The 72,089-nt window shown below is 43.8% G+C and overlaps 2 protein-coding genes across 2 annotated transcripts; one reads left to right on the plus strand and one right to left on the minus strand.

The window, feature by feature from the left end:
* Positions 1–2,215: 2,215 nt before the first annotated feature.
* LOC124273104 (TLC domain-containing protein 2-like) lies at positions 2,216–31,061 on the minus strand. Its single transcript, XM_046708325.1, has 5 exons — positions 30,765–31,061; positions 30,567–30,649; positions 12,434–12,516; positions 6,159–6,330; positions 2,216–4,243 (listed from the first exon to the last, which is right to left on the minus strand). Exons 1-5 carry the CDS (start codon positions 30,983–30,985, stop codon positions 4,041–4,043), a joined length of 762 nt encoding a protein of 253 aa, XP_046564281.1. The 5' UTR covers positions 30,986–31,061; the 3' UTR covers positions 2,216–4,040.
* Positions 31,062–34,930: 3,869 nt separating this feature from the next.
* Positions 34,931–55,932, plus strand: LOC124273106 (INO80 complex subunit B-like). Its single transcript, XM_046708326.1, has 9 exons — positions 34,931–35,073; positions 36,633–36,807; positions 38,792–38,901; positions 39,990–40,162; positions 44,094–44,145; positions 46,642–46,742; positions 47,038–47,094; positions 52,101–52,219; positions 55,235–55,932. The coding sequence occupies exons 1-9, from the start codon at positions 35,022–35,024 to the stop codon at positions 55,383–55,385; spliced, it is 990 nt and encodes a 329-aa protein (XP_046564282.1). The 5' UTR covers positions 34,931–35,021; the 3' UTR covers positions 55,386–55,932.
* The last annotated feature ends 16,157 nt before the right edge of the window (positions 55,933–72,089 follow it).

Consider the following 72,089-nt stretch of genomic DNA (forward strand, 5'->3'; position numbering starts at 1 on the left):
CTGATGTACTCACAGGACTCGTGAATTCCTGACTGTCAACACCATGACATCTACTGGGGCAGACAGTCTGTCCATCAGCTGATGTACTCACAAGTCTCCTGAATTCATGACTGTCAACACCACGACATCTACTGGGGCAGACAGTCTGTCCATCAGCTGATGTACTGTACTTCAATCAGCCCAGGTATGACACTGTTTAGACAGGCTCTCCACACACTGTACTTCAATCAGCCCAGGTATGACACTGTTTAGACAGGCTCTCCACACACTGTACTTCAATCAGCCCAGGTATGAAACTGTTTAGACAGGCTCTCCACACACTGTACTTCAATCAGCCCAGGTATGACACTGTTTAGACAGGCTCTCCACACACTGTACTTCAATCAGCCCAGGTATGACACTGTTTAGACAGGCTCTCCACACACTGTACTTCAATCAGCCCAGGTATGACACTGTTTAGACAGGCTCTCCACACACTGTACTTCAATCAGCCCAGGTATGACACTGTTTAGACAGGCTCTCCACACACTGTACTTTAATCAGCCCAGGTATGACACTGTTTAGACAGGCTCTCCACACACTGTACTTCAATCAGCCCAGGTATGACACTGTTTAGACAGGCTCTCCACACACTGTACTTCAATCAGCCCAGGTATGACACTGTTTAGACAGGCTCTCCACACACTGTACTTCAATCAGCCCAGGTATGACACTGTTTAGACAGGCTCTCCACACACTGTACTTCAATCAGCCCAGGTATGACACTGTTTAGACAGGCTCTCACACACACTGTACTTCAATCAGCCCAGGTATGACACTGTTTAGACAGGCTCTCCACACACTGTACTTCAATCAGCCCAGGTATGACACTGTTTAGACAGGCTCTCCACACACTGTACTTCAATCAGCCCAGGTATGACACTGTTTAGACAGGCTCTCCACACACTGTACTTCAATCAGCCCAGGTATGACACTGTTTAGACAGGCTCTCCACACACTGTACTTCAATCAGCCCAGGTATGACACTGTTTAGACAGGCTCTCCACACACTGTACTTCAATCAGCCCAGGTATGACACTGTTTAGACAGGCTCTCCACACACTGTACTTCAATCAGCTGAACATCAAGGACTTCTGGGAAAGAGGTGTCAGATCTCCAGAAATACAAGTAAATATCTGTACAGGCACTCAGGTCGTCAACCTGGCTAAACACACTGAGCATATGTACACAACTCCTGCCTTCACTTGTAGTCATGGATAGTTACGTGTGAAATAATCACCTGACAAGCATAGAGGTCGTCAGCCTGGCTAAACATGCTGAGTAAGCTGTTATAAGATAAATTTGACAAACTAAAAATCAGTACAAAACAAATTACAGATTCTAAAACAAACACTGACTGAGTGTGTGTGAATGTGTTTAAGCACCTCTGATGGGCATGTATTACCTGATAGACCCTCTCCTGGGGACATATTACCTGATAGAACAATGGAATATTTCAAACACAATCAATGGTATATTTCATGTGGATTAACAATGGGTTTTGAAATTGATCCCTGGGAGGAAGCCAGTCTTGGTTACAGAAAATATAAATTTCATAAATATAACAAATAACAAATTTTTACATTTCTCAGGAACTAACCTACTCACAGACACTGACTGTTCCAAATAATCTGTGTGATTCAAACAGAATCACCCAATGGCATTCACCCAACACTGTATGGCACTCACCCAACACTGTATGACATTCACCCAACACTGTATGACATTCACCCAACACTGTATGACATTCACCCAACACTGTATGGCATTCACAAAACACTGTATGGCATTCATCCAACACTGTATATCATTTACCCAACACTGTATGGCATTCACCCAACACTGTATTTCATTCACCCAACACTGTATGGCATTCACAAAACACTGTATGGCATTCACCCAACACTGTATGGCATTCATCCAACACTGTATGACATTCACCCAACACTGTATGACATTCACCCAACACTGTATGGCATTCACCCAACACTGTATGGCATTCATTCAACACTGTATGGCATTCACCCAACACTGTATGACATTCACCCAACACAACACTGTATGGCATTCACAAAACACTGTATGGCATTCACCCAACACTGTATGGCATTCATCCAACACTTCATCACCCAACACTGTATGACATTCACCCAACACTGTTCATTCACCAACACTGTATGGCATTCACCCAACACTGTATGACATTCACCCAACACAACACTGTATGGCATTCACAAAACACTGTATGGCATTCACCCAACACTGTATGGCATTCATCCAACACTGTATGACATTCACCCAACACTGTATGACATTCACCCAACACTGTATGGCATTCACCCAACACTGTATGGCATTCATTCAACACTGTATGGCATTCACCCAACACTGTATGACATTCACCCAACACAACACTGTATGGCATTCACAAAACACTGTATGGCATTCACCCAACACTGTATGGCATTCACAAAACACTGTATGACATTCACCTGACACTGTGTGACATTCACCCCAAATTGTATGACATTCACATGCTTCAATCTGATCAAAATGTTGTTTCTTAATGGAAGGTGCAATGAATGTTTTTCATTATCTGGCCACTACTCCCTGTACATTGTGACTGTTCAGGTGATATGTATAATATAGCTTGATTAAACCTGGACACAGACATGACTGCCTAGTTCTCTGAGGTAGATGTTGTTCTTGAAATCAGTATCAAACTTGGCATTATGGCAGCATACCGTGAAAGACTTCATAACTCACCCTGGCCAGTAAATACACTTCACTCACTAACAGTTTTGTTGCCATCACCTCTTGTCTCCAACCTCGATAATATCCAAGGTATATGTTTTGATAAATCTCCACCAGTACCCTAGATGCATCGACGTTTCGGCCTGATAATTGTATTACCTCCCTTCGCTGGCAGCATCTTCTCACAGTAGCCAATCAGACAAGCTGTTACAACCGAGCTTGCCAGTATCAACAATGAAAATATCATACAGACAAATTGACAGGTCTAAAACCTTCATAAATACATACAACAACTTGTACCTCTTTCAGGGTGCCTCTGCAACAATTGTGTTGCCAAGTTTAATCGGTTACATAAGAGAAGCGGAAGTGAGTTATGATAGAAGACTTGTCATTGGTACACTCGACTTCCCAGTGTACACACCTGATTGGATAAAAAGCCAGGAAAAGGAGGTAATACAATTATCAGGCCGAGTTGTAGATGCATAAAGGACACTAGTGGCGATTTATCAGAATGTATATCCTGGAGATTATCGAGGAAGCTTTTGTCGCAAGTCTACACAGTTTATCTGTCATCAAATGGTGGTTATCCTGTCGCCATACAGTGTGTACATAACACAACCAGATGGGGCCAGGGTATTTACCACGTGGAGAACCACGAAACTGAGCATACCCACACGGTGAAACACACCAGCACTGGGTGATACGAACATACCCACACGGTGAAACACACCAGCACTGGGTGATACGAACATACCCACACGGTGAAACACACCAGCACTGGGTGATACCAACATACCCACACGGTGAAACACACCAGCACTGGGTGATACCAACATACCCACACGGTGAAACACACCAGCACTGGGTCATACTAACATACCCACACGGTGAAACACACCAGCACTGGGTGATACGAACATACCAATTAATGCTCAGTGTAGGAACCAATCATATGCCTTCTATGATACGCTTGGTGTTTACACTCAACTGGATTTCAGACAGTCACAAAGCACCCTGGAAATAAGCTAATACCACACTACAGACGGCTGGTTCCATATTATCACTGGTTCCTCTGCTTCTTAAAGCCACTGTATTCTAATGTTCCTTCAACAGAATAGAATCAATGCTACTATGGTGTCCAAGCAGCCACTGGATCAATTTCTCATTGGAACAATTACGTACAACTTGAAGAAGACTGGAATGGCAAGCCTCACTCTGGCAACTGTATGTCATCAACTCTCTGGCATCTATTCATTCTTTGAACGTGTCTCCCTCTTCTTGATGAAGTCACTCATCAACAAACGATAAAATAGGATTATGTTCATCAGCGTCAAAATGGCCAGTCCCACGCTACCCATGGTGTAGAATAAGAGAGGCACATAATCCTTGTTGATGACAATCCATCGAGTCATCCAGGCCAGCAGGCTGATGCGACACACGATGAAGGTACCTGCAAACAGGTTTGACAGAATCATAATCATTTGTTTTCACGGATGGCCTTAAAAAAACATTTATTAACCCAGATGTGAAACTCACCAAGATTAATCACTGCAGTTGTAAAGCTTACGAAGACTATTCAGGGTGGATGTATAGCTTACCAAGACTATTAAGGGTGGTTGTATGGCTACCAAGACTATTCAGGGTGGATGTATAGCTTACCAAGATTATTCAGGGTGGTTGTATGGCTTACAAAGACTATTCAGATTGGTTGTATGGCTACCAAGGCTATTCAGGGTGGATGTATAGCTTACCAAGACTATTCAGGGTGATTGTATGGCTTACCAAGACCATTCAGTTTGGTTGTATGGCTTACCATGACTATTCAGGGTGGTTGTATAGCTTACCAAGACTATTCAGATTGGTTCTAGGCTACCAAGACTATTCAGGGTGGATGTATAGCTTACAAAGACTATTCAGGGTGGTTGTATGGCTTACCAAGACTCTTCAGCTTGGTTGTATGGCTTACCATGACTATTCAGATTGGTTGTATGGCTAACCAAGACTATTCAGGGTGGATGTATAGCTTACAAAGACTATTCAGATTGGTTGTATGGCTTACCAAGACTATTCAGGGTGGATGTATAGCTTACCAAGACTATTCAGGGTGGTTGTATGGCTTACCAAGACTATTCAGGGTGGATGTATAGCTTACCAAGACTATTCAGGGTGGTTGTATGGCTTACCAAGGCTATTCAGGGTGGATGTATAGCTTACCAAAAGAGTGTTCAGGGTGGTTGTATGGCTTACCAAGACTATTCAGGGTGGATGTATAGCTTACCAAGACTATTCAGGGTGGTTGTATGGCTTACCAAGACTATTCAGGGTGGATGTATAGCTTACAAAAAGAGTGTTCAGGGTGGTTGTATGGCTTACAAAGACTCTTCAGGGTGGTTGTATGGCTTACCAAGACTATTCAGGGTGGTTGCATGGCTTACCAAGACTCTTCAGGGTGGATGTATAGTTTACAAAGACTCTTCAGATTGGTTGTATGGCTTACCAAGACTATTCAGGGTGGATGTATGGCTTACCGAGACTATTCAGGGTGGTTGTATGGCTTACCAAGACTATTCAGGGTGGATGAATAGCTTACAAAAAGAGTGTTCAGGGTGGTTGTATGACTTACCAAGACTATTCAGGGTGGTTGTATGGCTTACCAAGACTATTCAGGGTGGATGTATAGCTTACAAAAAGAGTGTTCAGGGTGGTTGTATGGCTTACCAAGACTATTCAGGGTGGTTGTATAGTTTACAAAGACTCTTGAGGGTGCTTGCACAACTTACCAAGATTAATCAATGTGATTGTTTAGCTTACCAGGATAAATCAGGGTGGTCTTACTGCTTACCAAGACTACCATTATTCAGATGGTAGTGTAACTTACAACACTGACTGGATGTGTTGTGAAACTTAATGAGATTATTCAGATGGTAGTGTAGCAGATTCATATGGTTGGTCTTGAAACTTAATGAGATTATTCAGATGGTAGTGTAGCAGATTCATTTGGTTGGTCTTGAAACTGAATGAGATTATTCAGATGGTAGTGTTGCAGATTCATTAGGTTGGTCTTGAAACTTACTGAGATTATTCAGATGGTAGTGTTGCAGATTCATTAGGTTGGTCTTGAAACTTACTGAGATTATTCAGATGGTAGTGTAGCAGATTATTCAGATGGTAGTGTAGCAGATTCATTTGGTTGGTCTTGAAACTTGCTGAGATTATTCAGATGGTAGTGTAGCAGATTATTCAGATGGTAGTGTAGCAGATTCATTAGGTTGGTCTTGAAACTTACTGAGATTATTCAGATGGTAGTGTAGCAGATTATTCAGATGGTAGTGTAGCAGATTCATTTGGTTGGTCTTGAAACTTACCCAGATTAATCAGGCTGTTCATCCTGTAGAAATTGTTGTCTTTCTGAAATCCTATAATCTGAAGAATCTGCCTGAAATGGAGGAAGATGCTGTTCACCTCAACGATGAGCCCAACCACTGCGTAGCCCACGTACATGTGCGTCGTTATGGCAACCATATAACACAGGAGGATCTGCATGAATACAAACAGTCATTGTCAATCACCTAAGGAAGACATTTGAGGAGGGTGCAGTTTCCAACAGCCCTCTTCTACATTTCACAGTACAAAGTCATCAATATATCTTCCAATTGTAAATACTTGTCTTCAATAGATAAATGAACTTGGTTGCAAAGGAAACTAAACAAATATCTGTATAAAATATTCCCAATTATCCAAAGGTCCCACCAGTTCCCCCCTTGACCTCCATGTGCACATTTAAATGAAGAGCATAATGTCAACAACTGAAAACTACCACCAGGAACAAACTTTTAAAGTCTTCATTTTGAAAAGTTTAACAATAAATGATATATTTATAATACTTATCCTATCTCAGGTATTGTGCTCTCTCTCATGATTCAACGGATGAGTGGAAACAAACTGCAAACAAAGTTTTCAGCCTTTCTTGTACCATTTGCCCAAACACTCCCCACTGCTCCCATTCCTGGACAGTCTCAGCCTGTGCGAAACATGCCCTCCGGTTGATCATGTGACCCCTTTGTCTGATCATTCTCTTCTTGGAGCCTAATTGTAATCGGGGTGGGTCGAGAGGGTATCCATTGTGTGGGATAGAATAAGTATTATAAATATATCATTAATAGTTAAATTTTTCAACTTTTTAAACTTATCCTATCCTCATATATTGTACTTATCCCACAGTGGGCCGTAGATTACCCAGTGTCTACTTAAACCGTGCCGTACAAGGAGGTCCATTATGAGTGTAATCTGACGATTAACTACATAACTCCTTATTTAGGGTGGGTTGTCCTCAACCTCTTGGTTACAAGGAGGTCCATTATGAGTGTGATCTGACGATTAACTACATAACTCCTTATTTAGGCTGGGTTGTCCTCAACCTCTTGGTTACAAGGAGGTCCATTATGAGTGTAATCTGACGATCAACTACATAACTCCTTATTTAGGCTGGGTTGTCCTCAACCTCTTGGTTACAAGGAGGTCCATTATGAGTGTGATCTGACGATTAACTACATAACTCCTTATTTAGGCTGGGTTGTCCTCAACCTCTTGGTTACAAGGAGGTCCATTATGAGTGTAATCTGACGATCAACTACATAACTCCTTATTTAGGCTGGGTTGTCCTCAACCTCTTGGTTACAAGGAGGTCCATTATGAGTGTGATCTGACGATTAACTACATAACTCCTTATTTAGGCTGGGTTGTCCTCAACCTCTTGGTTACAAGGAGGTCCATTATGAGTGTAATCTGACGATCAACTACATAACTCCTTATTTAGGCTGGGTTGTCCTCAACCTCTTGGTTACAAGGAGGTCCATTATGAGTGTGATCTGACGATTAACTACATAACTCCTTATTTAGGCTGGGTTGTCCTCAACCTCTTGGTTACAAGGAGGTCCATTATGAGTGTAATCTGACGATCAACTACATAACTCCTTATTTAGGCTGGGTTGTCCTCAACCTCTTGGTTACAAGGAGGTCCATTATGAGTGTGATCTGACGATTAACTACATAACTCCTTATTTAGGCTGGGTTGTCCTCAACCTCTTGGTTACAAGGAGGTCCATTATGAGTGTGATCTGACGATTAACTACATTACTCCTGATTTAGGCTGGGTTGTCCTCAACCTCTTGGTTACAAGGAGGTCCATTATGAGTGTAATCTGACGATCAACTACATAACTCCTTATTTAGAGTGGGTTGTCCTCAACCTCTTGGTTACAAGGAGATCCATTATGAGTGTGATCTGACGATTAACTACATAACTCCTTATTTAGGCTGGGTTGTCCTCAACCTCTTGGTTTACAAGGAGGTCCATCATGAGTGTGATCTGACGATTAACTACATAACTCCTTATTTAGGGTGGGTTGTCCTCAACCTCTTTGTTACAAGGAGGTCCATTATGAGTGTAATCTGACGATTAACTACATAACGTCTTATTTAGGGTGGGTTGTCCTCAACCTCTTGGTTTACTCAGCAGGGCGTTTTAACCCTCCTGAGTAATGTGGTTTTCAGCCACAACTTGTAAACACGTGGCAACAATCTGGGCAGAGGCTGTAGTAGGGGATAGGATACCCTTTACTCTGTAAGTTTTGTAAGTTTTTCCATTCTTCATCATACAGCGAATGAGTATAAGAACGATGAGCCAAGGTAATAGCTGCAGTCATTCTCCTGAAGTATCCCTTGGCAAATCAATTACCTTTGTAAATGTACCAAACGTGAAGATGTAGCGTTAGTAGAGGGACCCATGAAGATCTGAGAGTGTGGATGAACCAGTGCATCATCTCGGTTGAGTAGAGCCACTGGGGATAGATTGACGAACCAAGTCAAAGCCGGCCAGTAAGGCGCAACCAAAAGCAGACTTATCGTCCTGTGGACCGCAACTTCTATTGTACTCGAGGTAGTAGCGCTAGAGGTGGGACTGCACAAACATTCAGATTCTCCAAAAATATTGCTAGAGCATCTTGGTTCCATGCCAGAGAGTCTAGAATCAGAGAGACGAACCTGGGTAGATAGTTGTTGAACCTGGTCGCAAATAGCTCTACCTGAGGGCAGGTGATCGGGAGACAAATGGATTGGAAGATTTGCAGATGTAGCTTCCACTCGGTTAGGGACAGTTGGTCTCACCGATATGTGCAGGGAGTCTATCAGTCGAAAAAACCGAATCGCCCAACCGAGAAGGTTTGGTGAACGTGTTGACCCCAGGTGGTTGATATTCCACACTACCATAGAGTTGTCCGACTGAATGAGAAGACTGGTCGATTGAAGGTCCTGTGCCCAGTGTGATATGGCTAGAACAACTGCTTTGAACTCCAGTTCGTTTATGTTCTGGGACTGTTCGTCTGACGACCACAGCCCTGCCACCTGAAGATGAGAAGGTGAGCTCCCCAGCCTCGGAGTGATGCTGCTATGAAAAGATGATGAATGGGATTGAACGATGTCAAACAAACTTCTGTACAGATGTTCTGTTCGTCGAGCCACCACTGAAGATACGAATGCAGCGTATACAAAGGTAGATGAATCAACACGTGGGGATCGCCAATCTTCAAAAACAGCTGTAAAAACCTCTGGATTGGATGTAGTTCTAATTGGCCTGTGGATGTCAGGCTTGGGCGGAAGTTAACAAGCCTAGTAGTTCCTGCCACTGTCGTGTCGCAGACCCACATGTCTTGGGAAACGAACATCCTCCCCAGACATGTGTCAAAGAACTGAACTGAAGTTGCTGAGTTGGGATCCGACTTCTTCAGACTGACGATCCATCCCAAAGGGTGAAGTAGTTTGGTGTTGAACTGTAGATGTTGAAGTAAAACCTGTTGATCTTGTTGGCTTGAATGCAATCATTGCAAGCCTCAAACACGATGCCCCGGCAATGTAGAAAACGAGTGATGGGCTTTCGTGACACGGGTAAAAAGACATGGGTAAATGCCATGGTAGTGGATGCCCTGAAAGACGAACCACAGATACTTGCGGTGGTTTGGAAGTATCGGGACATGTAGATACGCAGATTGAGATCAAGGCTGATCATGTAATCTCCCGGCTTCAGAATGGTTCGTAACAGATTCAATGTAATCATACTGAAGTGTGGAGGTAGCTGTCTTCTTTCAGGTTGGAAATGAGTCGCAGCTTGTCTGAATTCTTTCTCGGAACAAGACATATCAGGGACTAAGAGCCAGGGGCGTCAGGCAAGGGACTAGAGACTCGATGGCTAACTTCTCTATCAACGAACCTTTGAACCGAAATCAGCATCACCGGGTAGGTTCACCTAACTGGTTGGTCGTCAATGGTAGGGTTCCCACAATCTGGAGGCTGTAACCTCGGCTGAGGGTGGATACCATGAAACCAAGTCTTCTGCCTACAGTAGTATCTATAGCAGATACGACTGGGGGCAGAAGTTCTCAGTCAGACGGTAGAATCTGGTAGTCACTGTTTGCCGGATCCGGCTCCACAAGCAGAGTCTGATTCCACAAGCTGCATCCAATCTGGCCGCTCTCTTGGTCAAAGATGGCTAGGACTGTCTTCTCAGTTTACCATGAAAAGAGTTGTCTGAGCAGAGTTAAAAGTCTTGTAAGCCCAGATGAAAGGTTGTGAACTGAGCATTGTCTGGAATTGGAGGAGCTCCAATGAGACTTGAAAGTGTGTTTTGCGTTCAACCTTACCAGCAACTCATCAAACAGATAAGCCATAGACCACTGCTGGTGGAACAACTCAACCCTACACCGATCGTCCAACAAAGCATGACTCAGAGGGCCAGCATATAACCAAGAAGTGTGAAATCTGATCGAGTAACACTTGAAATTGCTCCACGTTCACATAATCATCACTACCCTCCACGTCCACATAATCATTACTACCCTCCAAGTCCACATAATCATCACTACCCTCAAAGTCCACATAATCAATACTACCCTCCACGTCCACATAATCATTACTACCCTCCAAGTCCACATAATCATCACTACCCTCAAAGTCCACATAATCAATACTAACCTCCACGTCCACATAATCAATACTACCCTCCACGTCAACCTAATCATTATTACCCTCCATGTCCACATAATCAATACTACCCTCCACGTCAACCTAATCATTATTACCCTCCATGTTCACATAATCAATACTACCCTCCATGTCCACATAATCAATACTACCCTCCACGTCCACATAATCAATACTACCCTCCACGTCCACATAATCAATACTACCCTCCAAGTCCACATAATCAATACTACCCTCCATGTCCACATAATCAATACTACCCTCCACATCCACATAATCAATACTACCCTCCATGTCCACATAATCAATACTACCCTCCATGTCCACATAATCAATACTACCCTCCACGTCCACATAATCAATACTACCCTCCACGTCCACATAATCAATACTACCCTCCCGTCCACATAATCAATACTACCCTCCCGTCCACATAATCAATACTACCCTCCACGTCCACATAATCAATACTACCCTCCATGTCCACATAATCAATACTACCCTCCACGTCCACATAATCAATACTACCCTACACGTCCACATAATCAATACTACCCTACACGTCCACATAATCAATACTACCCTCCATGTCCACATAATCAATACTACCCTCCATGTCCACATAATCAATACTACCCTACACGTCCACATAATCAAATACTAAGAGTAAGAGTGTTCGTCATGTTCGTTCATTGTAGTTGAGTGGCCTACTGGCAGAACGGATCGCCGAATTCGGAAGGCTTGTTACACTGGGACAGAACCGCTGAACCGTGCTGGTTCGCCGAACTGGGTTAGGTGTCAGAACCAAATGCTATCACCGATGGGTAGCCAAACTAGGGGGATCATCGAAATGGGAGATATTTCGAAACACAAAGTAGATTCAAGATCGCCAGCTTTCGCAGAACAAATTTCAGACGGTTCGTAGGATAAGGAAACGGGTGACATATCCAGTTGAGCTGTGACCGTCAGAGAAGGCTGATGTGCCTACAGGGTTAGGATTAGGATAAGGAAACGGGTGACATATCCAGTTGAGCTGTGACCATCAGAGAAGGCTGATGTGCTGACAGGGTTAGGATTAGGATAAGGAAACGGGTGACATATCCAGTTGAGCTGTGACCGTCAGAGAAGGCTGACACATGACGGGATAAATCCGGGGGACGCTCCCCTACATGTTCTGTCTCTGACGGGATCGGTATGGGTTCACGTCCGTCCTGAGTTCAGTGAACGACCACCATGAAAATCTGACTTCAAATACAGCATGTCTGCACTGCAGTGTGAGAAGAAAGAGAATGATCTAACAAGGGAGTCACATGATCAACAAGAGGGCATGCTTCACAGAGGCCGAGGCTGTCCAGGTATGGGAGCAGTGGGGAGTGTTTGGACAAATGGTGCATGAGATACCAAAAACTTTGTTTGCAGTTTGTTCTCACTCAGCTGTCAAATCATGAGAAAGAGTACTATGCATGTGACAAGATAAATTCAAAAATTATCAATATCTATACTTTTATCTAGCATTCAATTTTCAACATCTGCTCAATGACATCTTACACAAATGATCAGATACACGGATGGATGGAATTACAGGGATTGAAGCACAGGTTTCTTACCACAACGTGATGGCCAAGGAGCTCCAGGCTTTGTCTGGTACGCTGATACAGCAACATGTCCACTACATCGTACACAAAGTAGCCTGAAACACACACAACATGTCCACTACATCGTACACAAAGCAGCCTGAAACACACACAACATGTCCACTACATCGTACACAAAGTAGCCTGAAACACACACAACATGTCCACTACATCGTACACAAAGTAGCCTGAAACACACACAACATGTCCACTACATCGTACACAAAGTAGCCTGAAACACACACAACATGTCCACTACATCGTACACAAAGCAGCCTGAAACACACACAACATGTCCACTACATCGTACACAAAGTAGCCTGAAACACACACAACATGTCCACTACATCGTACACAAAGTAGCCTGAAACACACACAACATGTCCACTACATCATACACAAAGTAGCCTGAAACACACACAACATGTCCACTACATCGTACACAAAGCAGCCTGAAACACACACAACATGTCCACTACATCGTACTGAAGGTGCTGAGGATGTCTGTGGTGTCTGGTTGTACTGAAGGTGTGGAGGACATTTGTGGTGTCTGGTTGTACTGAAGGTGTTGAGGATATCTGTGGTGTCTGGTACTGAAGGTGTTGAGGATGTCTGTGGTGTCTGGTTGTACTGAAGGTGTGGAGGACATTTGTGGTGTCTGGTTGTACTGAAGGTGTTGAGGATGTCTGTGGTGTCTGGTTGTACTGAAGGTGTTGAGGATGTCTGTGGTGTCTGGTTGTACTGAAGGTGTTGAGGATGTCTGTGGTGTCTGGTTGTACTGAAGGTGTGGAGGACATTTGTGGTGTGGAGGTTGTACTGAAGGTGTTGAGGATGTCTGTGGTGTCTGGTTGTACTGAAGGTGTTGAGGACGTCTGTGGTGTCTGGTTGTACTGAAGGTGTTGAGGATGTCTGTGGTGTCTGGTTGTACTGAAGGTGTTGAGGATGTCTGTGGTGTCTGGTTGTACTGAAGGTGTTGAGGATGTCTGTGGTGTCTGGTTGTACTGAAGGTGTGGAGGACATTTGTGGTGTCTGGTTGTACTGAAGGTGTTGAGGATGTCTGTGGTGTCTGGTTGTACTGAAGGTGTTGAGGACGTCTGTGGTGTCTGGTTGTACTGAAGGTGTTGAGGATGTCTGTGGTGTCTGGTTGTACTGAAGGTGTTGAGGATGTCTGTGGTGTCTGGGTACTGTCTGGAGTGGTGTGGTGTCTGGTTGTACTGAAGGTGTGGAGGACATTTGTGGTGTCTGGTTGTACTGAAGGTGTTGAGGATGTCTGTGGTGTCTGTGGTCTGTACTGAAGGTGTGGAGGACATTTGTGGTGTCTGGTTGTACTGAAGGTGTTGAGGATGTCTGTGGTGTCTGGTTGTACTGAAGGTGTGGAGGACGTCTGTGGTGTCTGGTTGTACTGAAGGTGTTGAGGACATCTGTGGTGTCTGGTTGTACTGAAGGTGTTGAGGACGTCTGTGGTGTCTGGTTGTACTGAAGGTGTTGAGGATGTCTGTGGTGTCTGGTTGTACTGAAGGTGTGGAGGACATTTGTGGTGTCTGGTTGTACTGAAGGTGTTGAGGATGTCTGTGGTGTCTGGTTGTACTGAAGGTGTTGAGGATGTCTGTGGTGTCTGGTTGTACTGAAGGTGTTGAGGATGTCTGTGGTGTCTGGTTGTACTGAAGGTGTTGAGGACATTTGTGGTGTCTGGTTGTACTGAAGGTGTTGAGGATGTCTGTGGTGTCTGGTTGTACTGAAGGTGTTGAGGGCGTCTGTGGTGTCTGGGTAGTCTGGTTGTACTGAAGGTGTTGAGGATGTCTGTGGTGTCTGGTTGTACTGAAGGTGTTGAGGACGTCTGTGGTGTCTGGTTGTACTGAAGGTGTTGAGGATGTCTGTGGTGTCTGGTTGTACTGAAGGTGTGGAGGACATTTGTGGTGTCTGGTTGTACTGAAGGTGTGGAGGACATTTGTGGTGTCTGGTTGTACTAAAGGTGTTGAGGATATCTGTGGTGTCTGGTACTGAAGCTGTTGAGGATGTCTGTGGTGTCTGGTTGTACTGAAGGTGTGGAGGACATTTGTGGTGTCTGGTTGTACTGAAGGTGTTGAGGATGTCTGTGGTGTCTGGTTGTACTGAAGGTGTGGAGGACATTTGTGGTGTCTGGTTGTACTGAAGGTGTTGAGGATGTCTGTGGTGTCTGGTTGTACTGAAGGTGTGGAGGACGTCTGTGGTGTCTGGTTGTACTGAAGGTGTTGAGGATGTCTGTGGTGTCTGGTTGTACTGAAGGTGTGGAGGATGTCTGTGGTGTCCGGTTGTACTGAAGGTGTTGAGGGCGTCTGTGGTGTCTGGTTGTACTGAAGGTGTTGAGGACGTCTCTGGTGTCTGGTTGTACTGAAGGTGTGGAGGACATTTGTGGTGTCTGGTTGTACTGAAGGTGTGGAGGACATTTGTGGTGTCTGGTTGTACTGAAGGTGTTGAGGATGTCTGTGGTGTCTGGTTGTACTGAAGGTGTTGAGGATGTCTGTGGTGTCTGGTTTTACTGAAGGTGTTGAGGATGTCTGTGGTGCCTGGTTGTACTTAAGGTGTTGAGGATGTCTGTGGTGTCTGGTTGTACTGAAGGTGTGGAGGACATTTGTGGTGTCTGGTTGTACTGAAGGTGTGGAGGACATTTGTGGTGTCTGGTTGTACTGAAGGTGTTGAGGATGTCTGTGGTGTCTGGTTGTACTGAAGGTGTGGAGGATGTCTGTGGTGTACCACAGGCTGGAGTTACCTGGTAATAATGAGTGAGTGAGTGATTTTAGTTTTACGCCTCTTTTAACAATATTCCAGCAATATCACAGCAGGGGACACCAGACTTCACTCATTGTACCCATGTAACGAATCAAACCCGGGTCTTCGGTGTGACGAGCAAACACTTTAACCACCCCACCGCCCCAAATGGTAATTCTGAAGGTGCTGAGGATGTCTGTTGTGTATCAGAGGCAGGGGGTGCCTGGTAATTCTGAAGGTGCTGAGGATGCCTGTGGTGTATCAGAGGCACGGGGTGCCTGGTAATTCTGAAGGTGCTGAGGACGCCTGTGGTGTATCAGAGGCAGGGGGTGCCTCGTAATTCTGAAGGTGCTGAGGGTTTCTGTGGTGTATCAGAGGCAGGGGGTGCCTGGTAATTCTGAAGGTGCTGAGGACGCCTGTGGTGCATCAGAGGCAGGGGGTGTCTGGTAATTCTGAAGGTCCTGAGGACACCTGTGGTGCATCAGAGGCAGGGGGTGCCTGGTAATTCTGAAGGTGCTGAGGACACCTGTGGTGCATCAGAGGCAGGGGGTGCCTGGTAATTCTGAAGGTGCTGAGGGTGTCTGTGGTGCATCAGAGGCAGGGGGTGCCTCGTAATTCTGAAGGTGCTGAAGGTGTCTGTGGTGCATCAGAGGCAGGGGGTGCCTGGTAATTCTGAAGGTGCTGAGGGTTTCTGTGGTGCATCAGAGGCAGGGGGTGCCTGGTAATTCTGAAGGTGCTGAAGGTGTCTGTGGTGCATCAGAGGCAGGGGGTGCCTGGTAATTCTGAAGGTGCTGAAGGTGTCTGTTGTGTATCAGAGGCAGGGGGTGCCTGGTAATTCTGAAGGTGCTGAGGGTTTCTGTGGTGTATCAGAGGCAGGGGGTGCCTTGTAATTCTGAAGGTGCTGAGGACGCCTGTGGTGCATCAGAGGCAGGGGGTGCCTGGTAATTCTGAAGGTGCTGAAGGTGTCTGTGGTGCATCAGAGGCAAGGGGTGCCTGGTAATTCTGAAGGTGTCTGTGGTGCATCAGAGGCAGGGGGTGCCTGGTAATTCTGAAGGTGCTGAAGGTGTCTGTTGTGTATCAGAGGCAGGGGGTGCCTCGTAATTCTGAAGGTGCTGAGGGTTTCTGTGGTGTATCAGAGGCAGGGGGTGCCTGGTAATTCTGAAGGTGCTGAGGAGGCCTGTGGTGCATCAGAGGCAGGGGGTGCCTGGTAATTCTGAAGGTCCTGAGGACACCTGTGGTGCATCAGAGGCAGGGGGTGCCTGGTAATTCTGAAGGTGCTGAGGGTTTCTGTGGTGTATCAGAGGCAGGGGGTGCCTGGTAATTCTGAAGGTGCTGAGGACGCCTGTGGTGCATCAGAGGCAGGGGGTGCCTCGTAATTCTGAAGGTGCTGAAGGTGTCTGTGGTGCATCAGAGGCAGGGGGTGCCTGGTAATTCTGAAGGTGCTGAGGGGTTTCTGTGGTGCATCAGAGGCAGGGGTGCCTGGTAATTCTGAAGGTGCTGAAGGTGTCTGTGGTGCATCAGAGGCAGGGGGTGCCTGGTAATTCTGAAGGTGCTGAGGGTTTCTGTGGTGTATCAGAGGCAGGGGGTGCCTTGTAATTCTGAAGGTGCTGAGGACGCCTGTGGTGCATCAGAGGCAGGGGTGCCTGGTAATTCTCTGAAGGTGCTGAAGGTGTCTGTGGTGCATCAGAGGCAGGGGGTGCCTGGTAATTCTGAAGGTGCTGAGGGTGTCTGTTGTGTATCAGAGGCAGGGGGTGCCTGGTAATTCTGAAGGTGCTGAGGGGCCTGTGGTGTATCAGGGCAGGGGTAGCCTGGCACGCCTTGCTGAGGGCCTGTGTGTATCAGGGCAAGGTAATGAAGGTAATGAGGGTGTCTGTGGTGTATCAGGGGCAGGGGTTGCCTGGTAATTCTGAAGGTAATGAGGGTTTCTGTGGTGTATCAGAGGCAGGGGGTGCCTGGTAATTCTGAAGGTGCTGAGGACGCCTGTGGTGTATCAGAGGCAGAGGGTGCCTGGTAATTCTGATGGTGCCGAGGGTGTCTGTGGCTATACACCAGTCACGTCAGGGGTATTCCTACAGGCTATACATCAGCTACATCAGGTGTATTCCTACAGGCTATACATCAGGTGTATTCCTACAGGCTATACATCAGATACATCAGGTGTATTCCTACAGGCTATACATCAGTTACATCAGGTGTATTCCAACAGGCTATACATCAGTCACGTCAGGTGTATTCCTACAGGCTATACATCAGTTACATCAGGTGTATTCCAACAGGCTATACATCAGTTACATCAGGCGTATTCCTACAGGCTATACATCAGTTACATCAGGTGTATTCCTACAGGCTATACATCAGTTACATCAGGTGTATTCCAACAGGCTATAGATCAGGTGTATTCCTACAGGCTATACATAAGGTGTATTCCTACAGGCTATACATCAGTCACATCAGGTGAATTCCTACAGGCTATTCATCAGGTGTATTCCTACAGGCTATACATCAGGTGTATTCCTACAGGCTATACATCAGGTGTATTCCTACAGGCTATACATCAGGTGTATTCCTACAGGCTATACATCAGTTACATCAGGTGTATTCCTACAGGCTATACATCAGTTACATCAGGTGTATTCCTACAGGCTATACATCAGTTACATCAGGTGTATTCCTACAGGTTATACATCAGTCACGTCAGGTGTATTCCTACAGGCTATACATCAGGTGTATTCCAACAGGCTATACATCAGTTACGTCAGGTGTAATCCTACAGGCTATACATCAGTTACATCAGGTGTATTCCAACAGGCTATACATCAGTTACGACAGGTGTATTCCTACAGGCTATACATCAGGTGTATTCCTACAGGCTATACATCAGTTACATCAGGTGTATTCCAACAGGCTATACATCAGGTGTATTCCTACAGGCTATACATCAGTTACATCAGGTGTATTCCTACAGGCTATACATCAGTTACATCAGGTGTATTCCTACAGGCTATACATCAGTTACATCAGGTGAATTCCAACAGGCTATACATCAGTTACATCAGGTGTATTCCTACAGGCTATACATCAGGTGTATTCCAACAGGCTATACATCAGTTACATCAGGTGTATTCCTACAGGCTATACATCAGGTGTATTCCTACAGGCTATACATCAGTTACGTCAGGCGTATTCGTACAGGCTATACATCAGTTACATCAGGTGTATTCCAACAGGCTATACATCAGTTACGACAGGTGTATTCCTACAGGCTATACATCAGTTACATCAGGTGTATTCCTACAGGCTATACATCAGGTGTATTCCAACAGGCTATACATCAGGTGTATTCCTACAGGCTAGGCATCAGTTACATCAGGTGTATTCTACAGGCTATACATCAGTTACATCGGGTATTCCTACACATCAGTTACATCAGGTGTATTCCAACAGGCTATACATCAGTTACTACAGGTGTATTCCTACAGGCTATACATCAGGTGTATTCCAACAGGCTATACATCAGTTACATCAGGTGAATTCCAACAGGCTATACATCAGGTGTATTCCAACAGGCTATACATCAGGTGTATTCCTACAGGCTATACATCAGTTACATCAGGTGTATTCCTACAGGCTATACATCAGGTGTATTCCAACAGGCTATACATCAGTCACGTCAGGTGTATTCCAACAGGCTATACATCAGGTGTATTCCAACAGGCTATACATCAGGTGTATTCCTACAGGCTATACATCAGTTACATCAGGTGTTTTCCTACAGGCTATACATCAGTTACATCAGGTGTATTCCTACAGGCTATACATCAGGTGTATTCCAACAGGCTATACATCAGGTGTATTCCTACAGGCTATACATCAGTTACATCAGGTGTTTTCCTACAGGCTATACATCAGTTACATCAGGTGTATTCCTACAGGCTATACATCAGTCACATCAGGTGAATTCCTACAGGCTATAGATCAGGTGTATTCCTACAGGCTATACATCAGGTGTATTCCTACAGGCTATACATCAGGTGTATTCCTACAGGCTATACATCAGGTGTATTGCTACAGGCTATACATCAGGTGTATTCCTACAGGCTATACATCAGTTACATCAGGTGAATTCCAACAGGCTATACATCAGGTGTATTCCTACAGGCTATACATCAGTTACATCAGGTGTATTCCTACAGGCTATACCTCAGTTACATCAGGTGTATTCCTACAGGCTATACATCAGTTACATCAGGTGTATTCCTACAGGTTATTCATCAGTCACGTCAGGTGTATTCCTACAGGCTATACATCAGGTGTATTCCAACAGGCTATACATCAGTTACGTCAGGTGTAATCCTACAGGCTATACATCAGTTACATCAGGTGTATTCCAACAGGCTATACATCAGTTACGACAGGTGTATTCCTACAGGCTATACATCAGGTGTATTCCTACAGGCTATACATCAGTTACATCAGGTGTATTCCAACAGGCTATACATCAGGTGTATTCCAACAGGCTATACATCAGGTGTATTCCTACAGGCTATACATCAGTTACATCAGGTGTATTCCTACAGGCTATACATCAGTTACATCAGGTGTATTCCTACAGGCTATACATCAGTTACATCAGGTGTATTCCTACAGGCTATACATCAGGTGTATTCCAACAGGCTATACATCAGTTACATCAGGTGTATTCCTACAGGCTATACATCAGGTGTATTCCAACAGGCTATACATCAGTTACATCAGGTGTATTCCTACAGGCTATACATCAGGTGTATTCCTACAGGCTATACATCAGTTACGTCAGGTGTATTCCTACAGGCTATACATCAGTTACATCAGGTGTATTCTAACAGGCTATACATCAGTTACGACAGGTGTATTCCTACAGGCTATACATCAGTTACATCAGGTGTATTCCTACAGGCTATACATCAGGTGTATTCCAACAGGCTATACATCAGTTACATCAGGTGTATTCCAACAGGCTATACATCAGGTGTATTCCTACAGGCTATACATCAGTTACGTCAGGTGTATTCCTACAGGCTATACATCAGTTACATCAGGTGTATTCCAACAGGCTATACATCAGTTACGACAGGTGTATTCCTACAGGCTATACATCAGGTGTATTCCAACAGGCTATACATCAGTTACATCAGGTGAATTCCTACAGGCTATACATCAGGTTATTCCAACAGGCTATACATCAGGTGTATTCCTACAGGCTATACATCAGTTACATCAGGTGTATTCCTACAGGCTATACATCAGGTGTATTCCAACAGGCTATACATCAGTCACGTCAGGTGTATTCCAACAGGCTATACATCAGGTGTATTCCAACAGGCTATACATCAGGTGTATGGAACAAGGAGGTCAGGTGTTAACTTTAACAACCTGGTTCAAGTTTATCCTAGAAGATTTCCAAATACACTCAGTGTCTCCTTGATAAACGTTCAATCATGCAAAAACAAGACTTTGGAACTATCTGATTTGATTCAGGAAAATGATATTGACATTCTTTTTCTCACTGAGACATGGTTACGAAAAGAGGGGGATGAAGTGAAAATCGCTGAGCTGACACCCCCTGGATACAGCTGTATACATGCTCCAAGATCCCAGCGTGCTGGTGGGGGTGTAGCAGTGATACATAGGTCTAACATTCAGATAGAATGTTTAGACAATTTGGAAGAATTCAAAAGCTTTGAGTCAATCAACACTAAAATTAGTTCTGGAAATACTTGTGCTCGTGTTGTGTGTTTGTATGGAGTCCACCGTCGTCAAAGAAAAACCAACTTTCAACCTCTGTATTCCATGGTGAGTTGTCTGTACTCGTTGAGAGAGGTACAATCAGTTGAACACTATTTTGCTAGGTGATTTTAATATTCACTACGATAACAATCAGTGCTCAGATACAAAGAAGATGAAAAATCTTCTCAAACAACATAGTTTGTGTCAGTATGTTGATGCTCCAACACATAAAGGAGGCCATATCCTTGACTGGGTGATATCCTCTGAAAGTAGTTCCTTAGTGTCTTCTGTCAATGTGCAGGATATACAACTTTCCGACCACTTTCTGGTTTCTATGACCTGGAGTATGGACAGACCTCAGCGTCAGACTATCAAACAATCCTGTCGTAATCTCAAGTCTATTGACAATGTTGAGTTTGAAGAGATCTTGTAAACTCTGACTTACTCCAAGACCCCGGATGATGTAAACCAACTTGCTGAGTTGTATTCATCCACATTGTCATCTCTCTTAGATAAACATGCTCCATCAGCTCTGAAGGAAATCATTGTCAGATCAGGGACTCCTTGGTATAATGAGCAGGTTCTCTTAGCCAGCGGAAGCGCAGAGCTGCAGAGAAAATGGCGGAAGAGTAAGCCTTGAAATTCACCGTCAGTTGTATAAGTCTGGCGGAACTCTTGTGCTAGGGCTCTTAGAGGAGCCAAATCCAGTTACTGTACCAAGAAACTCTCTGACAATGTGAAAAATCCTTCCTTCTATCACAAATTCATGGGATCTCTACTTGGCAAGAAGAATGATACCCCATTACCACCGTCCACTAATGACAAGGATCTTGCTGACAATTTTTCAGCCTACTTCTCAAGTAAAATTGAAAATATCAGGAAAAGCTTTGACCAAACATTTCTTGACACACAGGATCCTTCAACATGCCCCACCGATGATGGGATCTGCCTGGACACCTTTGATTCTTTCACTGAGGGTGAGATAGCTGCACTCATCAAGCGGTCAAAAGACATTGTGTCTTTTCGATCCGATGCCAACTCGTCTCCTTGATGACTTTTGGAGACTCTTTTGCCAGTTATCACGAAACTGATCAACTTGAGCTTAGGTAATGGTGTCTTTCCAGAGGTGTTCAAGCAAGCTGTGGTAAAGCCATTACTTACGAAAAGACAATTTGGATATCAATACTCTCAAGAATTACAGACCTGTCTCCAACCTCTCTTTCCTTTCCAAGATCCTTGAGCGTGCAGTTGATGTCAGACTCAGATCCTATCTCTCTTCAAATGATTTTCTGAACAGATTCCAATCAGCCTATCGTCCTAGGCACAGTACCGAGACCGCCTTACTTCAAATTCTGAATAACTTGAGATGCCATGCGGATTTGGGTAATGTGTCACTTCTCCTCTTGCTTGATCTCTCAGCGTTTCGACACGGTCAACCATCAGAAGCTCCTTAGCGTCTTCAGGATGACTATAACATACAAGGGGATGCATTGGCCTGGTTCCGTTCCTATCTGAGCATGAGGAGTCAGTCAGTTCTTGTCTCTGAAAGCATCTCTGAGTCAGCGATCCTAGAGTGTGGTGTACCCCAGGGCTCAGTCCTTGGGCGCTTCTCTTTGTGTTATACACAAACCCTTTGGAGAAGGTCATTGATAACTTTGATCTGAATCACCACGCATTTGCAGGCGACCTCCAATTGATGGATTCCTTCAAACCAGAGGATGTACAAATAGCCAGATCTAGAGTGAGTCAGTGCGAAGGCAATTAGTTCATGGATGATGACAAATGAGCTGAAGCTCAATGATGATAAGACTGAGGCTATGTTGATTGGCACATCGCAATGTCTGAAAAGGATAAACTCTACGGACATCACAGTAGCCAACTCAGATATCCCACTTTCATCCAGTGTAAAAAACCTAGGTGTTCATCTTGATCCTTGTCTCACCATGGAGCAACATGTGAACCATCTCTGTAGAGTAGGCTACTTCCATCTCCACTCTATTGGTAACATCCGCCATCTTGTAACCACAGATGCTGCTAAAGTTCTCACTCAGTCACTTGTTCTCTCCAGGATTGACTATTGCAATAGCCTACTGTTTGGAATCTCCAATGATCTTCTCTTCAGACTTCAAAAACTTCAGAATGCTGCCGCCAGAGTTGTCACTAAAACATCCAAATGGACTCACATAACCCCAATCCTCCAGAGTCTGCATTGGCTGCGGTTGAAGCAAGAATTCATTTCAAGATCTGCACTCTTGTTTTCGCTGCAAACACGGCCTAGCTCCTCCATACCTCTCTGAGATGTTGTCAACATATATGCCTGCCCGTTCTCTCCGGCTCTCAGAATCAACATCTTCTCTCAGTTCCCCAAGTTAGTCTCAAACACTTTGGCCATAGGTCATTCAAATTTGCAGCACCAACCCTATGGAACAGTCTTCCTACTCCCATAAAAAATGCTTCATCCCTAGAAGCATTCAAATCGGGACTCAAAACCTTCCTCTTCAAAAAAGTCTACAACCTATAACTGTAAAATACTCTCACGGTTATTTTTGGCTTATTGTCATATCTTCTTCTTCAACTCTAGTCACTCTTTTTATATGTAGCGCTTTGAGCATGCTCTGGATGGACTATGGCGCATAAGGAATATCCATTTATTATTATTATTATTATTACAGGCTATACATCAGTTACATCAGGTGTTTTCCTACAGGCTATACATCAGTTACATCAGGTGTATTCCTACAGGATATACATCAGTCACATCAGGTGTATTCCTACAGGCTATACATCAGGTGTATTCCAACAGGCTATACATCAGGTGTATTCCTACAGGCTATACATCAGTTACATCAGGTGTATTCTTACAGGCTATACATCAGTTACATCAGGGGTATTCCTACAGGCTATACATCAGGTGTATTCCTACAGGCTATACATCAGTTACATCAGGTGTATTCCTACAGGTTATACATCAGGTGTATTCCAACAGGCTATACATCAGCTACATCAGGTGTATTCCTACAGGTTAAACATCAGGTGTATTCCAACAGGCTATACATCAGTTACATCAGGTGTATTCCAACAGGCTATACATCAGATACATCAGGTGTATTCCAACAGGCTATACATCAGTCACGTCAGGTGTATTCCTACAGGTTATACATCAGGTGTATTCCAACAGGCTATACATCAGGTGTATTCCAACAGGCTATACATCAGGTGTATTCCTACAGGCTATACATCAGGTGTATTCCCACAGGCTATACACCAGGTGTATTCCTACAGGCTATACATCAGGTGTATTCCAACAGGCTATACATCAGTTACATCAGGTGTATTCCAACAGGCTATACATCAGGTGTATTCCTACAGGCTATACATCAGGTGTATTCCTACAGGCTATACATCAGTTACGACAGGTGTATTCCTACAGGCTATACATCAGGTGTAATCCTACAGGCTATACATCAGTTACGACAGGTGTATTCCTACAGGCTATACATCAGGTGTATTCCTACAGGCTATACATCAGTTACGACAGGTTTATTCCAACAGGCTATACACCAGTTACGTCAGTTGTATTCCAACAGGCTATACATCAGGTGTATTCCTACAGGCTATATATCAGTTACATCAAGTGTATTCCTACAGGCTATACACCATTTACGTCAGTTGTATTCCAACAGGCTATACATCAGGTGTATTCCAACAGGCTATACATCAGTTACGACAGGTGTATTCCTACAGGCTATACATCAGTTACATCAGGTGTATTCCAACAGGCTATACACCAGTTACATCAGGTGTATTCCAACAGGCTATACATCAGTTACATCAGGTGTATTCCAACAGGCTATACACCAGTTACATCAGGTGTATTCCTACAGGCTATACATCAGTTACATCAGGTGTATTCCAACAGGCTTGTACTCTAAGTGACTGGAGTTCCCCTTGTATTCTCCCGCACAAGTCAAAGTGACTGGAGTTCCCCTTGTATTCTCCCGCACAAGTCAAAGTGACTGGAGTTCCCCTTGTATTCTCCCGCACAAGTCAAAGTGACTGGAGTTCCCCTTGTATTCTCCCGCACAAGTCAAAGTGACTGGAGTTCCCCTTGTATTCTCCCGCACAAGTCAAAGTGACTGGAGTTCCCCTTGTATTCTCCCGCACAAGTCAAAGTGACTGGAGCTCCCCTTGTATTCTCCTGCCCAAGTCAAAGTGACTGGAGCTCCCCTTGTATTCTCCTGCCCAAGTCAAAGTGACTGGAGTTCCCCTTGTATTCTCCTGCCCAAGTCAAAGTGACTGGAGCTCCCCTTGTATTCTCCTGCCCAGTCAAAGTGACTGCAGTTCCTCTTGTATTCTCCTGCCCATGTCAAAGTGACTGGAGTTCCCCTTGTATTCTCCTGCACAAGTCAAAGTGACTGGAGTCCCCCTTGTATTCTCCCGCACAAGTCAAAGTGACTGGAGTTCCCTTTTTACTCTCCTGCCCATGTCAAATTGACTGGAGTTCCCCTTGTATTCTCCTGCCCAAGTCAAAGTGACTGGAGTTCCCCTTGTATTCTCCTGCCCAAGTCAAAGTGACTGGAGTTCCCCTTGTATTCTCCTGCCCAAGTCAAAGTGACTGGAGTTCCCCTTGTATTCTCCTACCCATGTCAAAGTGACTGGAGCTCGCCTTGTACTCTCCTGCACACGTCAAAGTGACTGCAGTTCCTCTTGTATTCTCCTGCCCAGTCAAAGTGACTGGAGTTCCCTTTGTACTCTCCTGCCCATGTCAAAGTGACTGGAGTTCCCCTTGTACTCTCCTGCCCAAGTCAAAGTGACTGGAGTTCCCCTTGTACTCTCCTGCCCAAGTCAAAGTGACTGGAGTTCCTCTTGTATTCTCCTGCCAAGTCAAAGTGACTGGAGTTTCCCTTGTATTCTCCTGCCCAAGTCAAAGTGACTGGAGTTCCCCTTGTATTTTCCTGCCCAGTCAAAGTGACTTGAGTTCCCCTTGTATTATCCTGCCCAGTCAAAGTGACTGGACTTCCCCTTGTACTCTCCAGCTCAAATCAGATGGAGCAACTCACATGAAACGTGTGAACACTGTTTCAAAACACTCTTACCCAATACCAAGAATCAATTGTGTCTGCAAATTTCTCTTTATACTCGGAATGCTTGTGTCTAACCCATCCAAGAGGGGAACAGCATAATGACATCCCAACAGGGGAACAGCATAATGACATCCCAACAGGGGAACAGCATAATGACATCCCAAATGTAACTTGAAATAAGTATTTACCAAGTAGGATTAACGTGTCATTTGAATTATATATGGTATGCATAAAAACATCAGCTTTCAAAACGTACAAACTTTTTGTATTTGATGTATCTAAAAAAAACATCTGAAAGCTGAATGCTTAGCCTGCAACAGCCATTGTATAGGCTCTTCGCACTGAATGATGGGAAGTCTATTATTTTCTTCATAATGAAATCATTTTCTATAATTTATCAGTATATATTTTCTTTGATGAAAGAAAACACTCAAGTTCCTTGTCTTAAGAATTAGCAACTTTCAGTTTAATTAGTGACAAAACCTAGATGACAAGTAAGAGTGTGACCTAACTCGCAGTTTGTTTAGTTGAACATACATGATGATTCATAAGCAGAATCCTAACGCATATACATCCCAATAAAGTGATCCAATGGCTAAATGAAATAATAACCACATAGGTAATTGTGTCAAGCTGAAGCCAGAAACATACACAGCATTGCACAAATCAAGGCAAAATATGCAAGAGTTGGTCAACTACCATCAATAAATTTCTTGTATAAATTAAAATTTTCACAAATTGCGAAATTAATATTTGATCACCTTCCCCAGTTACTGCTAACTGACTGCTAACAGCAAATGCATATATAACAAACAGTTTTCCATGAGTGAGGCAATGGCAAACCATATCTTCAACACCATTTGTATGGATCAATGACATTTTCACTGCATTTCACAAGGTTTTCAAAAACATGAAAGAAAATCGACAACAATTCCGTCATCAACTATAGTCCGTCAAATGAACTTTTGGCACCGTTTTTCACAATTTACCTTTTAACCAACAATGCCTTCAAAATGTTTTTGTGCATATGCTCTTTATATCTTATGACCTATCCAAGGTTTAAACTTCATAATTTTTTGTCAATTATTAAAGCTTCTTCTTAAGAAGCCATCTTATAAAAATATGAAAAATAGAAGTAGTTATACAAGGGAGTAAAATGATACGATGGAACAACCAACAACATGGTGTGACATGCGTGCATCTTGTTTACATTGTTACGCCTGCTAGCAAATCTACAGGGACTGTTTAATCATCATAAATCCATTTTAAACAAGTAGATTCATTAAGTCTTTAAAGACTGGTTGCTTGATCTCTTGTATCTATATCCAAATTTGAGCAACAGCTTGCATATGGTATGCTTTGATACATTGATGTCATGGTCTTCTTTTGAACAATATTTTCTTCAGTTTGCTTGACGATATGGACTCACTGGATCGATGTAACCGACACATGACGTCCCTCACAACCCTTCTATCAAATTCATCAAGCTTTGTTTTCTTTGCATTTGTTAAGACGGTCCCCAATTTAACTGCCATGTCATCATCAGGCTCTGAAATAGTGTCATGGGAGATAACTCTTTGCAATATTCTTTAGCAGATCTCTGTGGCATTAAATGTCTTTTGGAGAAACATTCAATTGAAAAAAAAGAGTTCTTTTTCGCTTTGCCTCGAGCTTGAAAAAGTTGTAACTCTTTTGATGATTTGCCGGTCATCTTTCTGCAACATCGTTTTCCCTACAACCTGTGTGTTGATGATCTTTGACATCAGTTAAGCGTGCTAATGTAAATACCTGTGCATGTACATATCACGCTGACACACATTTTACAGTGTTGTTGGCTTTTCCATCAGGTGCGTTAACCCCTCGTAAAACTTTCCACAGTTTTACAATTATTATATGACAGGTTTAAAGGCAAAATCTTTAATAATCGTTTTAAAATTACTCAAATCGATACCTTGTTAGGTCACGGTATACAATTACCACATGAACAGAGTAGTGTTTGAAAATTATAACCAGGATTTTTAGGATTGAAAACTTTAAATATATCTGGTAAATATTTAAGGAAAATTTGAAGTTCAGTTAAGAAGTGCCATTGTGCTTGGTAAGTACATTGACCAGAGTAACCAAATTCATATCGATTCCTTTCCCTTACATACAACAAATCTAATAAGGGAGATGAGTGGAACATGTGGATCGGGTGACTCATATACCATTTAGGTAATTACTGGTAATTAAGATACTAAGAATCAGAAAAGGGACAGACGTAATGATTCGATTAAGCATCTTCTGGCGTCTGCCAGTCGGAAGTTTTATTCGGTTGAATGCTTCACGAATGATTTAAGCTCACTAATAAAGTACATTTATGATGGAAGAAATTGATGGTATCGAATAAGTCTTGGAAGAGAGGAAATGATTGTAGTTAGTGGTGCAGCTGGGATATGAGTCAGTTGAAAAGGGACTAATGAAAGTAACTTATTAGTCAGATGGGTTATGAGTCATTTTTATATGGTGTAGGACAGTATTTCAGGGGGAGGAGCCAAAATTGTTATGAGAACATTTTGCTAGTTGACAGAGAGAGGGTGATTCTGGGCCCCACCGTTGACTTGAGAGGTTCTCTCTGTATATTAAGAGAATGGCTCAGATGAACTAGTAACTTTAGGAGTTGTACAAGAATCCAACAAGTTCTTCCATGAAGTTTGTGAATCTGTGTTGTGTGTAGACCAGGAATGCTAGGCAATATCTGAGGACCTTTGTGAAAGAATTCATTCAAAAATAAATGGACTTGAACAACATACCTAACTTATCTTTGACTATCCATCTTAGCTACATCATCCCCAGAACCAGAGTGGATAGACAGATTGCCTAGGGAGAAGGGTACATCACCCAGACACCCTCAGGTAACAAAATATTCAGGAGTCCTATATAAATTGTGAAAAACAGGGTGCCAAAAGTTAAGTTGACGGACTATAATGCTATTCAATAAATGTGGTTGTTCAGTCCCATGTACTGTGTCTACAATATCATGACAACAGTGAGATGATGTGAGATGTTACACATATACCAGTGTTGAAGTTTATGTGTGTGTGTGTGTGTGTGTGTGTGTGTGTGACTGACTACATTGTGGCCTATGTAATGACAACTTTCACACCTCAAAACTGTTTAAACAAATTTTCCTTCTCTAAATGTAATGATGGGCATTACTCTGGTGATGCAGACTTAGGACATAAACATACTGTGCTGGAAAATCAGAGGCATCTATACAACGAGATTATAATAGCCCTAAATTTGATGTAACCCTAACGCGCAGCATTTGCCAACACAGTATTTATCTCCATTTTATCATAACTGCGTTATCAAGATTTTTTTTTTAAATGCTGTGCTGGAAAATCAGACGTATATAGTGTGATTATATACCTCTGAATGACTTTACCCGTGAAGGTCCGGGTTAGAATGTGCCTTCAGTAACCCATGTTCGTCGTAAGTGGCGACTTACGGGATCGGTTGGTCCGGGCTCGAGGACTTGGTTGACATAAGTCATCAGTTCCCAATTGCGCAGATCGATGCTCATGCTGTTGATCAATGGATTCGATTATTTACAGACCGCCGTCATATAGCTGGAATATTGCTGAGTGTGGCGAAAAACTAAACTCACTCACTCCGAATGACTTTGATTAACCAATCACAATCCAGTATTTACTGAAGTCATAGTAGAGTTTGCTGTAGTATTGATGACAACGCTGAGACAGGTTCTATTGTCAGTAATGGCCTGTCCCCAACTAGAGGAGGCAGCCATTGTGTAAGCCCTGCTGGGGTCATTGATAGCTCAGCATACTCAGTCAACCTGGCTCATACCATCAACGGCCCTTCATGCAGCTGAGATCACGAACTGGTCGAGAATTCTGGGATATCATCCGAGTACCCACAGGAAAAAATGGAGTACTTCACTTTATCAGGTGCACTTTGTGAGATTAATTAGTTCCGCCCGTAACCCGGTTGAAAAGTATTCTAATTATTATTATTATTATTTCAAGGGGTTAGTGTTTAGGTTTTAGATTTAGCATTGTGTTAGGGTTTGGGTAGGCTTTCTATGAAAAAAAACATCTATTCTTACTGTGATTATGAATCTTAGCCACAGAATGATAATAAAACGGGCGTTACGGGCGGACATGTTTCCAAAGTGTTTATCCAGAGACCATATATGTACCCAAATTGTCCCTGGATTATCTGAATGTTAGCCTATAAAACCTTAGTCAGCTTAATTCGTCAAGATAACTTCCTTCCAATATCAAATGTTAACAAATTATCAGCCCGCTGCTATGTGTGTCCATTACAAAAGACTGAAAGACGAACGACTCCACCGATAGCCCTGATTGACAATATTGTTGTTGTCACGTGTTTGACCCGGCCTAGTTACGATGAGGTCACCTGAGATGTTAGTTGCATAAGCAAGATCTAGGTCACTGGTTAAACAGTAAAATCATCATTTCATAATCAGAATTGTTAGAACTTACCGACTGAAAATGAAATCAGGGTGTAGGAAAAGGAAGAATAAGTAGTGATCATGTCTTCGGCAAGTTTCGGCGTCTCGTAAAAGCTGAAAGATAAGAACAGTAAATGTTTGAACGCAACCAAGACTAGAGTGATTTAACGTATACATCATGTGAGATTACTCAAAGCATTTACACTTAAAAAGATGAATTAGTACTCACCACATCACTGACCAGCTACCACTTACGCAGGCGTGCGTCAATGATACTATCGTATTTTTCCATCTCCAGGGTGCATGTTTCGCGGATTCACAAATACAAGAGGCCGCAACTTTGCCAACCAAATAAAAAAGTACTGCTGAGCAGGTTATTACTAGAAGTCCATATGATAATCCAGTATGTTTAACTGGCCAGATTTCGTTCGACGAAGTAATGTCATCCATTTTGACGATTTCGGGAGATAACAACAACCCGTCTTGTCACCCACACTGATTTCCCATGTCAACCAAGCCCAGGGGAAATTATGTCAAACATACTACTTCCCACTCAACATACTACAACAAACAACATTCATTCCTTATCTGTGGTATTGAATGAAAGAATTAATGTTTTTTGTCTTGCTGTGTCATGTTTGATTTTAACCAGCCCAAATACACCTGAAGTCTTGCCATATATATTTTACTTGATACAGTTAATTATCAGTTTCTAAGTTTGGGTCACATTTTTTTATGGCTGTAATGTATCTTCTACAAATCGCCAGGTTGAATTATTATAACTTACAGAAAAAATCTAAAACGTTAATACAAGGTTAGATTATATTTTACACGGTGATAAAGTTGGATAAACTTTAATTATATTCATTTAGTACAAACGTATATAATATACGTTGTTCGACTAATACTACTCCACGAAGAAGTAGAACTCGCCTTAAGCAGATTTGAAGGTTTACAGCAATCTCTAAACGAATATGAAAGCCCCCGATTCATATTGACAACAAAGACGTGTACAATTCAAGCAGTGTACAGATTTTGTGAAGTATTTGTTTGTGATGTTGCATAACACATAACCGGACAAATCAGGGATTCGGGATTTATCAACGTCTTTTAATAATGATTTACAAATATTGCACTGAAAATGATCTTGATAGGCGTGTCACGAGCATACATTGAGGCACTGCCAAAATCTGAAGAAGGAATCAAATCTCTATGAATCGATCCAACTTCATTTTGCATGATGCGTCCAATTTCGGTATCACGCGCACTGGCATAGTTTGTTTACACCTGTCTATTCATGTTAACAAAGAGTGACGTCATGCGGCGATGACGTTTTAGTTAGTTAAAGCTCCTTCATAGACTAAAATAAGCAGGTCAGTGGGAAGAGTAACATTGATCTAACTGAGGGAGTTACACACCGCACCCATGTGTGGGAAGAGTAACATTGATCCAACTGAGGGAGTTACACACCGCACCCATGTGTGGGAAGAGTAACATTGATCCAACTGAGGGAGTTACACACCGCACCCATGTGTGGGAAGAGTAACATTGATCCAACTGAGGGAGTTACACACCGCACCCATGTGTGGGAAGAGTAACATTGATCCAACTGAGGGAGTTACACACCGCACCCATGTGTGGGGGAAGATCCAACTGAGGGAGTAACATTGATCCAACTGAGGGAGTTACACACCGCACCCATGTGTGGGAAGAGTAACATTGATCCAACTGAGGGAGTTACACACCGCACCCATGTGGGAAGAGTAACATTGATCCAAACACCGCACCCATGTGTGGGAAGAGTAACATTGATCCAACTGAGGGAGTTACACACCGCACCCATGTGTGGGAAGAGTAACATTGATCCAACTGAGGGAGTTACACACCGCACCCATGTGTGGGAAGAGTAACATTGATCCAACTGAGGGGAACAGTAACATTGATCCAACTGAGGGAGTTACACACCGCACCCATGTGTGGGAAGAGTAACATTGATCCAACTGAGGGAGTTACACACCGCACCCATGTGTGGGAAGAGTAACATTGATCGTTACACACCGCACCCATGTGTGGGAAGAGTAACCCATGTGGAGGGAGTTACACACCGCACCCATGTGTGGGAAGAGTAACATTGATCCAACTGAGGTAGTTACACACCGTACCCATGTGTGGGAAGAGTAGCATTGATCCAACTGAGGGAGTTACCCACCGCACCGATGTGTGGGAATCGAACCCGGACTTAGGAGTGACGAGCGAACGCTTCATAACGCCCTACACTGCGACTGTTGTACCAGGGATCTACAGCGTCCTCTATTCTCCTTGGTTGTACATGGCCGCCAGTCAGTGACCAAGTCCTCTATTCTCCCCGGTTGTACATGGCCGCCAGCCAGTGACCAAGTCCTCTATTCTCCTTGGTTGTACATGGCCGCCAGTGTGACCAACTATGGCCGCCAGTCAGTGACCAAGTCCTCTATTCTCCCTGGTTGTACATGGCCGCCAGTCAGTGACCAAGTCCTCTATTCTCCCTGGTTGTACATGGCCGCCAGTCAGTGACCAAGTCCTCTATTCTCCCTGGTTGTACATGGCCGCCAGTCAGTGACCAAGTCCTCTATTCTCCCTGGTTGTACATGGCCGCCAGTCAGTGACCAAGTCCTCTATTCTCCCTGGTTGTACATGGCCGCCAGTCAGTGACCAAGTCCTCTATTCTCCCTGGTTGTACATGGCCGCCAGTCAGTGACCAAGTCCTCTATTCTCCCCGGTTGTACATGGCCGCCAGTCAGTGACCAAGTCCTCTATTCTCCCTGGTTGTACATGGCCGCCAGTCAGTGACCAAGTCCTCTATTCTCCCTGGTTGTACATGGCCGCCAGTCAGTGACCAAGTATATGTAACGCCCAGCCATGGCTGGTTGAACTTCTCCCGGCCGTCTACTGGTTGAACTTCTTCCGGCAGTCCACTGGTTGAACTTCTCCCAGCCGTCTACTGGTTGAACTTCTCCCAGCCGTCTACTGGTTGAACTTCTCCCAGCAGTCCACTGGTTGAACTTCTCCCAGCAGTCCACTGGTTGAACTTCTCCCGGTCGTCTACTGGTTGAACTTCTCCCGGCCGTCTACTGGTTGAACTTCTCCCGGCAGTCCACTGGTTGAACTTCTCCTGGTTGAACTTCTCCCAGCCGTCTACTGGTTGAACTTCTCCCGGCCGTCTACTGGTTGAACTTCTCCCGGTCGTCTACTGGTTGAACTTCTCCCGGTCGTCTACTGGTTGAACTTCTCCCAGCCTTCTACAGGTTGAACTTCTCCCAGCCGTCGACTGGTTGAACTTCTCCCGGCAGTCTACTGGTTGAAATTCTCCCGGCCGTCTACTGGTTGAACTTCTCCCGGTCGTCTACTGGTTGAACTTCTCCCGGCCGTCTACTGGTTGAACTTCTCCCGGCGGTCTACTGGTTGAACTTCTCCCGGCCGTCTACTGGTTGAACTTCTCCCGGCCGTCTACTGGTTGAACTTCTCCCGGCCGTCTACTGGTTGAACTTCTCCCGGCCGTCTACTGGTTGAACTTCTCCCGGCCGTCTACTGGTCGGCCGGCCACGGAGGAGTTGCACTTTCAAGTCACTTTCATACCGTAAAACATCCAAATATTTCGAACGATTACGAAATATCCATGACGTGTATTTTGAGACATCTCTTTGGTAATACTGTAATCGAAATGTTTCGATGTTGAATTGATCCGCGATTGTACGTTAGGGTATCCCAGGGGGCTGCTCCATGTTTCAGCTGTATGTCTCTGCTGGATTGTGCCAATATCCCCAGACGGGAGAACATTATTTTCTAGACTTTATATTATGACTGGGCGGTTAATAATTTTCTTATTGGTTTAATATATATTTTGTACTTTGAAAAGGTTTCATATATTTGCCCCCGGTGAAAATCCTGGTTAGATTTGATTTTCAGCAACAAATGTAAGAGGCGCCTAACGAGATCGGGTCGGGTGGTCAGGCTCGCTGACTTGGTTGACACATGTCATCTTATCCTAACTGAGTTGATTGATGCTCATGTTGTTGATCACTGGATTGTCTGGTCCAGGCTCGATTATGTTCATATGACCGCAATATACCTGCGATATTGCACAGTGCGGCGTTAAAGAACAAAACAATGTATTAAAAAACTAATATGTTTTGTTTCCACGTCTTTGTCATTTTTCATATTTATAAGGCTATTTCTTTGCCTCATTATTCAAATGTCTTTACCACTTTCGTGTTTCTCAAAATGTATAGCCACGGATAGTAATTTAAGTTTCATCTATACGTACACCCCATCTCGTTTAGCGCGAAAAGCGTGTTGTTCGACTAAGGGTTCTGGCACTGACAACCACCTGTTGCTGAAAAATGTCTTTCGCCAAATACTACAAGGCAAGGGAGGCAACTGTTTGTTTTTGTTATTGTAAGGTAGTCTTGTATAAGTATAAATAATTTACTTTGCTGCCGATATTAAAATGGGGAAAAGGAAAGAACATTTTGGCAGTAACGAAGATGAGAGTATATCAGGTAATTGTGTGTTCAGTTACAGTAAAGCGTAATTGTCCTGAAGATCATGAGGCACGTGCGAATGAGAGCTCGTGCGGCACGCACGTTTTTAACCCAACATATTACAACAGCGACCAATCGGATCTCGAAGACATTCAGTTTGTGGTGATTGATTGTTTCCTTCGAGTCAGTGGTCAAATTGGAACTTCCCCCATCTTGAACAGCGGCTGGGACATTCATGACATTGGTTAATTTGAGGGAACGGACCATGGGCTTGTTTGAGCTTCCATCCAACATCCCGTGATTGTCTGTCTCAAGCATCAATCAACATATAAATATCTAAAATATAGAGACTGATCTCAGGACGGTATCTTATTTTAGTGGCTATGTATTCACTTGCTAATTGCTAATCAGTAAAGTTATAAATGAGAAGGTGTGTCTGTAAACAAGCAATAGTTACAGCATGTGCGACTGAAATCTCTCAACTGAGTTGGCTAAACCTTACAAATGACCAGTGGGAAGTACTGCCATAAAATCTCAGCCATCTTTCAAATATTCAAGGATTGTGTGTTTTTTGGGTTTTTTTCTTATTCATCCTTTTTTAGGTACAAAACCATGACATCAAGTAACTTATAAAGATAACCATGCGTTTGTATACAGAGTTTGGTAAGCACATTATAACAAATGACATTGTAGGGAAATGGGCCGGAGGATTGTGTTTTGTTCAATTATATACTCCCCATCAAAAGTTTCGACTCAACTAGTGTAAATGTAGCTACTTACTTAAGTCAACTCTTCTAAACTAGATTTTGCAAAATTTTCCATACTGTTTAAAGGTACTGTTTACACATGAACTGATGTATTGTAAAACAAATTCACAACATTGAAAAGATTATTGTCGTGGGTTACAAAAAATATGAAACTGAGTGAAACTTGGCGAATTTTTAACAAAATTTTACACCACAACACTGCTTTTCACATGCACGATATGCTTTTTAGCAATTTAATGCATGATACTTGTGCAGTTCATCTGAATAAAGTTTGCAGTTGGTTCCCTAAAGTTCGTGGAGAAATTCATCTTCGATGTAACCACACATATATGCATAACATATAGTGAGTGCTTTAAGTGAGTCTAAACTTTTGATGGGTAGTATAAATTTTAATCATGAAGTTTGTTACCATGTTTTTTCAAAGTAATCTGGAATGTAAGTTGGAGTTAACATTTTGTCATATCATTTAATTATTTAATTGTCCTTTATTAGGATGTCGTCTTAGCTTGTGTGTAGAGGTAGCGTGCAATGAGATCTGATCTTAATGAGAATGGTTAAAAACTCTCATGGGGCTTTAGATGTTTGACCAATGCTGAGTTATTTATTCTCGTACATGTGAAGTATTTAATATAGAGCTGGTAGTGGCACCCATATGTTCCTGCAGGAAGGGAGACAACACTATACAGAAGATCCGAATGGTTTTATGAGAGTTAACTGGAATTTTAGATCATGGTTATGTCTGGGTGCGTTGAACAACATTGAATCACTTGTATCATAGTTAACAGTCACTCACACAATCACTAATTGCAGAATCTCCAGGCAGCAGTCACAAGAAACATAAAAAAAGGAAAAAGAAACACAAGAAGCGGCGTGACAGTATGCCAGAAGAGCTAGAGTTCAGCTCGCCACCACCGAGCACTGGGGGCTTCAAGCCTGCCATTAAACTAAAGCTGAAACTGGGCAATGAAACCATGGGAACAAAGAGGTATTTTACAAGATTCTTTCTTTGTCACAGCAACATTTCTGTTTAGAATTGGTTGTTGGCAACCCTTGGATCTGATGGTCAGATACAGTGTCAGTATTTAGTGTTTCCCCAGGATCCAAACAGATCAGGGCGACAGAATTCCAAAAGCGGCCTACAATGGCATATTTCCAAGTACTATGTCAAGTTATTCATGCATATGATTCTTAAAGACTCAAAGAGCACAGTTATTTCACTAAACTTCAACATGATACCGTATACCAGGATATTTTCAAGGTATCTTATTTTCGAGGTTTTCGAGGTTAGAAATGTAACCTCGAAAATATTATATCCATGAATTTTTCCGAACTTCAAACCTTCGGGTTAGATTTCCTATCGATAAGTATTCCAACTGCTGGCAACCAATAACTTCCTTACATGCGCATTAACTCTGTAATGCCTGTCAACAACTAATCTTAACGTTCAGTGACCCTGAACAGCCTGAATAAACAAACAACAGAAATGCAGTGTCGAGACTATTTAATTGTAATTGTTGGTTCAGAATAACATGCATTACAAAAATTAGGTAATTCAATTAGTGTCTTACATGTGAAGTCAAACCAACTGTCAATACACTTGACGTCACTGTTGAGGTCAACTTCTCAGCTTTCTAACATACAACAACATAGTTTCAGCAGAGACCCATGCATACATGCTTATAGTTACTGTAAACGTATTATATTTCGAGCAGGTTTTATTTTCGTGCTTTTCGTGCAAAACATTTTAGCGCGAAAATTTATACACCGCGAATAAACCTGTCATTCATTCAGTCTAGCCACGCTCGCCCCTGAGTTGTTACCATAACACATCACGTTTGAAGACAGAAATCAACGGGAATCTGAAAATGATGACTGATCATACTTAACTGTCGCTGTAATGGATTTCCCAAAACATAATTAAATAATGAGCCAAATCCCATTGCCGAATTAGCGAAAACAGCAATGTGTGTTGTGGCCGCCATGGAAATTGGTCACATGACAGATGGTTTGATACAAAACAGATTACCGTGAAACGACTCGGAAAGAAATAATACAGCAGTATTTTATTTATTCATTAAGATTTTATTCACCAGTACATCATGAAGCGAATAGTCACTAACACTCAATCGTCTCATTCACAACAACCCGGCTTGTTTGAAATCACAAAGAGCTTCATATACAGTATAAGTTAATTCGTCAAATCGTCAGAATTCGGAACATAAGACTGATGTGTTTTTCATCTCTTCCGTGAGTAAACGGATTACTGTGTACTAGTATATCGCACAGATAGGGATTTCCTGTGAGTAAGCAATAAACGCCGCCTGACAGGTTAAGCCACTCTGTTTGTTTTCACTGCTATTAGTGGCGGCCAAAGAGACAGCTGGCAGTTCCGGCAATTACTGATTGCGCGAATAATTGACCGCGCGATGTAGTCTAAACTGTCAATTCCGCAAAAATTGCACCACGCGAAAATAAGTACGTTTACAGTAGTTGTTAAAGGTCACATGCAACGTAAAACACAACTTTGCAGATTCTGATACCTTTCGGTATGGACTTACCAAAACAAATCATCAAAAATGCAAATTCAACTCATAAAATTGAAAAATAATGCGATGAAAAAACCCAAGCGAAATCAGAGTTCAGACGATTCACTAATTTTCCCCCAGCGCTTGGGGAAGGCTTTGAAAATTTCCCAGTATACGGTCTACAAAATTAAAACAAGCAAGTGTTGATGTCAATTGTTGTATTAAAAGAAGGTCGGGGCGCTGTGCCCTACTAAAATGCCCAGGGGAAGCTCCAACTCTAAGACTTATGCTGGGTGCTCACCATGTTAGACATACTATTGTCATGTCCGCCTTGAGCAGCTTGTCCAGTTGTGTCAATGCTGTCATACAGTGAACACTGGCCTCTCTGTGCCTCAGTCTGTGTTAGAGGGAACATGTAACCATGGAAACCCATTCCTGCTTCAGTTTCACTTCCACCATAGAGCAGCCTGCCCTGCCCAGTACGATAACAGGAGCAACAGCAGGGCTGCCTGCTGAGGAGACCTATGTCAACGTAACCGATGAACCATGGGTAGGTAAGTATCCGTTTACATGTTAATTCTTGAAGCCAACAGTCTACTGTGTTTCCTTTCTCTCTCAACAATGGATTCATGTCGTAGTATCTGTGTAGACCGGTGCTCGTCAAATACTGGATAGCATGGTCCAGTAATATACTCATGGAAACAAATAAGGAACACATGAAAGTACTTGCGTTCCTTGATTCCTTTCCAGAATTTCACCCACAGCGCAATACAAAGCTTATGAAGAAACCTGGAAAAGAATGAAGGATTACTTGTACTTTCAGGTGTTCCCTTATTGGTTTCCATGAGTATATTTGCAGACCACCAATCAATGTTAATGACGACTGTTTAGATGGAAACCCTTTAACTTTGCCTCACATAAGTGAGTGAGTTAGTGTGGTAGCAATATTCCAGCAATGTCACAGCGGGGGACAACACACTTTGTGCCCATGTGGACTTTTTAACCCAAGTGTTGGGGTGACGAGCTACCTCAGCAGCCCATTAAGGCAGCGTTTGACATAAACTGAAGGTGATCAGATAGTATGAAATACTAACAGACAAAACTGCTGACATACTTGATAGTTTTGAAGTCATCATTATTGTGTCCGAAACAAGTTAGTTCTGCTTAAATATGTTTATGGTTCATATAAGTATAACCTTTTGTTGAATGGAGTTAGAAGCCAGTAGTTGCACAGTGTTCTTCTTCTAAGAGGCAAACATTTAGTGCAGTCTGTAGCAGTAAAACTTTCCGAATCCAAATGGTATAGGAAAAGTCCTGTTTCATAATACCTCTGAAGTTAAGAACCTACCCAAAGTCTGAAATAACTAAGTTTTGTTCCCAGTTTACCTGTGAAGTGAACTGAATGTGGAATCCAAGATAATTGCTGTACTAACTGTGTCCATGTGGAATCCAAGATAATTGCTGTACTAACTGTGTCCATGTGGAATCCAAGATAATTGCTGTACTAACTGTGTCCATGTGGAATCCAAGATAATTGCTGTACTAACTGTGTCCATGTGGAATCCAAGATAATTGCTGTACTAACTGTGTCCATGTGGAATCCAAGATAATTGCTGTACTAACTGTGTCCATGTCTGCTCAGTTGCACCCGGGGAGATACCTGCAGGAGACGATGACACATTCAAGACCAAGAAGCCAGGGGATGAAACATCCGACGAGGAGAAGGCGTGGCTCGACGCCCTAGAAGCTGGCAAGCTGGATGACTTTGAAGAGAGACAGAAACATAAAGACCCCAAACTCCTCACAGCAAGACAGGTGAGATTCTTGTGGTTCTGTGTAAGTCGAGGTGCCAAGTATTCCATACTGGTCACCTCATGGTCTCACTGAGTGGGACCCGTGAAAGTCAGGGTTAGAATTGGTTTTCAGCAACCCATGCTTGTCTCTACATGTTAAGATCTGGGCTAGAATTGGTTTTCAGCAACCCATGCTTGTCTCTACATGTTAAGATCTGGGCTAGAATTGGTTTTCAGCAACCCATGCTTGTCTCTACATGTTAAGATCTGGGCTAGAATTGGTTTTCAGCAACCCATGCTTGTCTCTACATGTTAAGATCTGGGCTAGAATTGGTTTTCAGCAACCCATGCTTGTCTCTACATGTTAAGATCTGGCTTGCATGGTTTTCAGCAACCCATGCTTGTCTCTACATGTTAAGATTGGTTTTCAGCAACCCATGCTTGTCTCTACATGTTAAGATCTGGGCTAGAATTGGTTTTCAGCAACCCATGCTTGTCTCTACATGTTAAGATCTGGGCTAGAATTGGTTTTCAGCAACCCATGCTTGTCTCTACATGTTAAGATCTGGGCTAGAATTGGTTTTCAGCAACCCATGCTTGTCTCTACATGTTAAGATCTGGGCTAGAATTGGTTTTCAGCAACCCATGCTTGTCTCTACATGTTAAGATCTGGGCTAGAATTGGTTTTCAGCAACCCATGCTTGTCTCTACATGTTAAGATCTGGGCTAGAATTGGTTTTCAGCAACCCATGCTTGTCTCTACATGTTAAGATCTGGGCTAGAATTGGTTTTCAGCAACCCATGCTTGTCTCTACATGTTAAGATCTGGGCTAGAATTGGTTTTCAGCAACCCATGCTTGTCTCTACATGTTAAGATCTGGGCTAGAATTGGTTTTCAGCAACCCATGCTTGTCTCTACATGTTAAGATCTGGGCTAGAATTGGTTTTCAGCAACCCATGCTTGTCTCTACATGTTAAGATCTGGGCTAGAATTGGTTTTCAGCAACCCATGCTTGTCTCTACATGTTAAGATCTGGGCTAGAATTGGTCTTCAGCAACCCATGCTTGTGGTAAGAGGTGACTAACGGGATCGGGTGGTCAGTAAGGTTGGGACGGGTAGGAATCGAGTTTCCGGAAATGTAAGAAATACAGTGCTTCGGTCAACTTTCTGAATATTCAATCGTGGTTTGACAGAGATTATTACAGAAAACTTGAAAAGATTGCAATAAGACATTGAAACTGATCTTAAGCTATTTAATGTGAGTCTGTTTAACTAATGCAAGGAGTAACACCATGACTTACATTCGTCATTAAAACAGAACTGTCATATCCTGCTGTTCCTGTGACTTTATTACTCACTGCTCATGCAGATAAATTACATTGTTAATAATAACCTCCAGAAACTACACAATACCAAATATGTAAATCTGTGGTACGTCAAAAATGAAAAAGACAAGTTATTTATTGAGCTAGTGGGGCGGTGGGGTAGTCTAGTGGTAAAAGCGTTGGCTCGTCACACCGAAGACCCGGGTTCGAATCCCACATGGGTACAATGAGTGAAGCACATTTCTGGTGTCCCCCGCCGTGATATTGCTGGAATATTGCTAAAAGCGGCGTAAAACCAAACTCAGTCAGTTTATTAAGCTAGTAGACAACTACCTTCAGATGTGATATTCTAACTGTACCTATAATGTTTTACATGCAGACATTATGTAAACTTGCATAGAATAAGATTTGATTGTGTTCACTGATGGGAGAATTCTATACGGAGATATACAGACCGACAAACTGAATACAATTGAGTTAAGTTAATACAACATGGCAAAATGCTTCGCTCGTATCAGGGAAGACTGGTCATTTTGCTCAACTCAGCTGCATTACAGTTTTCCTATTTTCATTACAGAGTACAGACTAATACAGAGCCGTGAATAATTCATCAACCGTATATGAAATATTTGTAGTGATTTATTTTTCATACTTCCAGAAGATTATTAAGTGAAGCATTGAAATGCTTTTGTTTGAATGTAGGGATAAAGAAATTATCTAAATGCTATATTTTCACGTTTAAATGAAAAAAAACCTGTTGTTTCAATATCCTAAATTTGTATCTAAGTGAATAACTGTATGCTGATTATTATTTGTTAAACTATAAAATGTATAGTAACTGAATGGTATTATATGTGAGTTAGATGAGTTGTGCTTCTATTTCTAATCATCTTTCTTTCAGAAAGTAAATCTTATTGCAGTGATAACCAGTCGAACACTGTATTTGGAAATAAGAATCTGCTCTTTCAATAAACGTTCATTTTATTATGTTAATTCATTAGTTTGAATTGATATTCCCAACACATAGTCCCACTTTCAATCCCTTTAATAGTGAGTGTATTCAGCTGTCACGCAAAAGTAAAGGCTGTGTCTCCTGAAATTGAAATGAAATAGAAACTAAAGACAAAATTCCATGTAATCTTAAAAGCTTTTAATGAACTAACTTAATAAGAGATGAACACAGTTACACAATGAAATAAACACCTTCATGTTTTACGTTTTAGTGCAAAGAGTGCATCGAGCTCAAAATGAGCCCAAGCACTCAACTTAGCTCGCGTGTTGTCCATATTGTTCTTGGTTACAGTTAGATGCCCATGTCATTACAGAGTTCTCTCCCTTTCCGGGTACTCGATTCCTGAAATAGGTCTCTATTCCACCTGTACCCGACCCAGATTTGAGTACCCGAGTATCAGTCCCAGCCCTAGTGGTGAGACACACTGACTGAGTTGACACATGTCATCTTATCCTAATTGAGTTGATTGATGCTCATGCTGTTGATCTCTGGATTGTCTGGTCCAGACTCTATTTTTAACAGACCGTCCCACTGAGTGGGACACTGTCTCCATGCTTGTCTCCTCGTGGGGATTCTGGGTGAGGATGCAGTACATCAATTTTCTATGTATTTTGTAAAAGCCAAACAACTGTAAAACTCAAATGGACCAGATTTGTCAAAGTCCAAAGCTATAATCAGAGGTAACCACCTCCGTGGTGTAGTGGTTAGAGCGTCCGCCCGCCCGGAGACCGGAAGGTCGCGGGTTCGATCCCCGACCGCGTCATATTAAAAGACGTTAAAATATGGTACTTGTTGGTCCCTGCCTGGCGCTCGGCATTAATGGGTACAGAAAGGACTGGTCAGCTCGGAGTCAGTATAATGTGTCTGAGTTGGGTATTCATGCTTCACTGCGGCATGGTGTCTCAGTGGGTTAGCACTATAAAACCAGCTTCAGTCTGGGCTATTACAAGCAGCCTCACCTACACATACACACGCATGCACGTCGTCATATGAGCGAAATATTCTCAAGCACGACGTTAAACCCAATTTCACCTCACCTCACCTATAATCAGAGGTACAGATAAGCTGCGTATCTGCGTTAATTATGCAAATATTTATGTGAAAACTCAATTCCTATTAAGTCTATTGTGTACAAGTACGTTTGAAGTTTTGTAAATACTCAATAAATGGGATCTTACATGCGTACACACAAAAATGTCAAATCGTGGCTTGCGTAGCGGTGGATAGATGAAGAAGTATATTGAGAGGTTCTATTTCAGGACATTGACTTGACAACTTGCAGTCTTTCTTATCGTTTCACATATTACAGATCAAATGTAAATCACAAACACGAATATTTAAACTATATTTTATTTTTTCAATTAATGGAAAATGGCAAAATACCCAATGAGTGAGGTGAGTACAATTTATTTCGTTACTCAAAGGAAAATTAGGATACCCAATTGAGATGAAGACAAGGGAGTACATAACTCAATGACACAAACAGTTATCTGGAGCTCTGTATAATTTCCTTTCACTGCTAATGACACAAGAGTGCAGTATTATTTACTCATGTAATTGTAGAGACATTGTACTTGTATTGTTCCCTAACTTGATGCTTGTAACATGTTTCCAGAGGGCTCTGATCCATGGCAAACAAGAGGAGGAGCTCATGCAGCTGCCGTCAGGTAAACTGTCTCTTTGACCTCGCTGTGTGGACCATTGCTCACATTGTCCCTGTGACCTCGCTGTGTGGACCATTGCTCACACTGTCACTGTGACCTCGCGGTGTGGACCATTGCTCACATTGTCCCTGTGACCTCGCTGTGTGGACCATTGCTCACATTGTCACTGTGACCTCGCTGTGTGGACCATTGCTCACATTGTCACTGTGACCGCGCTGTGTGGACCATTGCTCACATTGTCACTGTGACCTCGCTGTGTGGACCATTGCTCACACTGTCACTGTGACCTCGCTGTGTGGACCATTGCTCACACTGTTACTGTGACCTCGCGGTGTGGACCATTCCTCACATTGTCACTGTGACCTCGCTGTGTGGACCATTGCTCACACTGTCACTGACCTCGCTGTGTGGACCATTGCTTACATTGTCACTGTGACCTCGCTTTGTGGACCATTGCTCACATTGTCACTGTGACCTCGCTGTGTGGACCATTGCTCACACTGTCACTGTGACCTCGCTGTGTGGACCATTGCTCACACTGTCACTGTGACCTCGCTGTGTGGACCATTGCTCACACTGTCACTGTGACCTCGCTGTGTGGACCATTGCTCACACTGTCACTGTGACCTCGCTGTGTGGACCATTGCTCACATTGTCACTGTGACCTCGCTGTGTGGACCATTGCTCACACTGTCACTGTGACCTCGCTGTGTGGACCATTGCTCACACTGTCACTGTGACCTCGCTGTGTGGACCATTGCTTACATTGTCACTGTGACCTCGCTGTGTGGACCATTGCTCACACTGTCACTGTGACCTCGCTGTGTGGACCATTGCTCACACTGTCACTGTGACCTCGCTGTGTGGACCATTGCTCACACTGTCACTGTGACCTCGCTGTGTGGACCATTGCTCACACAGTCACTGAGACCTCGCTGTGTGGACTCACTTGGCATGAAATGCATGTGCTGCCTACAAGGCGTCCAAGGGTCATCTCAAAGATAATTTGTGCTTTTTCATGTGTGTTGACTTTGCCTCATCTATTGATTAACAGCTAAAGTGTCTTCTTTCATAAAGTTTATGTTGAGATATTTAAAAGAGTTTGATACCTGATAACCATAGAAATGCATTGTATTAAATGTCTCAAAATATATAGGTGGCATGACCACCCGAGAAGATTAACAGGATTGGATATTATTTGTAAATTGTTATGACGTGCCCTGTACTTCCCCAGTATAATTGCCCCAAAGGATTATCGTATCTTAGCTGATATCTCTATCCCCAAGCCCGAACCCAACGATAGTCTGCGACACCCGTCCAGGTTTTGCTTTTGAGACGAACCCTCCTATCTGTTTCTTTTTATAGTGATATTGAGACTCCATGGTAGCTACATCCTTAATAGTTTCAGCATGAATGTTATTATTTTTTACGCCAGCTATCGTTTATAATGAAGCTACGTCTAATTTCAAATCGGTCACTTAAAAAGGTCCTTTATAATACAATATCGTCACACACTAATTTGCATACAGCCATGGTCTGTTCCAAATAATTCATTTTGGACTTAGAAAAAAATCGCATTCCTCATTTCTGCACTAATCTCTCCTCAGTAAAGAATATTACAATGTGACTAGGTTACAAGAATGTTACAATGTGACTAGGTTACAAGAATATTACAATGTGACAAGGTTACAAGAATGTGACAAGGTATGTACTAGGTAACAAGAATGTGACTAGGTATGTACTAGGTTACAAGAATATTACAATGTTACTAGTTACAAGAATGTTACTAGGTTACAAGAATGTTACAATATTACTAGGTTACAAGAATGTTACTAGGTTACAAGAATGTTACAATGTGACTGTGTTACAAGAATGTTACAATGTGACTAGGTTACAACAATGTTACTAGGTTACAAGAATGTTACAATGTGACTATGTTACAAGAATGTTACAATGTGACTAGGTTACAAGAATGTGACAAGGTATGTACTAGGTTACAAGAATGTTACTAGGTATGTACTAGGTTACAAGAATGTTACAATGTTACTAGGTTACAAGAATATTACAATGTTACTAGTTACATGAATGTTACAATGTTACTAGGTTACAAGAATGTTACAATGTTACTAGGTTACAAGAATATTACAATGTTACTAGTTACAAGAATGTTACAATGTTACTAGGTTACAAGAATGTTACTAGGTTACAAGAATGTTACAATGTGACTATGTTACAAGAATATTACTATGTGACTAGGTTACAACAATGTTACTAGGTTACAAGAATGTTACAATGTTACTAGGTTACAAGAATATTACAATGTTACTAGTTACAAGAATGTTACAATGTTACTAGGTTACAAGAATGTTACTAGGTTACAAGAATGTTACAATGTGACTATGTTACAAGAATATTACTATGTGACTAGGTTACAACAATGTTACTAGGTTACAAGAATGTTAGTGTTTCTAGGTTACAAGAATGTTACAATGTTACTAGGTTACAAGAATGTCCAGCTTACAGAGGAACAGCTTCAGAGACGCCAACAGCGGGCAAAGAAGAGACGACAGCAAGCACATGAGAAGAGGGAGAAGGATAAGGTGAGTTGTCCCACTCCTAGTGATTATTGTAATGAGGGAAAGATAATCTGTCCTTCCCTGTCATGTGTTGGTTATTGTTTTTATTACCCATATCGGTTTTTGATCTAAAAAACGCTGAAATGAAAACAGCAGTTCTGCCTCTGATGTGGCTTCATTCCATTGGCTGGAATCAGCCAATCAGCGTTCGCCAAAAGGTGTAACCTCCCAAGGGACTTACCCCATATGGGTAATAGATATGTCTTATCTGTATATATGTGTAATCTTGTCTTATCAGTTCACAATCTTCTTGTTCCAGAAACAAACACTAGACAGATTATTGAAGAAACAAGAATCGAAGCAAAAGGGACCCAGGGTGAGTGAGTTTAACTTTGGTTGATGGTCCTGACGACTGTAGGCACTGTATCACCCAGCTATGGCCTCCTTCAAACTACCACCAACAATTACAGTAAAGAGAGGGAGTTTTAAAGGATAGAGTTCTAGAAGAGAGAGAGAAAGATATACTGAACCGCAAAAGAAACGCAAGTTACTATTTTCAAAACATACGTTCCAAATGCATTCCTTTTAGGACAACAAAGTATACCATTATAGAACCAAGCATTCGAAGATGGTTTTGCTGTTGTTGCCGCTTATTCATGACCATATCGCCCAAACACAGTCATTTTCATGTTTTTCGTGTTTTTTGCATGAAGTTTTTGTGTTTCACACAAAAATGCGTGCATTTCACTCCAATTTGAAGCTTTATAAGGCAGGTCATTCAAAAAACACCATAGAACACAAAATTGACAGTGACAACGTGGAGAATACAAGCCACGTCTAACTGAACAGCAACGAGGAATCGCCGTTGGAATGTTGCAGACCGGATCCACACCAACTGCAGTGGCCAGGCACTTCAGATGTCACGTGACAACAATCACAAGACTATCCGTAAGGTATCGTCAAACCGGTAATGTTCGAGACAGACCACGTTCAGGACGTCCCAGGGTAACAACGCCAGCGTAAGATCGTCACATCCGGGTGACTCATCTGCGTAACCGACAGCAACGAGCAACACAGACAGCTGCAACCATTCAAGGGCCACAACGTCACATCTCTGCAGACACCGTTCGTCGTTCCTGAGGGCAACAGGGATCAGATGTCGCCGTCCTTACGTCGGACCGATTCTGACGCAACGTCACCGCCTAAATCGTTTACAGTGGGCGCGACAACACCAGCGTTGGCGACGTCAACAATGGCAACAAGTGTTGTTTTCTGATGAGTCCAAATTCAACTTGTCCCACGCCGATGGCCGATTACGTGTATGGAGACGACGTAATGAAAGTTACGCCAACTGTTGTGTTGTGGAAGCTGACCGCTGGGGAGGTGGAAGTCTCATGGTATGGGGTGGCTTCAGCTATCACCACAGAACACGTTTAAACGTGTTTCGTCAACGTGTGATTGCTGTAGTCTACAGAGACCAGGTCCTTCAACACCACGTTGTACCGCTATTCCAGGCCCAACCTCAGCTCCAGACGTTCCAGCAGGACAATGCTCGTCCTCACACTGCACGGTCTCTATGGACTTCCTCAGAGGGAACAACATTGCTGTACTGCCCTGGCCCTCTCTGTCCCCGGATATGGCACCAATCGAGCATGTGTGGGATGAAATTGGTAGACGGATACAGACAGCTGCTCAACCTCAAAACCTTAGAGCTTTGGAAGCCAGATTGGTCAGGGAATGGAATCAAATTCCCCAAGCCTTCTTTCAGACACTTGTTTACTCGATGAGATGTCGTTGTGCTGCCTGCATTGCAGCCAATGGTGGTCACACTCGCCCCTGATTGACACACTTTTTCGTGACATTTTTGGTGTGTGAGGGTGGAGTGATAACATATGCGTTTACAATCAACTTGAGTGTTGTTTTCACCAGAGATCACGACTCATTTCTTCACCAATCACTTGTCTGTTGTTTTTTCGTAGTGTTAAGATTGTTTGTTCCACAGATTCAGAAATATTGACATTTCTAAATCAACTTGCGTTTCTTTTGCGGTTCAGTATAGTTAAAGTAGGCCAGTCCATGTTTGATTACGGTATTTTAATGTATGTCAAACGTTGTCTGGATGACCTACTGATTCACACCAAGCTCAAATATGTACAGAGTTTCCATAGTGCTTCAGACTCAACATGTCTACCCTGTAACTACATCATGTTTCCTTAAACTGACTCTACGTTATTGCTTCTCTCCCTTTTCTTCCCAGATATAGTGGAAACGTCTGTCCTATTTTCCCGAATAAACAGTCTGAAACTGAAAGTAGGTCACCCCAACTGGGCCTCTTCCCTTCCAGTGCCAGCGTCCCACGTGACCATAGGCTGCTTGTCACTTTCTCCATTTTCGCAATACCTGACGGTTGGGTGGATGCCTACTGTCTGCTTTTCATCTACAACTCTTCCATTTCGGCATATTTTCATATATTGTGTACACTTGTAGCCTATATCTTTTGGTCATCATACCCATGGGTAATTTTGGTTGATCACATGCTAATTTTTACAAAATTTCTGATTGTTTTCAGATCGGTGTTGACCCATTTCATGTTGTGTACTCAGATACAGGTTATCCAAACATGAACCAAACCCTGCATGCTCCACTTGCTGTTCTTCGACCTGCAGTCTTACTGCTAGGTGTAAACACTGTATGCATTACCTGCAGAAGCCCAACAAGTTTAAGATGCTACATCTACCAGATTTGAGACATCTCATAAAGGCCGTTGACTACTTGGCAAGCATAGACCTGCAGGATGCGTACCTTCACATTACCGTCCATCCACGAAAGTACCTGTGATTCCTGCTGTTAGCAAGAGATCCCCGGTCTACTCACATCCATGCAAGCTGTTGCACAAAGCAGCAGGCTCCAGCTGAGACGTATTCAGAGGTTCCTGAGCCGTCTAGAGGTTCCAGAGCCGTATCTAGATTGCCTGGAGGCATCTATTTGCAAGAGCCGGCCAACAATCTACATCTTTACGTAGACCCCTCACGCCAAGGCTCGGGAGCCCACCTCATTGCGGAAGTAACGATAGGGACTTGGTCCGAACAAGAACAAGATCGTCACATCAACCAGCTAGATTTCAGGGCAGTCATCAGAACCATTCAGCACTGGTCCTAACTCCTCAGAAATTAATTCCTGATGATACGAACAGACAACGCAACAGTGACATCCTACATAAACCTGCAAGGGACAACAAAATCGACACCACTGCTAGAACTAACCTTCCGCTTCTACAAATTGATAGACAGTCTTGACATGGGAATGAAAGCCAGACGCATCCCCGGTGTGGTCAACATTGTTGCAGACAAGTTGTCTAAACCCAGCAAACCATTTTCAACAAAATGGAGGCCTTTCAACTACTAGTGAAAGAACAGGGCTGCCCACAGGTTAATCTCTTCGCGAGGAGGTTCAACAAGCAGATAAAGACCTTGGTGTCACCGGTCCCAGATGCACTTGCCTGGAACTTCACCTTCCGTAGATGTCTTTGCCATATCTTGGGAAGGTCTCCATACCTACGCATTCCCGCCTCTAGTCTTACTGCCACGAGTCATAAGGAAGATCACGCAGACAAAGGACCTACAACTGACTTTGGTGGCGCCCTACTGGCCGGCACAAACGTTGTTCCCAGACCTCATCAGGAGAGCCACGTGCACAACTTCTGAACTGGCCAAATCTACTGGTTCATCCACACACAAGACAGGTGCATGAAAGCCCCAAGAGCTTCCAGTTACACTTATGGAACGTATTACGAACTCTCACAAGAAGAGGGTACTCTATCAGAAGCAGCCAAGGCCGTCACTTTAGCTCTCTGACGCCTTACCAGGAATCTCTACGAAGACAAGTGGAACAGCTTTGACCAGTTTGCAGTGCAGAACATCAAGTGGCGGAATACTTGTGTCATATGAGAGCTACCAGACATCTGAAAGGTTTTTTAATTAGTGGCCATCAGCTCAGTTCACACTATGAAGTCAGGAGTGAAACTCAGCAAGGTTCCAGAACTAGTCACAGTGTTGAGATCCTTCAGACTTGAAGCATGGTACTTTAACATAGTCCTTCAACACCTAACCAGTGACGACTATGAGCCATTACACCAAGCAGACTTTGAGTTGTTAATTCAGAAGACATTGTTCCTCCTCACACTTGCTACAGCTGCCAGGATAGACTACAGTCCAACTAGGTTCCAGCAGTTCATCTCAAGCTTAGATGGCACTTCATTGTGAAGAACCAGTTACCAGGACAACCAGATAGACAAGTCCACATCCCAGCGTTATCATCCATCCTCAGATCAGACAACACACAGGACAGTAAGAGCACTGAGAATCTACCTGCAGAGACCAACTATGAGGAGAAGAAGATTCTAGAGACTCTTCATCCCATTATCACCTGCTGCAGCTACTGAAGTCTCCAGAACGACAATCTCCTTCTAGCTGAGAGCAGTAATACTGAGGGCATACAAAGCAGCAGGATTGGATCCACCTGGAGCCTCCAACCGTCCATGTTAGCCCTGCATGGTAACTGCTCCATCTCGTCCATCATGGAAGGATGCTTCTGGAGATCAGGCTCTGTCTTCGCGAACCATTACCTGAGGGACGTTGCCAAAGAAGATGTTTCCGGTGTCCATCAGTTCGGCCCGTTATTTGTGGCACAGCAGTTGACAGTCCCAGCCAGATGATAGGTACTCACCCTTCATCATGTAGATTCAAAGACATCAAGTTACTGTTCCTTAACCACCGACAGCTCTCTGTTCCCCTGTTCTGTTCCCATGTTCCCCTGTTCTGTTCCCATGTTCCCCTCTTCTGTTCCCCTGTTTTACGAGATAAAGCAGCACATGAGTGATATGATACAGTTGGGAGTATCACCTATTCTTATCATATGGATCGAACCAAAGATAAGCGGGATTCTAATTCTTTGCGAATCTTTAAATCCACTAAATCTTATGATTTACTTATGTATTTAAGAGAAGGTGGTCCCTCATCTAAGCACGCAGCATCCAAAATGTTTTGGATGGGAGTTCACAGCGGGTGGATCAAGCAGTGTTCAGAATCCAAATATGTGGCTGACCCACCACCTATCCATCGGATTCAAGCAGTAACATGTGTCAGGATAGTTGGGGTGAATCATTTTTAGACTGTTCATTAGGGAACAATAGGACACAAGTTTCCACTATTCCTTGGACGTAAAGGGAGGTAAGCAATAATGTGCGATTCAGGATAAGTATAAAATATAAATTTTATCATGAAAATGACATTTTGTATTCTGAACGATGTCATAATGGATAAATGTTAGAATTCCGGATATTAGTAGTGTGAATTGATGGCCAAATTGTGCCATCTGTTACAGGGTCGTGGCTCAAAGCGTGCCAACATACCACGCTACCACTACTCAAGCACCAGTGAGAGCATCACCATCTCCGTTCCTGTCGGCTACAACTTTCCCTTCCCAAAACAAGCTGCACAGGAGTAAGTAGCAAGCAAGGAGTCCTTTTTAGTGGGAAACCATGATGGAACGAAGGAACCTGTTAGTTGGGAAACCCTGATAGTGTAGAACCTGTTAGTTGGGAAACCCTGATAGTGTAGAACCTGTTAGTTGGGAAACCCCGATAGTGTAGAACCTGTTAGTTGGGAAACCCTGATAGTGTAGAACCTGTTAACTTGTTTGAGTGGCATTTTAGAAGTTGAGACGTACAATATAGAACAAGTTTTATGGATAACAACTTCTTTATTTCGTGAGTGCGACGTTTCGATACAGATTCTTGTACCGTTGTCAAGCATGAGTGATACATGAAGTGTAGGAGCTGCATATATATACTGTATATAACAACCTCCTCCATGCCAACGGAAGAAAACAACCCACCGTCAACAACAACAACCCGAAATGTGTTATTTACAAAATAAAATGTGATTGTGGACAATGCTACATAGGTGAAACATCCCGACCCATCAACACCCAAGTCAAAGAACATCGCACCTCTGTTGCTAATTCCGACACCAAGTCAGCTATCTCTGACCACATCAAAGCTAACCCCAATCATCAAATAGAGTGGTCCGACATCACCATTCTCGCCAACAACCAAACGGACTTCACTAAACGCAAGCTCACAGAAGCCATTCACATCAAACGCCACAAGCCCACCATCAACCGCGACCAAGGATACTTCATTCCATCAGCTTATGATCCACTCCTCCACCAAGCCCAATCTATTGTATAAACATCGCATCTATTGTTCACACATCTCATTGTAACTACATCTCTGGCTTCCATTCACTATCCTTTGTGTACTCACTGGCTTCTTCAGCTTACTGCTTAGCCAATCATGGCAATTATGTTGTTTCCTTTGTCTATTATGTTGTTTCATTGTTATATACAGTATATATATGCAGCTCCTACACTTCATGTATCACTCTTGCTTGACAACGGTACAAGAATCTGTATCGAAACGTCGCACTCACGAAATAAAGAAGTTGTTATCCATAAAACTTGTTCTATGTAGAACCTGTTAGTTGGGAAACCCTGATAGTGTAGAACCTGTTAGTTGGGAAACCCTGATAGTGTAGAACCTGTTAGTTGGGAAACCCTGATAGTGTAGAACCTGTTAGTTGGGAAACCCCGATAGTGTAGAACCTGTTAGTTGGGAAACCCTGATAGTGTAGAACCTGTTAGTTGGGAAACCCCAATAGTGTAGAACCTGTTAGTTGGGAAACCCCGATAGTGTAGAACCTGTTAGTTGGGAAACCGTGATGGAAAGAACCTGTTAGTTGGGAAACCCTGATTGAAAGGTACCTGTTAGTTGGAAAACCCTGATAGTGTAGAACCTGTTAATTGGGAAACCCAGATAATGTAGAACTGTTAGTTGGGAAACCCTGATAGTGTAGAACCTGATGGGAAAATGTGTAGAACCTGTTAGTTGGGAACCTGTTAGTTGGGAAACCTGTTAGTTTGGGAAAACCCCTGATTGAAACCTGTTAGTTGGGAAACCCTGATATAGTGTAGTAGAAACCCTGTTATTGTAGAACCTGTTAGTTGGAAACCCTGATAGTGTAGAACCTGTTAATTGGGAAACCCTGTTAGATAATGTAGAACTGTTAGTTGGGAAACCCCGATGGGAAACCCTGATAGTGTAGAACCTGTTAGTTAGTGCAGGAAATGGAACCTGTTACCTGTTTGGGAAACCCTGATTGAAAGGTACCTGTTAGTTGGGAAACCGTGATGGAAAGAACCTGTTAGTTGGGAAATGTTACTGACATTGATAGATTGGTCTGTATGTCAGTGATGTTGACAGGTTGGTCTGTATGTCAGTGATGTTGACAGATTGGTCTGTATGTCAGTGATGTTGACAGGTTGGTCTGTATGTCAGTGATGTTGACATATTGGTCTGTATGTCAGTGATGTTGACAGGTTGGTCTGTATGTCAGTGATGTTGACAGATTGGTCTGTATGTCAGTGATGTTGACAGGTTGGTCTGTATGTCAGTGATGTTGACAGGTTGGTCTGTATGTCAGTGATGTTGACAGGTTGGTCTGTATGTCAGTGATGTTGACATATATTGGTCTGTATGTCAGTGATGTTGACAGGTTGGTCTGTATGTCAAAGTGATGTTGACAGATTGGTCTGTATGTCAGTGATGTTGACAGGTTGGTCTGTATGTCAGTGATGTTGACAGATTGGTCTGTATGTCAGTGATGTTGACAGGTTGGTCTGTATGTCAGTGATGTTGACAGGTTGGTCTGTATGTCAGTGATGTTGACATATTGGTCTGTATGTCAGTGATGTTGACAGATTGGTCTGTATGTCAGTGATGTTGACAGGTTGGTCTGTATGTCAGTGATGTTGACATATTGGTCTGTATGTCAGTGATGTTGACAGGTTGGTCTGTATGTCACTGATGTTGACAGATTGGTCTGTATGTCAGTGATGTTGACAGGTTGGTCTGTATGTCAGTGATGTTGACAGGTTGGTCTGTATGTCAGTGATGTTGACAGGTTGGTCTGTATGTCAGTGATGTTGACATATTGGTCTGTATGTCAGTGATGTTGACAGGTTGGTCTGTATGTCAGTGATGTTGACAGATTGGTCTGTATGTCAGTGATGTTGACAGGTTGGTCTGTATGTCAGTGATGTTGACAGATTGGTCTGTATGTCACTGATGTTGACATATTGGTCTGTATGTCAGTGATGTTGACAGGTTGGTCTGTATGTCAGTGATGTTGACAGGTTGGTCTGTATGTCAGTGATGTTGACAGGTTGGTCTGTATGTCACTGATGTTGACAGATTGGTCAGTGTGTCAATGATGTTGACAGATTGGTCTGTGTCACTGATGGTGACAGATTGGTCTGTGTCACTGATGGTGACAGATTGGTCTGTGTCACTGATGGTGACTGGTTGGTCTGTGTGTCAATGGTGGTGACAGATTGGTCTGTGTTACTGATGTTGACAGTTTGGTCTGTGTTATGATAGTCATGCTTGTTTTCCACAGAATCCAGAAGACAACCAAGTGCGGTGTGAGAGGCTGCAGCAATCACAAGAAGTATTCATGTTCCAAGACTGGTGTAGCACTCTGTAGCCTGGAGTGCTATAAAACTAACCTTGCACTACACAGCCAGGGCAATTTGGTGCCACCAACATGACCACCTTGTCATGGAAACCTGACCATTGGAATTGGCCTGCCTTGTGCTTTGACAGCCATGGTAACACGTACACTAGTTGCCATGGTAACATATGGAAGTTTGTCCTGTATTTGTAACAGATGACTAGTTGCCATGGGAACATGTACATCATGAGGTTCTCCTTGAGTGGTAATGTGTGAAGTGAAGATGTAGGTGTCATCCTGCCTTTTGCCAAGTGTACATCAGTTTTGTGTGTACAATCTGAATGACATTTCTGCTTATAACAAGCAGTATTCAAGTATTCTTGTGTGAATGTGGGGCTAAAGAACACAATAGTTTCTGATGCCCAAATATACAGCCATGCTCTTTTGGCCTGGTTTGTTACATGAAAAAGAAATATACACTGAGCTGGTGGCTAGAAATGCAAGAGTATTTATCCAATAGTTGTGTTAAAGTTTACAACAATGATACCAGACCCTGGTGCAGGTGCTGTCACTGGACTTGTTTTTCAACTTGGTCAATGATAACGTTTGTTTCCGAGAAGATATTAAACAAAATAAGCTTTGAAGTCCTGTTTGTTTGTTGTTGTTTTTTCAGTGACACACCTTACATCATTTAACGTTGGATATATTGTTTCAATCATCCAAACAATGGGAAATCTATTCAAAGTGTTAGATTCCATCAGGAATCGACTGCGCACCGCATTTCTTTCAGCTAAAGTACCCAGACCATCAGGAATCGACTGCGCACTGCATTTCTCCCAGTTAAAGGATCCAGACCATCAGGAAACGACCGCAAACCACACACATCCCAGCTAGAGGATCCAGACCTTCAGGAAACGACCGCAAACAGCACATATCCCAGCTAGAGGATCCAGACTATCAGGAAACGACCGCAAACCGCACATATCCCAGCTAGAGGATCCAGACCATCAGGAAACGACTGTGCACTGCACATATCCCAGCTAGAGGATCCAGACCTTCAGGAAACGACCGCAAACCGCACATATCCCAGCTAGAGGACCCAGACCTTCAGGAAACGACTGCAAACCGCACACATCCCAGCTAGAGGACCCAGACCTTCAGGAAACGACCGCGAAACCGCATACATACCCCAGCTAGAGGATCCAGACCATCAGGAAGGAAAACCGCACATATCCCAGCTAGAGGATCCAGACCTTCAGGAAACGACCGCGAAACTGCACATATCCCAGCTAGAGGACCCAGACCTTCAGGAAACGACCGCAAACCGCACATATCCCAGCTAGAGGATCCAGACCTTCAGGAAACGACCACAAACCGCACATATCCCAGCTAGAGGATCCAGACCTTCAGGAAACGACCGCAAACCGCACATATCCCAGCTAGAGGATCCAGACCTTCAGGAAACGACCGCGAAACTGCCGTATCCCAGCTAGAGGATCCAGACCTTACCGCAAACCGGATCCCAGCTAGAGGACCCAGACCTTCAGGAAAGCGACCGCAAAACCGCACATATCCCAGCTAGAGGATCCAGACCTTCAGGAAACCGCAAACCGCACATATCCCAGCTAGAGGATCCAGACCTTCAGGAAACGACCGCGAAACAGCACACATCCCAGCTAGAGGACCCAGACCTTCAGGAAACGACCGCAAACCGCACATATCCCAGCTAGAGGACCCAGACCTTCAGGAAACGACCGCAAACAGCACATACCCCAGCTAGAGGATCCAGACCATCAGGAAACGACCGCAAACCGCACATATCCCAGCTAGAGGACCCAGACCTTCAGGAAACGACCGCAAACTGCACATATCCCAGCTAGAGGACCCAGACCTTCAGGAATCGACCGCAAACCGCACATACCCCAGCTTTAGGATCCAGACCATCAGGAAACGACTGTGCACTGCACATATCCCAGCTAGAGGATCCAGACCTTCAGGAAACGACTGCAAACCGCACATATCCCAGCTAGAGGATCCAGACCTTCAGGAAACGACTGCAAACCGCACATATCCCAGCTAGAGGACCCAGACCTTCAGGAAACGACTGTGCACTGCACATATCCCAGCTAGAGGATCGAGACCATCGGGAAACCAGTGAAGTGTGTTCACTGAGAAATAGAAATATTGTCAGGTTGTTGACAACATTTAGGATATGCTCCATCATAAGTCTTTGAAACAATGAAACATTTGGTCTTCCACCATATTACTGATTTAAAATTTTGAGTTTTACCGTGTTGGCCATTTTGACATATATTCCTTGGACGTTTTTACTGTGATACATGTAATGTCACATGTGATTTGATAAAGTAATCTTACTTAGCTAGGAGTACGATATCTGAATCTTGAGATAACTGCAAGCTACAGTATGCTCTATTTTTTTATTTTTTTAATTTATGAATCATTTTTTTTATAAATTTGCACATTGTTTTAATGTGAGATGGAATGTTTATTCACCAGTAGATTACTTTCACAGTTCAAAATCGGAGTATTTCTCATTCTGGCTGACTTTTCACTTTCCTGAACAGCGATAGAAAGCATGACATTAGTTTGAGGGACGTATTGCTGAACAACGATAGGAAGCATGACACATTAGTTTGAGGGACGAATTGCTGAACAACGATAGGAAGCATGACACATTAGTTTGAGGGACGAATTGCTGAACAACGATAGGAAGCATGACATTAGTTTGAGGGACGAATTGCTGAACAACGATCAGGAAGTATGACACATTAGTTTGAGGGACGAATTGCTGAACAACGATAGGAAGTATGACACATTAGTTTGAGGGACGAATTGCTGAACAACGATAGGAAGTATGACACATTAGTTTGAGGGACGAATTGCTGAACAACGAAAGTATGGAGCCGCGCGAGACTAAACTTAACTGTATCAGCGTTTGCACTTCGACCTAGTTGACATTTGACGTGATGCATATCTAAATCATTTTTGGACAGTTTTGTTTTGTCAGTGTTGATAAGCAGAGAATCTAAAATGTTCCTAAAACTTGGAGCGAAAGGTTGGGCCGACATAGATTTTCTGGTATCCGCAATTTTCATAACCGGCTACTCTCAAAACAGGGACGAAATCAAACCTCGCCGAACGTAGTTTGAAATAAAAATAAATACAGAGATATGAAGTTGAAACCTATCTGAGCCTGCTATTCTACGTGTTTTGCCACATCAATTACTAATCTTAACGTTAACTTAGTTCTACGGCAAAACATCCCCCCGACCAATCAACACCCGAGTGGAAGAACATCAAACTTGCTTTACCAATTCCGACAGCAAAGCAAACCCCAATCACCAAATAGAGTCGTCTGACATCACCATTCTTGCTAACATTCAAGCGGATTTCACCAAACAAAAGGTTACCTTCAAGTAAGCCCTTCACATCAAACGCTAAAAGCCCACAATCAACCGAAATCAAGGATACTTCATTCCATCCGTTTATGATGCACTCCTTCAAGAAGCCCGATCAACTGTATAAACGTCTCCTTATTTTTAAACCTACCATAAACTATTGACAGGGCGATAAACAAATTACAAACAGGTCACGCAAAATTAAATTCCCACCCACATAAAATAAAAACACTGCAAGGAAACCGAAACGCCCGAACACGTCTACCACACACTTAACACTACCAACAACACAGAATGGTGCTCCAGAGTTCACTGCCACCCACCTAACACTACAAACAACACAGAATGGTGCTCCAGAGTTCACTACCTCACACCTAACACTACCAACAACACAGAATGGTGCTCCAGAGTTCACTACCACACACCTAACACTACCAACAACACAGAATGGTGCTCCAGAGTTCACTACCACACACCTAACACTACCAACAACACAGAATGGTGCTCCAGAGTTCACTACCACTCACCTAACACTACAAACAACACAGAATGGTGCTCCAGAGTTCACTACCTCACACCTAACACTACCAACAACACAGAATGGTGCTCCAGAGTTCACTAACTCACACCTAACACTACAAACAACACAGAATGGTGCCCAAGAGGTCACTGGACACTACCTCACACCTAACACTACCAACAACACAGAATGGTGCTCCAGAGTTCACTAACTCACACCTAACACTACAAACAACACAGAATGGTGCTCAAGAGGTCACTGGACACTACCTCACACCTAACACTACCAACAACACAGAATGGTGCTCCAGAGTTCACTAACTCACACCTAACACTACAAACAACACAGAATGGTGCTCAAAAGGTCACTGGACACTACCACACACCTAACACTACCAACAACACAGAATGGTGCTCCAGAGTTCACTACCACACACCTAACACTACCAACAACACAGAATGGTGCTCCAGAGTTCACTAACACACACCTAACACTACCAACAACACAGAATGGTGCTCCAGAGTTCACTACCACACACCTAACACTACCAACAACACAGAATGGTGCTCCAGAGTTCACTAACTCACACCTAACACTACCAACAACACAGAATGGTGCTCCAGAGTTCACTGGACACTACCACACACCTAACACTACCAACAACACAGAATGGTGCTCCAGAGTTCACTAACTCACACCTAACACTACCAACAACACAGAATGGTGCTCCAGAGTTCACTGGACACTACCACACACCTAACACTACCAACAACACAGAATGGTGCTCCAGAGTTCACTGGACACTACCACACACCTAACACTACCAACAACACAGAATGGTGCTCCAGAGTTCACTAACTCACACCTAACACTACCAACAACACAGAATGGTGCTCCAGAGTTCACTGGACACTACCACACACCTAACACTACCAACAACACAGAATGGTGCTCCAGAGTTCACTGGACACTACCACACACCTAACACTACCAACATCACAGAATGGTGCTCCAGACTTCACCAACAACTCACACACTAACACTAACACTACAACAACACAGAATGGTGCTCCAGAGTTCACTACCTCACACCTAACACTACCAACAACACAGAATGGTGCTCCAGAGTTCACTGGACACTACCACACACCTAACACTACCAACAACACAGAATGGTGCTCCAGAGTTCACTACCACACACCTAACACTACCAACAACACAGAATGGTGCTCCAGAGTTCACTACCACACACCTAACACTACCAACAACACAGAATGGTGCTCCAGAGTTCACTACCACACACCTAACACTACCAACAACACAGAATGGTGCTCCAGAGTTCACTGGACACTAACACACACCTAACACTACCAACAACACAGAATGGTGCTCCAGAGTTCACTGGACACTAACTCACACCTAACACTACCAACATCACAGAATGGTGCTCCAGAGTTCACTACCACACACCTAACACTACCAACAACACAGAATGGTGCTCCAGAGTTCACTAACACACACCTAACACTACCAACAACACAGAATGGTGCTCCAGAGTTCACTGGACACCACACACCTAACACTACCAACAACACAGAATGGTGCTCCAGAGTTCACTACCACACACCTAACACTACCAACAACACAGAATGGTGCTCCAGAGTTCACTACCACACACCTAACACTACCAACATCACAGAATGGTGCTCCAGAGTTCACTGGACACTAACACACACCTAACACTACCAACATCACAGAATGGTGCTCCAGAGTTCACTAACACACACCTAACACTACCAACAACACAGAATGATGCTCCAGAGTTCACTACCACACACCTAACACTACCAACAACACAGAATGGTGCTCCAGAGTTCACTACCACACACCTAACACTACCAACATCACAGAATGGTGCTCCAGAGTTCACTGGACAGTAACTCACACCTAACACTACCGACAACACAGAATGGTGCTCCAGAGTTCACTGGACACTAACTCACACCTAACACTACCAACATCAGAGAATGGTGCTCCAGAGTTCACTACCACACACCTAACACTACCAACAACACAGAATGGTGCTCCAGAGTTCACTAACACACACCTAACACTACCAACATCACAGAATGGTGCTCCAGAGTTCACTACCACACACCTAACACTACCAACAACACAGAATGGTGCTCCAGAGTTCACTACCACACACCTAACACTACCAACAACACAGAATGGTGCTCCAGAGTTCACTACCACACACCTAACACTACCAACAACACAGAATGGTGCTCCAGAGTTCACTGGACACTACCACACACCTAACACTACCAACAACACAGAATGGTGCTCCAGAGTTCACTAACTCACACCTAACACTACCAACAACACAGAATGGTGCTCCAGAGTTCACTGGACACTACCACACACCTAACACTACCAACAACACAGAATGGTGCTCCAGAGTTCACTACCACACACCTAACACTACCAACAACACAGAATGGTGCTCCAGAGTTCACTGGCTCCAGAGTTCACTACCAACACACCTAACACTACCAACAACACAGAATGGTGCTCCAGAGTGCTCCAGAGTTCACTACCACACACCTAACACTACCAACAACACAGAATGGTGCTCCAGAGTTCACTACCACACACCTAACACTACCAACAACACAGAATGGTGCTCCAGAGTTCACTACACTCACACCTAACACTACCAACAACACAGAATGGTGCTCCAGAGTTCACTGGACACTACCACACACCACTACCAACAACACAGAATGGTGCTCCAGAGTTCACTAACTCACACCTAACACTACCAACAACACAGAATGGTGCTCCAGAGTTCACTGGACACTACCACACACCTAACACTACCAACAACACAGAATGGTGCTCCAGAGTTCACTGGACACTACCACACACCTAACACTACCAACAACACAGAATGGTGCTCCAGAGTTCACTGGACACTACCACACACCTAACACTACCAACAACACAGAATGGTGCTCCAGAGTTCACTACCACACACCTAACACTACCAACAACACAGAATGGTGCTCCAGAGTTCACTACACACACACCTAACACTACCAACAACACAGAATGGTGCTCCAGAGTTCACTACCACACACCTAACACTACCAACAACACAGAATGGTGCTCCAGAGTTCACTACCACACACTAACACACACCTAACACTACCAACAACACAGAATGGTGCTCCAGAGTTCACTACCACACACCTAACACTACCAACAACACAGAATGGTGCTCCAGAGTTCACTGGACACCACCACACACCTAACACTACCAACAACACAGAATGGTGCTCCAGAGTTCACTAACTCACACCTAACACTACAAACAACACAGAATGGTGCTCCAGAGTTCACTGGACACTACCACACACCTAACACTACCAACAACACAGAATGGTGCTCCAGAGTTCACTAACTCACACCTAACACTACCAACAACACAGAATGGTGCTCCAGAGTTCACTGGACAATACCACACACCTAACACTACCAACAACACAGAATGGTGCTCCAGAGTTCACTACCACACACCTAACACTACCAACAACACAGAATGGTGCTCCAGAGTTCACTACCACACACCTAACACTACCAACAACACAGAATGGTGCTCCAGAGTTCACTACCACACACCTAACACTACCAACAACACAGAATGGTGCTCCAGAGTTCACTACCACACACCTAACACTACCAACAACACAGAATGGTGCTCCAGAGTTCACTACCACACACCTAACACTACCAACAACACAGAATGGTGCTCCAGAGTTCACTAACACACACCTAACACTACCAACAACACAGAATGGTGCTCCAGAGTTCACTGGACACTACCACACACCTAACACTACCAACAACACAGAATGGTGCTCCAGAGTTCACTACCACACACCTAACACTACCAACAACACAGAATGGTGCTCCAGAGTTCACTGGACACTAACACACACCTAACACTACCAACAACACAGAATGGTGCTCCAGAGTTCACTGGACACTACCACACACCTAACACTACCAACAACACAGAATGGTGCTCCAGAGTTCACTACACACCACACACCTAACACTACCAACAACACAGAATGGTGCTCCAGAGTTCACTGGACACACACACCTAACACTACAACAACACTACCAACAGTTCACACACAATGGTGCTCCAGAGTTCACTGCTCCAGAGTTCACACCACACACCTAACACTACCAACAACACAGAATGGTGCTCCAGAGTTCACTAACACACACCTAACACTACCAACAACACAGAATGGTGCTCCAGAGTTCACTGGACACTACCACACACCTAACACTACCAACAACACAGAATGGTGCTCCAGAGTTCACTAACTCACACCTAACACTACCAACAACACAGAATGGTGCTCCAGAGTTCACTAACACACACCTAACACTACCAACAACACAGAATGGTGCTCCAGAGTTCACTACCACACACCTAACACTACCAACAACACAGAATGGTGCTCCAGAGTTCACTACCACACACCTAACACTACCAACAACACAGAATGGTGCTCCAGAGTTCACTGGACTACCACACACCTAACACTACCAACAACACAGAATGGTGCTCCAGAGTTCACTAACTCACACCTAACACTACCAACAACACAGAATGGTGCTCCAGAGGTCACTGGACACTACCTCACACCTAACACTACCAACAACACAGAATGGTGCTCCAGAGTTCACTAACTCACACCTAACACTACCAACAACACAGAATGGTGCTCAGAGGTCACTGGACACTACCTCACACCTAACACTACCAACAACACAGAATGGTGCTCCAGAGTTCACTAACTCACACCTAACACTACAAACAACACAGAATGGTGCTCAAGAGGTCACTGGACACTACCACACACCTAACACTACCAACAACACAGAATGGTGCTCCAGAGTTCACTACCACACACCTAACACTACCAACAACACAGAATGGTGCTCCAGAGTTCACTACCTCACACCTAACACTACCAACAACACAGAATGGTGCTCCAGAGTTCACTACCACACACCTAACACTACCAACAACACAGAATGGTGCTCCAGAGTTCACTACCACACACCTAACACTACCAACAACACAGAATGGTGCTCCAGAGTTCACTACCACACACCTAACACTACCAACAACACAGAATGGTGCTCCAGAGTTCACTACCACACACCTAACACTACCAACAACACAGAATGGTGCTCCAGAGTTCACTACCACTCACCTAACACTACCAACAACACAGAATGGTGCTCCAGAGTTCACTACCACTCACCTAACACTACCAACAACACAGAATGGTGCTCCAGAGTTCACTAACTACACACCTAACACTACCAACAACACAGAATGGTGCTCCAGAGTTCACTGGACACTACCACACACCTAACACTACCAACAACACAGAATGGTGCTCCAGAGTTCACTAACTCACACCTAACACTACCAACAACACAGAATGGTGCTCCAGAGTTCACTGGACACTACCACACACCTAACACTACCAACAACACAGAATGGTGCTCCAGAGTTCACTGGACACTACCACACACCTAACACTACCAACAACACAGAATGGTGCTCCAGAGTTCACTACCACACACCTAACACTACCAACAACACAGAATGGTGCTCCAGAGTTCACTACACTCACCACACACCTAACACTACCAACAACACAGAATGGTGCTCCAGAGTTCACTGGACACCACACACCTAACACTACCAACAACACAGAATGGTGCTCCAGAGTTCACTAACTCACACCTAACACTACCAACAACACAGAATGGTGCTCCAGAGTTCACTGGACACTACCACACACCTAACACTACCAACAACACAGAATGGTGCTCCAGAGTTCACTGGACACTAACACACACCTAACACTACCAACATCACAGAATGGTGCTCCAGAGTTCACTACCACACACCTAACACACTAACCAACAACACAGAATGGTGCTCCAGAGTTCACTAACACACACCTAACACTACCAACAACACAGAATGGTGCTCCAGAGTTCACTACCACACACCTAACACTACCAACAACACAGAATGGTGCTCCAGAGTTCACTACACACACACCTAACACTACCAACAACACAGAATGGTGCTCCAGAGTTCACTACCACACACCTAACACTACCAACAACACAGAATGGTGCTCCAGAGTTCACTGGACACACACCTAACACTACCAACAACACAGAATGGTGCTCCAGAGTTCACTGGACACTCACCACACACTACACTACAACAACACAGAATGGTGCTCCAGAGTTCACTAACTCACACCTAACACTACCAACAACACAGAATGGTGCTCCAGAGTTCACTGGACACTACCACACCACACACCTAACACTACCAACAACACAGAATGGTGCTCCAGAGTTCACTACACTACACACCTAACACTACCAACAACACAGAATGGTGCTCCAGAGTTCACTGGACACTACACACACCTAACACTACCAACAACAGAATGGTGCTCCAGAGTTCACTAACACACACCTAACACTACCAACAACACAGAATGGTGCTCCAGAGTTCACTACCACACACCTAACACTACCAACAACACAGAATGGTGCTCCAGAGTTCACTACCACACACCTAACACTACCAACAACACAGAATGGTGCTCCAGAGTTCACTGGACCACACACCTAACACTACCAACAACACAGAATGGTGCTCCAGAGTTCACTAACTCACACCTAACACTACCAAACAACACAGAATGGTGCTCCAGAGTTCACTGGACACTACCACACACCTAACACTACCAACAACACAGAATGGTGCTCCAGAGTTCACTAACTCACACCTAACACTACCAACAACACAGAATGGTGCTCCAGAGTTCACTGGACACTACCACACACCTAACACTACCAACAACACAGAATGGTGCTCCAGAGTTCACTAACACACACCTAACACTACCAACAACACAGAATGGTGCTCCAGAGTCACTCACTACCACACACCTAACACTACCAACAACACAGAATGGTGCTCCAGAGTTCACTACACACACACCTAACACTACCAACAACACAGAATGGTGCTCCAGAGTTCACTACCACACACCTAACACTACCAACAACACAGAATGGTGCTCCAGAGTTGGACACTACCACACACCTAACACTACCAACAACACAGAATGGTGCTCCAGAGTTCACTACCACACACCTAACACTACCAACAACACAGAATGGTGCTCCAGAGTTCACTGGACACTACCACACACCTAACACTACCAACAACACAGAATGGTGCTCCAGAGTTCACTAACTCACACCTAACACTACCAACAACACAGAATGGTGCTCCAGAGTTCACTGGACACTACCACACACCTAACACTACCAACAACACAGAATGGTGCTCCAGAGTTCACTAACACACACCTAACACTACCAACAACACAGAATGGTGCTCCAGAGTTCACTACCACACACCTAACACTACCAACAACACAGAATGGTGCTCCAGAGTTCACTAACTCACACACCTAACACTACCAACAACACAGAATGGTGCTCCAGAGTTCACTAACACACACCTAACACTACCAACATCACAGAATGGTGCTCCAGAGTTCACTACCACACACCTAACACTACCAACAACACAGAATGGTGCTCCAGAGTTCACTACCACTCACCTAACACTACCAACAACACAGAATGGTGCTCCAGAGTTCACTAACTCACACCTAACACTACAAACAACACAGAATGGTGCTCCAGAGTTCACTGGACACTACCTCACACCTAACACTACCAACAACACAGAATGGTGCTCCAGAGTTCACTAACTCACACCTAACACTACAAACAACACAGAATGGTGCTCCAGAGGTCACTGGACACTACCTCACACCTAACACTACCAACAACACAGAATGGTGCTCCAGAGTTCACTAACTCACACCTAACACTACAAACAACACAGAATGGTGCTCAAGAGGTCACTGGACACTATGGTGCTCCACACCTAACACTACCAACAACACAGAATGGTGCTCCAGAGTTCACTAACACACACACACCTAACACTACAAACAACACAGAATGGTGCTCCAGAGTTCACTGGACACTACCACACACCTAACACTACCAACAACACAGAATGGTGCTCCAGAGTTCACTAACTCACACCTAACACTACCAACAACACAGAATGGTGCTCCAGAGTTCACTACCACACACCTAACACTACCAACAACACAGAATGGTGCTCCAGAGTTCACTACACACACCTAACACTACCAACAACACAGAATGGTGCTCCAGAGTTCACTACCTCACACCTAACACTACCAACAACACAGAATGGTGCTCCAGAGTTCACTACCACACACCTAACACTACCAACAACACAGAATGGTGCTCCAGAGTTCACTACCACACACCTAACACTACCAACAACACAGAATGGTGCTCCAGAGTTCACTACACACACACCTAACACTACCAACAACACAGAATGGTGCTCCAGAGTTCACTAACTCACACCTAACACTACCAACAACACAGAATGGTGCTCCAGAGTTCACTGGACACTACCACACACCTAACACTACCAACAACACAGAATGGTGCTCCAGAGTTCACTCACTCACACCTAACACTACCAACAACACAGAATGGTGCTCCAGAGTTCACTGGACACTACCACACACCTAACACTACCAACAACACAGAATGGTGCTCCAGAGTTCACTACACTACCACACACCTAACACTACCAACAACACAGAATGGTGCTCCAGAGTTCACTACCACACACCTAACACTACCAACAACACAGAATGGTGCTCCAGAGTTCACTACACACACACCTAACACTACCAACAACACAGAATGGTGCTCCAGAGTTCACTGGACACTACCACACACCTAACACTACCAACAACACAGAATGGTGCTCCAGAGTTCACTAACACACACCTAACACTACCAACAACACAGAATTCACTACACACACACCTAACACTACCAACAACACAGAATGGTGCTCCAGAGTTCACTACCACACACCTAACTACCACACCTAACACTACCAACAACACAGAATGGTGCTCCAGAGTTCACTGGACACTACCACACACCTAACACTACCAACAACACAGAATGGTGCTCCAGAGTTCACTACCACACACCTAACACTACCAACAACACAGAATGGTGCTCCAGAGTTCACTAACACACACCTAACACTACCAACAACACAGAATGGTGCTCCAGAGTTCACTGGACACCACACACCTAACACTACCAACAACACAGAATGGTGCTCCAGAGTTCACTACACACACACCTAACACTACCAACAACACAGAATGGTGCTCCAGAGTTCACTACACACACACCTAACACTACCAACAACACAGAATGGTGCTCCAGAGTTCACTAACACACACCTAACACTACCAACAACACAGAATGGTGCTCCAGAGTTCACTAACACACACCTAACACTACCAACAACACAGAATGGTGCTCCAGAGTTCACTACCACACACCTAACACTACCAACAACACAGAATGGTGCTCCAGAGTTCACTACCACACACCTAACACTACCAACAACACAGAATGGTGCTCCAGAGTTCACTAACTCACACCTAACACTACCAACAACACAGAATGGTGCTCCAGAGTTCACTGGACACTACCTCACACCTAACACTACCAACAACACAGAATGGTGCTCCAGAGTTCACTAACTCACACCTAACACTACAAACAACACAGAATGGTGCCCAAGAGGTCACTGGACACTACCTCACACCTAACACTACCAACAACACAGAATGGTGCTCCAGAGTTCACTAACTCACATCTAACACTACAAACAACACAGAATGGTGCTCAAGAGGTCAATGGACACTACCTCACACCTAACACTACCAACAACACAGAATGGTGCTCCAGAGTTCACTAACTCACACCTAACACTACAAACAACACAGAATGGTGCTCAAGAGGTCACTGGACACTACCACACACCTAACACTACCAACAACACAGAATGGTGCTCCAGAGTTCACTACACACCTAACACTACGACAACACAGAATGGTGCTCCAGAGTTCACTACCTCACACCTAACACTACCAACAACACAGAATGGTGCTCCAGAGTTCACTACCACACACCTAACACTACCAACAACACAGAATGGTGCTCCAGAGTTCACTACCACACACCTAACACTACCAACAACACAGAATGGTGCTCCAGAGTTCACTACCACACACCTAACACTACCAACAACACAGAATGGTGCTCCAGAGTTCACTAACACTACACACTAACAACACTAACACTACAACAACACAGAATGGTGCTCCAGAGTTCACTACCACTCACCTAACACTACCAACAACACAGAATGGTGCTCCAGAGTTCACTAACACACACCTAACACTACCAACAACACAGAATGGTGCTCCAGAGTTCACTGGACACACTACCACACCTAACACACACCTAACACTACCAACAACACAGAATGGTGCTCCAGAGTTCACTACTCACACCTAACACTACCAACAACACAGAATGGTGCTCCAGAGTTCACTGGACACTACCACACACCTAACACTACCAACAACACAGAATGGTGCTCCAGAGTTCACTGGACACCACACCTAACACTAACACTACCAACAACACAGAATGGTGCTCCAGAGTTCACTACCACACACCTAACACTACCAACAACACAGAATGGTGCTCCAGAGTTCACTAACACACACCTAACACTACCAACAACACAGAATGCTCCAGAGTACACACACACCTAACACTACTCACAGGTTCACTACCACACACCTAACACTACCAACAACACAGAATGGTGCTCCAGAGTTCACTAACACACACCTAACACTACCAACAACACAGAATGGTGCTCCAGAGTTCACTGGACCACCACACCTAACACTACCAACAACACAGAATGGTGCTCCAGAGTTCACTAACTCACACCTAACACTACCAACAACACAGAATGGTGCTCCAGAGTTCACTGGACACTACCACACACCTAACACTACCAACAACACAGAATGGTGCTCCAGAGTTCACTACCACACACCTAACACTACCAACATCACAGAATGGTGCTCCAGAGTTCACTAACACACACCTACACACTAACACTACCAACAACACAGAATGGTGCTCCAGAGTTCACTAACTCACACCTAACACTACCAACAACACAGAATGGTGCTCCAGAGTTCACTACTAACACACACCTAACACTACCAACAACACAGAATGGTGCTCCAGAGTTCACTACCACTCACCTAACACTACCAACAACACAGAATGGTGCTCCAGAGTTCACTACCACACCACACACCTAACACTACCAACAACACAGAATGGTGCTCCAGAGTTCACTAACTCACACCTAACACTACAACAACAACACAGAATGGTGCTCCAGAGTTCACTGGACACTACCTCACACCTAACACTACCAACAACACAGAATGGTGCTCCAGAGTTCACTAACTCACACCTAACACTACCAACAACACAGAATGGTGCTCCAGAGTTCACTAACACTCACCTAACACTACCAACAACACAGAATGGTGCTCCAGAGTTCACTACCACTCACCTAACACTACCAACAACACAGAATGGTGCTCCAGAGTTCACTAACTCACACCTAACACTACAAACAACACAGAATGGTGCTCCAGAGTTCACTGGACACTACCTCACACCTAACACTACTAACAACACAGAATGGTGCTCCAGAGTTCACTAACTCACACCTAACACTACAAACAACACAGAATGGTGCTCAAGAGGTCACTGGACACTACCACACACCTAACACTACCAACAACACAGAATGGTGCTCCAGAGTTCACTAACTCACACCTAACACTACCAACAACACAGAATGGTGCTCCAGAGTTCACTACCACACACCTAACACTACCAACAACACAGAATGGTGCTCCAGAGTTCACTACCACACACCTAACACTACCAACAACACAGAATGGTGCTCCAGAGTTCACTACACACACCTAACACTACCAACAACACAGAATGGTGCTCCAGAGTTCACTACCACACACCTAACACTACCAACAACACAGAATGGTGCTCCAGAGTTCACTACCACACACCTAACACTACCAACAACACAGAATGGTGCTCCAGAGTTCACTACCACTCACCTAACACTACCAACAACACAGAATGGTGCTCCAGAGTTCACTAACACACACCTAACACTACCAACAACACAGAATGGTGCTCCAGAGTTCACTAACACACACCTAACACTACCAACAACACAGAATGGTGCTCCAGAGTTCACTGGACACTACCACACACCTAACACTACCAACAACACAGAATGGTGCTCCAGAGTTCACTAACTCACACCTAACACTACCAACAACACAGAATGGTGCTCCAGAGTTCACTGGACACTACCACACACCTAACACTACCAACAACACAGAATGGTGCTCCAGAGTTCACTGGACACTAACACACACCTAACACTACCAACATCACAGAATGGTGCTCCAGAGTTCACTACCACACACCTAACACTACCAACAACACAGAATGGTGCTCCAGAGTTCACTACACACACCTAACACTACCAACAACACAGAATGGTGCTCCAGAGTTCACTACCACACACCTAACACTACCAACAACACAGAATGGTGCTCCAGAGTTCACTACCACACACCTAACACTACCAACAACA

Source organism: Haliotis rubra, unplaced genomic scaffold (assembly GCF_003918875.1).
Source record: "Haliotis rubra isolate DU_JTF1 unplaced genomic scaffold, ASM391887v1 Scf1761, whole genome shotgun sequence".
Classification (NCBI taxonomy): Eukaryota; Metazoa; Mollusca; class Gastropoda; order Lepetellida; family Haliotidae; genus Haliotis; species Haliotis rubra.

Coding starts and splice junctions, on each gene's coding strand:
- LOC124273104 (XM_046708325.1), bottom strand. CDS start 30,985: ATGGATGACATTACTTCGTCGAACGAAATCTGGCCAGTTAAACATACT. Junction 6,331..12,433: donor TCCTTGGCCATCACGTTGTG/GTAAGAAACCTG, acceptor GTATTCATGCAG/ATCCTCCTGTGTTATATGGT. Junction 4,244..6,158: donor GAACAGCCTGATTAATCTGG/GTAAGTTTCAAG, acceptor ACCTGTTTGCAG/GTACCTTCATCGTGTGTCGC.
- LOC124273106 (XM_046708326.1), top strand. CDS start 35,022: ATGGGGAAAAGGAAAGAACATTTTGGCAGTAACGAAGATGAGAGTATA. Junction 44,146..46,641: donor GCTCATGCAGCTGCCGTCAG/GTAAACTGTCTC, acceptor CAATGTTACTAG/GTTACAAGAATGTCCAGCTT. Junction 46,743..47,037: donor AGAAGAGGGAGAAGGATAAG/GTGAGTTGTCCC, acceptor TTCTTGTTCCAG/AAACAAACACTAGACAGATT.